This window comes from Paramormyrops kingsleyae, chromosome 7 (genome assembly GCF_048594095.1).
Source record: "Paramormyrops kingsleyae isolate MSU_618 chromosome 7, PKINGS_0.4, whole genome shotgun sequence".
NCBI lineage: Eukaryota > Metazoa > Chordata > Actinopteri > Osteoglossiformes > Mormyridae > Paramormyrops > Paramormyrops kingsleyae.
Genome location: NC_132803.1, coordinates 15683138 through 15755226, shown reverse-complemented (window position 1 = coordinate 15755226; position 72089 = coordinate 15683138).

Below are 72089 nucleotides of genomic sequence, written 5' to 3'. Positions count from 1 at the left end.
CCTACCTCTCCAAAAAAATCCTTAAACCTTGACTTCCATTAAACTCCCCCACAATACATTTTGCCAGATTCCCCATGATGAATTTCTCTGATGGGCTACCAGACAGCTACCAAAAAAATTTGCCAAGGCGGGGGACAAAAAATTATAATCTTTATTTTAGAATATTCAGAAAATCATCTTGCACCCTACAATTTGAGAATCACTGATCTATAGGATGTTCCTGGGAAGGCTGCAAAAAGATTCACGGAATACATTTAGATGTCAGACAACCGTGTTCTCCAGATGGCAGAACATGCTGCCTTCTGGCCCTCTCCTGTCCTCTGTCACTGCTGCTTCAAATTTGGGGCAATGTGGTCTCTGATTTTCATCCATATAATATTTTTGTGAAATGATAACAAGATACAGTATATCAAAAATAAAGAAGAATAAACAGTCAAAATATCAGAGTTATCATGTTTGCAAGATCAAGCACCTTAACTAAAGCACCCTTTCCTTTTATGTACAGTAACTATGTGCCATTGCTTCACTTTTGCTGTGATTTATCTCAAAATTTGAAGTGCTCCAGACATTCAGCTATACAATGTGCCTACAAAGATTGAAAAATTTGGATCCAACAAATAATATTTCAGTTATCATGCTAAGTGTCTGAGGCTGTCTTTCTCTTTATGGATCTTCATCCATATAATGTTTTTGTGAAGCTGTAATAACATTCATCACATATTTTTGGCATCACATATACAAGGCCAAATGTCGTCTGCAGTCACCATTGTCTTCTCTGGCTTTAGTTGTGGGGCTATTTCTCTCCATGAGTTCCAAATGTGCACCCACACAATACGTCTCCAAAGTTTTGAAGGTGAAATCATTTTTGAGTTATTGTGCTTACGGAATCAAGTGTAAGGTGCTGATTCAATTTTGGTGCGATCTGTCTCAAAATCAGTTCCAGTTCAGTGCAAATGTACTGAAGAAATGTGCAAATGTAAATACTTTTTGATTTGGTTATCGTGCTAACATGATCGTGTCTGCAGCGGACTGCTACCAAAGAAATACGTGGTCCTCATCCAGGGAATGCAATAAAGAGAGATGTATATATTCTTGCTTGTGAATATATTCTACATTCTACTATTATATGTTATGTTTCAAAATATTTACTATGTTTATTTACTATAAACATAGATGTGGTTTTAGGTGTGATGTTAGAAATGAAGTTGTGCTCAAAATGTCATTGATATCAATTACTGATTATATATATATACTGATATATAAATAACAAATAAACCTAATCTTTTTTATACGCATATATGACACACATTACAGTAAATGGAGTTCATATGCTTTATTTATTTGTCACATCTTACTGTTGTACTTACTTAGTATCCATCCATCCATCTTCCAACTGCTTATGTTAGAGTTTGTGAGGGGCAGCTAGAGCCACTGTCAAGCAGCACAGGACTCAAGGCTGGGGTAGATCATTGACAGGTTGCTAGTCCATCACAGGGTATACATGAGTAAGGCTGTGACTTAAGTAATAATTAATTTGAGCAAGCTCCAACTCCTTTGCATTGTCACCTCAATTCAAAGTGCAGCACAATCAGACAATGCCAGAACACATCAGAAATCTCATTACCATATTGCACGGCTACAAGTCACTGTAAGTCACACTTCAGTGAACATTTTTGTCCAGTTTAATTGACACAATGATGACCACTGTTCACAGTCTTGCTCTAAACAGATTATATTTTCTAAGAATTTGACTTAGAACACAGTTATATTTTCCTTGAAAGACAGAAAACTGAATATGAATTGTACTATAATGTAGGATGCTCATCTCCCATTCTTTTGAACCTTCATACAGTATGTAAGGTGACAAGCTGTTTGAGCATTCGTCACCTATGAGCAATTAATGAAAAAAATTCAATATGAAAGCTTTGATTTTACTGTATATCAATTTGTTATAGCAATTTCACTTCATTTTCTAGTCCGATGTTAATATGCAGGGATGTATAGCAGTAGTGAACTACTTTGAATAAGTTGAATACAATTAAGTACATGGTATTTCAAAGAAAATAATTATGTTATAAATCTGCCTGTCATTTTAAAATTAAATTACAATTTTCAAGGAGGCATTGGAATATTTAGATATAATTTCCACTGGAAAACAACACAAGACAATTTGCATTTAGCTCCACCACACAGTGAAACAAACTGCAGTTAACATGTACTATATGTTCGCTGAGTTGCTGCCGGTAGGTCTGTCTCTCACAGGGGTGGGCGAATGAAGAAAGGAAGATGATTGGAAGAATCTTCCAGCTGTTTGGCTTTGTGAGAATGGGAATTTCTTTCGATAGTTCTGTGTTATCCCAGCTGCTTGTGTATTTTGTTTTGATAGCATTTTGTGTGTGTGTGTGTGTGTGTGTGCCTGTGTGAGAGTTTAATGTAGGCCTACCCCTCTACTACATCTTACCTTTGGTCTTTTGTGGCTGCATCAAATAATTGACTGCAAAACATAATCTGCATGGTTTTTTAAACATTATGATAAAATATTTATCGCTTCATATTCTCCTTATAGTCTATTTTTCCTGCATTGCTGGGTCTTCTTTAAGCTCAACCAGTTCCAGTGTCTTCGCTATCTGAAGATCACTTCTGTGTTTGCGGTTTCACTCCACAGACAACTTGTCAATATAGCTTCCTCTTTCCTGGCTCTGCGTCCCTGCCCACCCCAGGGTATATATTTTTCTGCTTTAAAAGACACAGAATACATATGTACTGTGCACATTTCCTACATAGATCAAACAAATGAAATGTGCATTATTTACCACCCATTTTTATTTATCATGAGTGGTTGACTCTTCCTTCCTCACTAACATCAATACCTATACAGAAAGCATTGACGCAAATGGATATTTGTCACAAGAGCCACACAGTGCCATACATACTGTAAAAGTTAGCATGAATAGGCTGGGTGGTGGAAGAAATTGCCACCTAGTAGCATAACTGCAGCTTTGACAACATGAAGAATACTGGATACTTAGGTCAAGCACCTGAGATCAGAATGAAGTATTCAGACTTTTTACACACATTAAACTGGCCACATTCAGATTCAATAGTATGAAGTATAATAATTATAACAGACGCATAATGCAATGTTTAGCATTTTTATAAATTAATAATTTATCTAATCAATTTAATGTATGATTTATGTAACTATCTATGTGCTGTTAAAATATAATAGTTTAGAATTGATTGGCTTTTCTCGCACATCAAATTTTTATATACTTCACCAAGAACTGAAGATTTGCACTTTACAGCCAAAAACAAATTTGCATGTACTTTTTTCATGTAATATTGCATGTAATATTTGGCAACACTTTACTTGAAGCAGTCTACATAAGGGTGACATGTAACCGTCATAAGAATGACATGTATTTAAGAATTGCATTTTTGACATGGATACTTTGGGATCCCGAGAGTATCCCAGAGAAATGTTTAAAGAGTTGCAATTTCTTTTTGCAATAATGTCAGTTGTCAGGTTTTTCAAATTTTAGCGCAACAGAAAGTCCGTTCAAAAAATCTGTTCTTGGATATAGTTGCTACCCTGAATTCCTTTTCAAAGCATTATATTTTGTTACACAAGAGATATATTAATACAGTAAATGGAATTCAAAATGAGGTGTGTTGGTAGAAAAGATTAATTGTAGCTGTGCATGAAGCGTAAATAGTATAAGAAACCAAATAGCAGTTGCCATGTCTGGAAAATTAAGGGTACTTCTATTACTATCATTCTTATTTATTTTACACAGATCTGGTTAATTACAATATGCTTGTACTTCACAGATGAATGGAATACCAGATGATATGGCAAACTCAGATATGCATATGAATGCAGAAATTACAGCATCGAATTAAGCTGACAGTTTATAGTGTCATTTAGTTTCCATTTCTATTATAGAGGAAACCATATGTTCATATGTCAAACTGAGAGAAATGAGATGCGATGGTACAATATTGATTGCTGGAGGGAAATTAGGAGTTATATTGAGACAAGGTAAGGCCTAGCAAAGGGCAATAAACTTTTGGCATTTTTAAATGCAAATAGAGGACGCAATGCATATACTGTCCACTTTGTAAGAGAGATTTCTATACCCTGGTGTCATCAGCAAGGTTATTGTCGTTAGTGAAAACTAAAACTAAGAAAACATTTCCATAAAATGAATTTAAGATACGGAAAAAAACTACAACTGAGCGAAAACTATAAATATTGCTTCTGAATCTAACTGAAATAAAATCAATACAAACTTCCAATACTTTTCTGTTAGCAGTTTTAATAATAGTTAGTATTTTTTTTAATACTGATTTGTCTATATTTAATCACCATTATTGTCATTAATAATAACAAGAACATGATTTGTGCATTTTGAGAACATAAGTACATAAACAGCTCTATAACATGCAGTCTATATCTAGAATTAAAATGACTAAAACTTAAATAGAAACTAACATATATAAAAACTAAATATGTATATATAGCATCTTAATATAGTAATATGTACTACTTTATATTAAACTAATAAATTTGAATACAAAGATGAATAAATTAATAAGAATGGATAAAACTACCTGGAATTCAAATAATTATTCAGAATAACATATAAAGAAAACTTAAATCAAAAAGCTCAAAACTACAACAATAACACTGGTACAGTAAGTAAGAAGGAGTCTCAAACAACATAATGCCTCTTTGTTACTCAGTTCCCTAAAAAAAAAAGCAAAGGTGAATTAATTACAAGTCATGTAAATAAATTATGACTGCATGTAACATAGTGGTTGAGGCCATGCGCTCATAACCCAATGATTGCTGGTTCAGCTCCCCGGAGAGGCCTTATAGTGGAATCCATTTGCCAGCTACTTCTTTGATGCCACAATGAAACATCCTGCTACAGTGTTTTGAGAAATTATATATTTCTCTGGATCAAAGAGTCAGGTAAGCAGCCCGGATTAAAGATTCTCTGATTCCTGGTGCTTTATTTGTACATAAATGGCCTTAAATTTAATCAAAGTGCTGTACAAAAAAAATGCAACTCTCCTTGCTGATTTGCAAAAGATCAATGAAACCATAGCTTGGCAATTGTATAAAAGCACAAGTAACTTCAATTAATCAAAACTAGGATGATATTTTCCCCCCATGCAAACATTCAGCATCAATACCAATTATTATAAGAGTTGTAGTCCCACCTGTGCACCACAGAGTATAAAGAAAGCAATCGGCTTAAATAGGGAGTGTATTTGAGAAATGTTTAATCTGTCGATGAAACATTAGGATGGTATGGGGGTGAGTTGAAACATTCAAGCCTAATAGAGAACATTGAACTTGAAGGGAAAATGGTAGATTAATATTAGCACTGGTAAATGTATGTAATGCCCAAGACACGTTGTATAAGCTGTAAATAAGAATATCAATCTGTGAATTTAGCTTACTGCTAAGTGCATTAAATAGATGACTTGGTGTCTTCTTCCCTATTTAAATAGGGTGTCTAAACTAGTTTATATAATAACACAGGGCCCGTTGGGATCACTGAGAGATTTCCAGGCTAGTCGAGCTGTAAATCAATGAAAAGACAACACCTCCCCAAGTGGTACGACTATGTTTCACATGGATGCATCCATCTTAGAAAACAAGGTGGCGACACAGCGACCCGATTCCAGTTCGATCCAAGGTGCGATCTCGATACTGATATTCAGTCACGGCCCGCCCCTGTTAAATAAACTTGCCGGTTTCTGTTGGATCAATTGTTCAGTTTCCATAGTATCTGGACCCCTTCCCCTTTCTCCCCCTTATGGGCGTTCCTAACTGAAAAAATTTAAAAATAAAGTGGGATTAGCGCTACACATACCTCTCATTCCAAAGATGACTTTGATGCACAATCATGTCTACAGATAATGTCTTTAGACACTTGTGGGGTCTTTAATAAGGTGATAGAGACCAGTGACTTGCTAAGGAGACTACTCTTGTTTTTGGTAGTATGATCTTAAGGTTTGAGACATCGCAGTACCATTTTGTAGTTCTTATTCTGTCTGCCATTTTCTGAAAGTAGAATAGACTTTCAGTTTAATTACTAGCGTCTGTTCTTGGGTCGACACACTTAAAGCCTTCAGATACCTCTTGTTTTGCATTGTGGCATAGCGTGACGGATGGCTTTAGCACTTACTCTAAAAATTGGCATGTCATTCTCAACAATGAAAACAATGAACATCAGCTGATCAGGTGTATTTCGCTGTTAACGTTACTTGCACTCTCCATTTCGGCAGAACACGTTGACATCTTTAGATGTCAACTAACTAAAGGATATTGTCATCTGTGGGGAGAAAAGTTGCACTTGTGCATACATAAGGAAAATTACAGCAAATTGTCAGTTATAGGAATTAAACCTGAATAACAATGAATGTATTTACATGTGGTAATAATAAATTCTTAATGTGTTTGTCTGTGTCACGGATATTAATGTGTAATTACATCATCATTTAATCCATGATATACTGTAGAACTGCACTAATGATATAAATGTTTCCAATTTTTTATCTCACATAATGTTGCACCCCTAGATGGGGTTCTGGATTATTTAGGTTCATTTAATCATAGCAGATACATCAAATGCGTTTAATAGCTGGGGTTCCTCATGGAGACTCTGTGAACCACAGGTTTAGATTTTTTGCTGTTCATTACTGTTCACATTAATTTTTTTAAATGCAAACATTCATATTTTTGGCAGGTAGCACTGAGGTTTAGAACAGATGTATAACCTGACATTTACTGACAGTAGATGTCCACCATAGCTCCACGCACCAGTCTGAACATGTACGGAATGTGTGAAATGTACCAGCTAAGCAAAACTGAACATACCTGAATGGGCAACTAAAGGATGTTTATTTTAAATGGGTAAATATACAAATATGGGGGGTAGGGTGATGATATTCTAATATAATGCTGTATTTGTAGTTGATAGGGTGATGATATTCTAATATAATACTGTATTTGTAGTTGATAGGGTGATGATATTATAATATAATGCTGTATTTGTAGTTGATAGGTTGATGATATTCTAATATAATACTGTATTTGTAGTTGATAGGTTGATGATATTCTAATATAATGCTGTAATTGTAGTTGATAGGTTGATTATATTCTAATATAATGCAGTATTTGTAGTTGATAGGGTGATGATATTCTAATATAATGCGGTATTTGTGCACGTATTGTATTCCTTTGTCAAATGCCAACTATATTAGAGCACAATTTTGTCAATGTTAAGCCCCACTTTACCTTCCAGATTGTGCATTACTGTGAATTTCAAACATGCGTTCTTTCATTTTAGCCAGATGAACTGGAAGTCATTTTATGAGGAAAATACAGAAATGTATCAGGAACCAAAGTGATTTACTGGCTTTTCAAAGCTATCAGATATTTCCACTCTATCAAGGGATACATTGAATGTGTTTGGGATAAAATATGGTTGATGTAAAATTTGTAAGCTTGTTGTTGTTCAGTCGAGATTTGCCTCATTCAGGGGCTCCAATGAATATCAATGAGCATACCATGTTTAACGCTGTCTCCGAGTGCATTATAAAAGACCAGTACAAACGATCTGGGTAGCATGTGTTTACAAAAATGCAAATGTGTTAAAAATGAATCTCCAGTCTCTAATGTGAACTGTAAAATACCATAGCATTCTCATGATATTCTTAATGTCATCTGGTCTGTAATTTCTGTCACTCAGAATACATGTCACTCAGGCATTTAAATGTAATTAGACGGTGTCATATACAAATAAGTGATGAAGGAATCACCTCCTCAGGCTAAACTGTCTCCAAAGTTAAAAGCAAAGTTACATCATTGCAAGCAAGAAAAAAAAACCTTATGATTTTCTTCTGAATCAGCAATTAAGTAAAAAATAATAATCAGCTATATATGACTGACCTAAGACCTATAAATGGCAGACCAGTTATTAAAATGAAGTGGTGAAGACTTTATGTAAGCATATCCAGTCTTGAAAAGACAGGTGACAAAACAGGATCAAATACTTGCAGTGTCAGACTAGAATAAAATACATGAACAACTGAAAAGAAGTCAGTAAAACGCAGAGATACAGGGATTCATGGGAGAGCTCTGATAGTTACACTTGTCAAAATTCCTTGCTTTTTAAATGGCCTAATAAGATAAATGTCTTCTGCTAAGTCATCTAATTGCTTGTTTATAATTATAATCTTGTAATCTTATTATATTCTTATAATCAACAGATTCATCATTAATCAGACAGATTATAAGAATGATGAGGTAATTTTTCAAATATAAAAGCTCTGCAATTTACAGGAGTTTATAATACAAACCGTCACTGTTTACTTCAGTTCTTTCCTCTTCGGATGCCCAGACAATGAGGATAATAACATTATCATACTTCTCTGAGTTTAATTATAACTTAATTGGTTTTTAAGATACATACAAACAGTTTCTAACTGTTCATACATTCCCCCAGGTAGCAAAAATAACCACTGTGGTCAGGCCCCAAGAAGAGGCACTGGGTTTCTCCCAAGTCTGTCTGAGGCAGAGGAAGGGAGATGCCACAAATGTGACAAGCTAGAATATTTATTTCCAGTGCTTCATATACCTTCAAGCTCTTCATCTGAAGAACAGCATTTTTATGGTATTACTTATCCATCTATATTATATTTCTATGAAATGAATTTCAGTATGACAAACATAGCCAAACTAGGGCAAAAGATAATAAAATGATATTAGAAACTCCCGGCAGTATAATGTTTGGAATATAACAAGTCTTGGTCCGTCGAGGCAGTCTATGCATATGTAATAGCATTAGCTACAGACAAATGCATCCATTTGTCATGGTCAAGCATTTTATTATGCCAAAACCCTGTGCATTATACTGGAATGTCGTTATCTTGTGTTCTGTCTTGCTCATATTCTTTCCACTAGTAACTAAATATGCTAGTATGGCAGTAGGGGCAAATGCACGTTTGATTTCAAAGCATTTTGATTTTTTTCTGCTATTATTTATTTTACTAGCCTTTGTGATATGTGTAGTGTGCTTTTACATGCCACAGTGTCAATGGAAAAATGCTGTTAGACACTGTGTTTAAATACCTCTGTGGTTGCATATTTAATGCACATTGTGAAGTTTTTCATGTCGGTGCCATCATTCACCATGTAAGCTGTCATGGCCAGGAAGAAAATAAGCTTGCAAAAGATTGATGCAGAACATGACAAATCCCTGATATGGAGGTAATTGTTTGTCTAGACACATAACACAGCACTGATGTGGTGATATGATCAATCAGATCATCATGGAAAACAAGATGTTGGCAATTCAAGATTGAAATCCAACGTGTTGAAGAAATGAACTTGTCTAGAGCAAAAGCACATTATATGGGAGGAATTTACATCCTGTTGTTTATTTCCCCAGAGTTAAATTTTTTTAATCATTTTTCTGGTCAAAGTCATACAAGGGAGGATTTGCATTATGGCTTTTAAAAATTAAATTACGGTATGATTAAAGAGTAGGCAAAGTGCAAAAATATGCATAAGCAACTAAGTTAATAAGGTGCAGCCCCTCTAATGAAGACCATTCTTTAAGCTAATAAATTGCTTTAATTGCAGGTTTTGTTATTGAAGGTTTCTGAAAAGAGGCAAGTACTGTAGTGTCGTCATTAACACACCCCGAGTCATGGGATCCTGTCAAAAAAAGATTATTCGGGTGAATTACTCTAAGTTGCCCATAAATTGCTCAATGTCCATAAATAATTTCATTATAGCAGTTCACACACCATTTCTTTTCTTCTATTTCTTTTAGTCACCCTTCAAAGGGGACAGATTTTTAGGGCCCCCTGCATGTTTAGATCCTCACCATCTGCTTCCTTTGTCTGGCTGCACTGTTTGATATCCACTGTCAGGTAAGGAATAAACCATTTGTCTTTGTCTGTTGCTGTGACAGCTGTGGTCATACCACCAAGCATTGCAAATCTACCAGTGGCACCAGTCATCCTGAGTCAATTTCCATTAACACCTGCTGACTCCAAAGCAATCCTAACAGGTCTACTAATCTCCCATTTCCGCTGTTTCTAATACCTCCGGATGCATAATCCTTGGCTCTATCCTTATTAGTATTACATGCTGTCAATATAACTTTTTTTTTTTTTAGTTTGGTTTATATTTTTTAGTTGATCATTTATCTGGTTGAAAACTTTATTGAGAAGCTTGGCCCCCTCCTGTTGATAAAGCACAATTGTTTCACAGTGCTGTTTTTCCACTGATAGCTAATTAGACAGGTCTCTGCCTGTCCAGTAGTCTCAAACACTTCCTCCAACCTACAGAGCAGCTAAGACTCACACTGGGATTGTTCCTCCACCAAGCTTCCTGTCACCCATCTTCTCTCTCTTGTTATGTTTCCCTACTAGATATTCTTCTGTAACCATTTTCCCCCCAATTCTATCAATGTCTAGTAACATATTTACCTTATAATGTATGACAGGTTTCTTTCATCACCCTTCTTACTTTGTGTCTGATCTGTCTCTTCTCCCATGGAGTTACTTTGATTCTGTTCTGCTGAGGTTCCATACCGCACCTGCAGGAAGCCTGAGATGGCTCCTGGATGGGTTTGGGCAGTTTGACGAAGGTTCAGCATGAGGAGCTGTCCTAACAAGATACAGCTGGCAGCGATCAGCCTCGCACTGTGGTGGTTAGGACACCGGAGGAGATGGGTGAGAGGGTGCAGATGCAACTCATTTATTAATCTGTTGTCTTCTTTGGAGAAAGCATTGCCAGTGAGGACAGCAAACCTCATTGAACAGGCAACAGAAACGCCCATTAGTCATTGACTCAGTTTGGTCTGATTAAGTGATTCCCCAACAACTAGCTCAAGTTCTTCTGACTTTTTTAATACAAAGAAGATTATATTTTTTCTTTTGAATTAGCAATACATTACTCAGCTTACTGATGCTGCTCCAAAATCCCTTGTTGCACATCCTGCAGTTTCATCCCAAAGAAAGTTAAAATTATACCCTTTTATTCGGCTAGATCTTTTACTGAAGCAATTTAAACTGAGTGCTTTGTTTAATAGTGCATTTCAAATGGCAGCATTCAGATTACAAGCTTGTGTTCCTAACTAACACGCTGTCAGCGGCTTCTTCAATAACCCTTCTGCGTCTTGTCTTTCAGCTTTTGCAAAGTCTGAAAACTACTTTCTGAGCCGTAGACATATTTCAGTGGATCGGATTTGTCCTCAGTTCTCTCTCTGGAAATACATTAGACATATAGAAGTAGTCAGTGCATGTCATAGAACTATGTGTAGAGGACATGTCCTCAAGTATTCTGTGCAAAGCATTGCACACATTACAAGGGAAAGGGGTTTTGTTACTGGCTTTGTTTATGAAAAAAATAATGGAGGAAACAAATACACTGTAATAGAGGTGCTTGAATAAAGCTACAGTCAAAGAACAAGATCCATTTTCCAATTCAAAGAATATTAGTTCTCTGGCTTATCAGGCAAGCATTTGTTTAAGAGATACAATAGACATCATGGTAATCAAATGAAGTATGTTTCTGCATGAAGAAAAATAAAGAAATGGGGATCTTGTAATCCCAAAAACAATTCATGCACAGTATATTAAATGTATAAGGAACTGATCTGACATATTTCTGAATGTTCCATTGATTTTTGAGTCAAATAAAAATTAATCTACATTAAGATTGGTATTGGTTCTCCAAAAACTGTCAGAAAAAAATGAAATTTGTGTATTTGTTTGAATACATTTCACAGCCATGTCTATGGCTATGGGCACAAGGCAGAGATCAACTCAGGATGGGGCACCAATGCATTGTAGGGCACACTCACACTCACACACACACACACACACACACCATCCACACAATGCACACCTACAGGCAATCTGACAACTCCAATTAACCTGAGCCTGTTTTTAGACTGCAGGGGGAAAACCTGGAGAATCTGGCAGAAATGCCATGACAACAAATTCCACACACATAGAGCCATGACTGAAACCCTGGTCATAGACATGCAATGCAACACTGATAACCACTACTCCACCCCCACAGCCTTCTGCTTTTAGGTTAATATGTACTGAAATAGAGAAATGTGCATGGAATCTGGATGAAAATATGAATTTCCTTTTTTTGAGTAATCACGACTGCAGCTCCAACCTGCAATAAATATTATGTAGTGACACTGGTCAGCTTTAGTGTTCAATGTTCAGGCAATATTTTAGCAATATAATTAAGCTAATGTATTAAAAAACAAATCATTGCACAGGATTAAGGTTAATTAAAACACACTGCACATACTATGAAATAGAATTAGTCATGAAGCATACCTTTGTAAACTGCTCTATGAGATTTTTAAATACAGGAATACAGTGAAGGACAATTTAGATGAATTAATGTTGGATTCTATTGTCAAAAAAAATTGCGAATTTCATCATAGGTTGTCAGGGAGGAGAATGAATGCAAATAGTTTTTCCATGATTACATAATTTTTATTAATTGACATCAAAGGCAACAAAATCAAAAGCAAATTATTTTCCAGCCACCTTTCACAACCACTTGCCTAGTGCAGCGTCAGAGTGAACCTGGCCCCTATCCCAGGTAACATGGGGTGCAGTGTGAGAGTGAAACTGGCCCCTATCCCAGGTAACATGGGGTGCAGCGTGAGAGTGAAACTGGCCGCTATCCCAGGTAACATGGGGTGCAGCGTCAGAGTGAAACTAGCCCCTATACCAGGTAAGATGGGGTGCAGTGTGAGAGTGAAACTGGCCCCTATCCCAGGTAACATGGGGTGCAGCGTCAGAGTGAACCTGATCCCTGTATCCCAGGTAACATGGGCTGCAGTGTCGGAGTGAACCTGGCCCCCGTATCCCAGGTAACATGGGCTGCAGTGTCGGAGTGAACCTGGCCCCCGTATCCCAGGTAACATGGGCTGCAGTGTCGGAGTGAACCTGGCCCCCGTATCCCAGGTAACATGGGCTGCAGTGTCGGAGTGAACCTGGCCCCCGTATCCCAGGTAACATGGGCTGCAGTGTCGGAGTGAACCTGGCCCCCGTATCCCAGGTAACATGGGCTGCAGTGTCGGAGTGAACCTGGCCCCCGTATCCCAGGTAACATGGGCTGCAGTGTCGGAGTGAACCTGGCCCCTGTATCCCAGGTAACATGGGCTGCAGTGTCGGAGTGAACCTGGCCCCTGTATCCCAGGTAACATGGGCTGCAGTGTCGGAGTGAACCTGGCCCCTGTATCCCAGGTAACATGGGCTGCAGTGTCGGAGTGAACCTGGCCCCTGTATCCCAGGTAACATGGGCTGCAGTGTCGGAGTGAACCTGGCCCCTGTATCCCAGGTAACATGGGCTGCAGTGTCGGAGTGAACCTGGCCCCTGTATCCCAGGTAACATGGGCTGCAGTGTCGGAGTGAACCTGGCCCCTGTATCCCAGGTAACATAGGGTGCAGTGTCGGAGTGAACCTGGCCCCTGTATCCCAGGTAACATGGGCTGCAGTGTCGGCCCCTGTATCCCCTGTAGCTTCTGGAATAGGCCATGGATTCCCACAACGCTGCACAGGACAGCAGGGTATGGAAAATGGATGAATGGAAGATATTTGGCTTTATTTGGGATATTGTTACCCAGGTGGAATCTGTCAAAAAGTTTAGAAGTTTAACAATTGATGAAGTGTTGCTCTTGAACAACCTTCTTGTCCCTGGTTGCTGTTTCGGGGTATTTTTTTGATCCCCTGATTGCAACCCTTGTGCCCTGTCCTCAGCTGACATGGAAACAGAAAGACTGTCAAATCTTATTATTGCCTGATCCATTGTTGACATACAGTTTGTTACGAATTGCCCAAATCACTTAGCGGGCCAAAATTGCACGTCTTTTGAGTGCAGTTGTAGACAATTGCTGAAATTAGGACAGAAAGCATTTTGACAGAAATAGATCCAAGTGTAGAAATTAACAGAAGAACAGCCAGAATATACAAAAGAAGAGTAAATACATACAGTACATACATGACAATCTATGCTCACAGTTTTTGCAATTCCATACATATTTCATAACTGCTTATCCAATGTATGGCTGTAGTGAGCCTGCAGCCTATCTGAGGAAGCACAAGCCAAGAGATAGGGACACCCAGACTGAGATGCCAGTCCATGACAGGAGACTTGCCGTCGTTATTGTTAAATTCAACTGCATAGAAATAGAAATATACTATAGGCATACAAATACACTTTAGACCTAGAAATCTAGAAATCTAGAAATTACAGTTCACTTAACTACATGTTTTGGAGTGAAAAGACATGACCTCCACACTGTTACACCCTTGTCTAGGGTCCTGATGTAATCAGATGTTGGACAGAACAAGGGACAGTCGGGGAGAGAGGGTAATGGGATGCGAGGAAAAATACAGAGATGGTCAAAATACAAAAACACAACATAAATACTCAAATAACAAAGGCGATTCGAAATCCAAAAGAGATGTCACAAGGAGCCAGAAAGGAGGATGCGATACACAGAATATCGAACAAATAATCACAAAGAGGCAAAGGCAAGAGCAGCATAAAGCTTCTGAATAGTGTTGCTGGACTACTTGTATTGGGGGATGAGAGGCAGGAAACAGAAAGGAGGCAATGAAGCAGTGTTTCTACTTTCAGCATGGTGCACACATGGAAGGACGGAAAACCTGTAACTGGATCCGCTGGAACATGGAATCTGACAAGACAGGCAGACATATACACGCGAACCGTAACAACACACACATCATACGCAGTCTCCAGGTTACGCACAACAACCATTGCCTAAGTCTGTCTTTAAGTTGAATATGTAGGTAACGTGGAAAAATAATACAGTACATAATAATGATAATAATTATACAGTAATAATAAAAGTAACTATATACGGCACTGTACTGTACCTCGACTACAGATAAAACCACAATTGTTTGCATGAAAGTCACAAAGCAGTGCGAACCATTATAGTTATTACGCATCATTGTCTTTAACTCAGATTAATGTAATAGGCTTTATGGCACTCCATTTGTAAATACGAGTTGTCAGTAAGTCCATATATTTTTTGACAAAGATGTAATTGTTTTATCGGTAATTTTGTGGTTGCTCTGAACATTTTCATACATATATTTATCTTGAATATTGTGTTTTTAAATACTTGATAATACTTTATACAAATAAAAACAGTTATTTAACATGCCTAAACATTTCACTATACAGTATTAGTAGCAAGATGAATTTTCAAAGGTTGAAAACCTTATTTCCAAGTGTATTGTAGCATATTTATTGGATTGAAGCTTTCTTTCCAAAGTCTACTTATGGAAAGATATACGGAGTACAGGGGATTTTTGAATCAATTATTTTCATTCTGAATGCAGGGAAAGCCTAATAGGGAGTGACCAGTCAAACAGAAAATTAACTGGGCAAAAAATGAAATTGCAGGTTTATTATTCTGAAAAGTGCATATGAAACTCTACAGCTGGAAGGCTAAGAATGGCCAGCATATATTAGTTAGACTCTTAATATATTACAGTTAAAATTGACTGACTTAACAAAATAAATATTTCTTTCATATTTAGATTTTTTTATTTCAAACTTGAATGTGTTTTTGGATGCACACAAAAAATTAGAAAATACATTTACCACCATTTATAGTTATGGTTATTATTAATTGAACTTTATTTTTTTATGTTAAATCGTCATTTATTTATTTCTGTTTAACACATTGTGCTAACGATGCCATGATCATAGGTTCTAATCCCAGGGAGCAAAATAAAAAATTGTAACCTTCCCTGCATTATAAGATGCTTTGGATAAAATGTCACGTAATTGTAAAACCTAATTTTAATGGCCTGATTTCCATACCTTTTTAGCAGACACTTATGTCCAAAGCAGAATCAGAGTGCAGGGTCAGACTGCATTTGGGGCTGAGGGCCTTGTTCTAGGATCGGTGATGACATCACTCTGTCAGCTACAGGACTTCCCATTCAGATGCATACAGTCTTAGCCTACAGACATCCTATATCGCTTGGTGCTCTCTTAAATTGATGGATGTGCTCTTGTTTTTCCAAGGCTGTGACATCCACTCCAATCAGCTCTATGTGATTCCTACGTACCAGACAAGCATTCTCAACACTCATATCAACCAGCTTGAAACAGATGGGCATGCAATACCTGCACAATTTGAAGTTGATGATTAGCGTCACCATACCACTGGAAGATCTGCAAGCTAGCTGACATGGGGCCCCTCCCATGATTATGATGCCATCACCCCATTTGGCACTGCAGCCTATGTGATAATCGTGGCCCCTATATCCCAGGTAACCGTGAACATGTCTATGAGTGATTTTTATTTATTAATTGTAACCACATAAAAATGGATTTAAATTTTACTCTCAGCTCATTGTATGTTTAAATTCCTTTGTCTGCAAAGGTAAACTGTGATCCATTGCAGTAGGCCTTCAATGGCAATTTCCAAAACCAATTCCACAGCCCCAGTAAGGAATCATGTGTTAGTTGGACCTAAACTCACACCAAATATATTCAATGCAATCATCACGGGGGGAGTTAACAAAAAGTAAAGGGTCAAGTAGCCAAATTTATCATTAGTTTAATTTTGGTAGGTGGAATAACCCATGTTTTATTTAAAGCATACAAACACCATCTCTGAGAACGGTTAAATGCAGGCATATGTCAAAACAGACACATTTATATTAGGCCACATGACGCTGCGTAGCCTTTGGGCTAATGTGAAATTGCGAGAATTCATTTTCATTCCGTCAGATGGTGCAAACATCACTTTATCCAGTTTCTAAAGCAATATCATATCATATTGTGGCATTAGGCTATTAGACAAATTGCGCTACCTCTTGGCTAAAATACACAATGTGTACAGTAAGGCTGTGAAGCTCCTTTTAAAGGGAATTTACATGTTCTTTTTTAATATAACAGATTTACCATTAGAAGAAATTTGAATATTAATTATACAATTATAATAAAGGCCTAGCACAGAAGGAGCCTAAGACCATTATGTGCAACTAGCCGTGAAAGGTGAAAAATGTAACATTAGCCAACTACTGTCTTAAGTAAGGAAAATGACAAGGAGACAATAATATATAATAACACATTTTTATTTATTTATTTCTTTTTTACAGGCCGAAGTGTACAAAATAATAACGACATAATGCAGTCAAATGCTACCTTTGGTTTAGGCTTCATCTAACATGAACATTGTCAAATCTCTCCATTATTCCACTAATTTCTTGCTGACTAGATTCAGCTATTCTAGCCAGCTGATTAAATTCACAGAAATCTGCCCCTAGTGGCAGATTCCTTATTCTACGTTAATTAACATGTGCAATTAAGCCAATAGAGTCTGGCTGCAGATCCAGTAAGAGGCACATCCACTGACAGACAGGAAGTCTAGTGTGGTGCCCGAAGCATTTATTTATTTTTTTTATTCTATATGTTGGATTATTCGCTGTCTACTATGTTTTAATCGATAATGTACACTATTTAAAAAGTTATTTTTATAGTGCTTGTTTATGTTGTATATGTGGCAACATTACACCCCTAGCCAATTAGCCTTATAATGCAGGATCGCCCCGTATAATGTGGGATGGAGCAGTTCTTCCAATACAGGACGATCCATATTATAAGGGATGGATGGCAATTCTACCGAATGACTGGAAGGTATGTCTTTCTATGTAGGGTATGATACTGCAGTATAATGTCTGTGTAACTTAAATTTCTCTGAGACAATATTATTAAGTGTTAATGGAAACAGTTAGGATAAACATGTGCTAGTCCAATGTCTATCTTGATCATTGCTATTATCTCTGTGTTCTTTACACAGTACATAGAGCCATTGTGATTATTGGTTTATTGTTGTTCAATTGGAATTACGGTGTTCACGTGCTTTTTTATTTATACCAGTTATACTGTAATGTACAGTATAATTAGTCAGGCACTTGTATCTGGTATGCGGAAATAAAGCCTTGCAGCATACCTTAAGTTCATTACAACCAGATGACCACAACATTTCATCCCACTTCATATCCATGTGGCTTTGGAGAAAAATGTCTATTTTTTAAAAAAATGTAATTTATGCATATTTCATTAACCAAAAGTCAGCCTCACAAAGGGTAACAAAGGGCAGTCATATCACAGTCTCACACAGACCAAAAACAATGTGACACCATGTGACAGCTACATAGTTATGACCAGCTAAAATGTTTTTTTTTTACTAATGTAAACTCACCTTGTGTACATGTAGGGCAAGCAGCATTATGGATGGGACCTCTGGACTCATAATGAAAATCCCTATATTTGGATATTATGTAATTCATTGTTATGTAAGAATGTTGATACCTTCCAAACACACACACACATGTCGGGTAAACATATCTTTATGGGGACCACTCATTCATTTCTATGGGAAAAATGTTAACACTAACTATAACAACTTTAACCCCTACCCAGCCTTAACCACAACCATAAGTAACCAAGCAAAATACAAGAGTTCTTGCATTTTTAGTTTTTTTATTGCAGTCACAGGTTTGTATTAAATTGAGCTTTCCCTTATGGGGACCAGGAATATTCCGCTAAATTTTTATGATGATTCTCGCAAACATTATGTCCATACCATGATAGATGCTTGAATGCATAGAAGAGCTTTGTTAGGAAATATAAGTTAATGAATACATTACTGGGGAAACTGTGGTTGTTTTTACTTGTATTGAATACTATTAAGGACACACATAACAAGGAAAAGAAACTTTTATTTGTAATCATTTATGCAGCACAATGATTAAATATAAAATTAAAAAACTATAGTACAGAAAACTTCAATAATACTATCGGACAAAATGGGCATGGAAATGTAACAGAGCGGTGAGCTGTACAATAGAGATCTTGACCCTGAGGAGTGAAACATAATATTTAATTTCTTTGTTGTGTTGCAAACCTTACAGATACACTTCAAAAAGAAAAGAACTTACTTCCTCACGCATTTCTAAAAGGATGTGTTTGTCCCCCTGCTCACTGAAGAACACCACACCACCATTTTACATTCCTGGTTTCGTGATTCTGTATGAATGGGTTTACATGTATACAGTAACATACACAACACATTTTCCCTTTTGTGGTAAGTTGGTCCATGGACGTATTCTGCTCTCACCTCTTCTTCTGTCAAACTATGACATGTGCAAGGGCACATATTATGGCCTAAATAAAGAGAAAATATAGACAAAGGTTCATAGTGCATTTTGTAATATTCATGACATCCAAATAGCTCACCTCAGGAAAAAGGACATCCATGATGGATTTTATTTTATTTCCAAGGGAGGTTGGGCGCATATTGTCCAGGACTGAGTTGAGGTACTGGTACAAACTTTCTCTTTGCTCATCATCCTCAAGGCACACAGGCATCTGGTTTGTGCTTCCAGCACAGCATCTCTTGAGCCACACAGATGAAATATGTGTTCCAATAATGTCCTAAATTTGTATAATGTCATTTCATGATTTATAACATAAGACAAAGAGGTCATCAGCTAAAAATGAATAAATAAATAGTCATTACAAATTCAAAATCATGACCAAGAAAACTATAAGACAACATATACTGTAAGAGGATGAGCCTCTGCTCCTCGTTGGGTAACTGTGTGATGAAGCAGCTTTTCACTGTCTGTACCTGGGATGCCCTGGCAAGTTCAGCCTCCCTGCTGGTCTTCACGCAGCATTCTACATCTCACTGAAACCTGTTTTATAACAAAGAAAGTGTACATAATTCTATAATACATTTCAGTCTTAAATACTATAGTTGATATACATACTTTTCCAGACTGCTGTTCATCGGAGTGAGGCACCACTATCTCCTGATCTTTGGCATGTCAAACTGAATATAAAAAGACAAAAACCATGTAGTCCAGATGTCTGAAAGGACACTTTTCATTGTATTGAAGACTATGCAACATTCTACATAATTGCAAAGAATATCTTCTTAGCAAAATACTTTCAGCAGTAAAGTGGAACGGCTTCCTCAAGGCCATGTAGAGTGCATACTGATAAAGGGGGGAGGGGGCAAAAACTTCAATACTTTCACTATTTCACAAGTGTTTCGTCCAACAATTCAATTCAAGGTGGCCAATCTTACAATCTACATGAACACACCACAGTTCACAGAACTAATCTGTTGAGGAACATCCTGCAAAATACAATATGAAACTAATGAAGACATTTGCTACAATTCCAATATAAATGTAACAACAGAAATTGCTGAAATCTACTTTTTCATGTTTTTCAGTATTTTCCAGTGACCTGGGTTTAATCGGTTTGCCAGCTTGCTGCAAATAGAAATCTGGAATTGTCAGGAGCATTATAACTACAGCTTTTCATGTAAACGGGATTAAAAGTTTATGTAGTAATTAATGGATACATGGAACATCTTTTGTCACATTTGCAAATGCTTTACTGTTGCATCTCTCAGAATAATTGTCTTTGTGCAAAAGGGACAGTGGTAATGACCAGCATGCCTGCAGTCAACGCTGCACCTATTTATTATGAATTCCATTGAGGAAATTTGATAAATGAATATGTTTTCAATGTATAAACATTTATATTAATTCATTAATTTGAGACACTTTTATACAAAACAACTTGGTCTTAAGAGATTAGAACATACAGACAATGCATGACATTGCATACAACAAATAAAGACTGTTATGAGAACATCATATCCACTTCATTCACCAGAGTTTAGGAAATTTCAAGAAAATCTAATTTGGTTAATTTAATTACACAAATCAAATAACATAACTTGGAATGAAATTCTGTTTTTTGTTCGTCTTCTTGTCTTCAGTCTTGTAGTAAAACTGTTGGCTTAAACATCATTACTGGGCATAAAGGGCAATAGAAAAGATTGCAACAGTCAGCATATCTTGAAAAATGAGGCACAGTATTTCTTTTCCAAATCGACCTGTGCATCTGTTAATCAAAATCAATTACAAAACTCTGTTAAAATGATTGTGTATGCATTCATGGTCTTTTGAGGATTAATTGAATACAGCTCAGCAAACTTACATTGTATTCATATATGACAACACTACTCAATAGATCAGAGCAATCTACACATAATAGTGAATTACATTATTAAATGAAAGCAGTGACGACCTAAGCACAAAGTGTATTTCATAGCAGCCAGATAGTGACCAAAAACCATTCCCTTCCCGCACTTCTAAACATAGCAAACAAAAACCTTTCCACTTATAAACAGAGCGAGCAAAAAAGTTCCCATCCTTCTTGAAGAACTATTAATTAAATAGATTTAAACAATTAACAACAAACTGATCTTACCATTCCACTTTCCCTATTCCAGTGTCTTGCCCAACATTGCAATTAAATGATGGATATTTGACGGTACCGCTTGTGAGTATATTGTTTGGAGTCCACCAGCGGGCTTTCGGTGTGCCTCACGGTGGATCCAGAGTGACATCATTTCCTGGCCCACAGTGGACTTCCTGTCTGTCAGTGTCTCACAGTGGATGTCTGCAGCTAGACCCTTCTCGATTAGGCAAAACAAAAATGAGGAAACGTGTTAGATCACTAATGGTAACATACATAGATTTTTTAAAATTCAGATGTGGATCTTTACCGTTGAGTATATGTAAATAATTTAAATAATAAAATAAATTTGATTAAAATAATGGAATTTGACCTCCCAGGCCTGATATACAACATACAACAAGTAATTACAAGAAGTGTTTCAGTAGGACAAAGCTAGCTCAATGGGTGGCAACATCCTTTACTGAATCCATTGTGCTCTCCTTGTGTTTTGATAAGCAAAGTTTCTCACTGCAGCCTTAATGTTTATGGTACAGACACACCAATACTCACTGCTCAGAAGGGCCACACCAGACCATATATCCTGCAACATTTTACTCTTGAGGAATCTCTCGATCAATTTCAGTTTTGAAAAAAATCTCGTCATTGTTGCACCATCAGAAACAGTTTACGTGCTATTTCCAGGTCTGGGACACTAGGCAGGAGATTGTGGTGCTTGATAAATGTTTCAGAAGATCTGTCACTGATTCATGCTCAGTCTCCTGTATTTCAAGCTTAATGCATTTCTGAATGACAACATTTGCATAGCTAAATCCGGCTGTGCTTGCCTCTGTGAAGATTTCCATGTCAGAAAAGTGCAACAGCTGATTAGGACATAGAAAACAAACCATGTTGGTACTGTAGTTCACAGCGTTTTGCAGCCATCGATCCTCAAACCTGTTGCCAGAGTACTTTTCGGTGCACTTTTTGCACTTATGTGAAAATGAAGATGCAACATCCCATAATTTTGCAAAGGCATCTGCTGCGGGCTTCATGTATCTAACCTCCTCCCAAATTTTGGAAAGTGTAATTGTTGCATTTTTGCTGGCGAGGATTATGTCAATTTTCTTATCCTGGATGGAACTGTGAGACTGGTTTAGGAGTTTCCAGTATTTTGTGCTGTATCACTATCATGAACACAGATTCAAATTTCTCTATTGCTTTTTTCATGGCCTCTGTGTCATCAATGGTCTTCTTAGACAGAAGTTTGATTCATTTCTGGGTGCCCACTGCATATGGCAGATTTGTTTCAGAGTATGCAGGCTAGATTTTGACAAATGCTCACTTAACAACTCCCAGCCCTTTATGCTGCTGCTAAAGAAAATGTACCATTTTTGCATGATATCATAACAATCCTGTACCTCATAGGCTTACATGCATCATTCAGAACTGGATTCAAGTTATGTGAAGTGCACTATGCAGAATGCATTGGGCTCTCTAGCTAGAATGCACTTATGAACTCCAGCATACACTCCACTCATCATGTTCACACCATCATAGCCCTGGCCACAGCACCTGTTTCAGGGTGTGCCCTCAGCCTCCAAAAGACTAATGCAAGGAATCCACTTGCAGAGTCTCAGCAGTTTCAGCAGAACGGTGGTTTATTGAGCAGTAAAAAATAATATAATGTAATACAGTGTAGACATTCACCGGGTACTGAAAGGCAGCTCAAATACAAATTAAGGACAGTTCTTCACCTCCCTTTATACCCCAAAATGCCCTCCCCAAACATGGTGCTGTGTGCAGGTGTAGAGAGTGAATTTGCATAGAAAGAGTGACCCCCTGGAGTGTGAGGATCCTGAGGCAGGGAGGGGACGGGACAGGACAGAGATTTCCAGGGAGAGCAAATGGTAGCTCAGCCACTTCTCTGGCCACTGTCAATTGAATTATCTTCCTTATCACCCTAGTGGTGCCGACTGGAACCCCCATTCTCTCCCTGACTTCCCCCATGATCATAAATTGCTAACGTCTGTATTCAAATGATCAAACAAGAACATTGGGGCATCTTTTCTACTTTTCCTTACAACTTACTATGCTACTTTCTAGCCCAGGCACTCTGACCACAAATGCTGAGGCTCATAGTGCATGAAAGTTGCCGATACTCTGTTGACTCAATAACTACAGAGTTCCAAACCTCCTCTGGCATTAACCCCAGCACTAAAACTGTCCACTGGAAGCTCCATGAGATGGGCTTCCACGGCCAAGCAGCTGCATGCAGCCCTCACATCCCCAATTGCAATGCCAAGCATTGGATGGAGTGGTGTAAAGTATGTCACCACTGCACTCTGGAGCATTGGACCTGCGTTCTGTGGAGTGATGAATCACACTTCCCCATCTGACAGTCTGATGGATGAGTCTGGGTTTGGCAGACGCCAGGAAAATGTTACCCTCCTGCCTGCATTGTGCCAACTGTAAAGTTTGATGGAGGAGGGACAGTGGTAGGGGGTTGTTTTTCAGGGGTTGGGCTTTAGATGAACTCTTAATGCTACAGCATACAAAGACATTTTTGACAACTCTATGTCCAACTTTGTGCGAACAGTTTGTTGAAGGCCCTTTTCCATTCCAACATGACTGTGCCCTAGTGCACAAAGCAAAGTCCATAAAGACATGGTTGGGTGAGTTTGGTGCGGAAGAACTTGACCGGTCCACACAGAGCCCTGACCTCAACCCCATTAAACACCTTTGGGATGAACTAGAATGGAGATTGTGAAGCAGGCCTTCACATCCAACATCAGTGCCTGATTTTACAAATTACAGGCAAAATTACCCCAGACACACACAAAAATCTTGTGGAAAGCCTTCCCAGAAGAGTGGCAGCTCTTATAGCTGCAAAGGCAGGGTCCAGCTCCATATTAATTATGGATTTAGAATGGGATGTCATAAAAGGTCTTGATTGTGTAATGGCCAGTGTCCCAATACTTATGTCCATATAGTGTACATGAATCTATGGTGAGGTTTTACTTTCAGGTATCATATAATATAGACAAATGTGAATGGCCAAGCTCATGCGTTTTTATTTTCCAAGAGAGGCCCTGCCAATTGTTTCTTCCCACAGTTCACGCTTGATTATGACATGCAGACTTTTTCTCCTGAAAAAGCCAACAAGGCTGGCAGGTTACCAATCCATTTTAGGCGAATAGCAACGGCACCTGCAAAAAATATTAGTGCATTTTTTCACATGTATTGTTGTACATTTTGCTAGAGAAACATCTACCTTTTGTACTGTGTGGAAAAGGACCATCTGGTTAATAGGGACTTCTTTTAGATCATAGCTGATGGCGTTGAAGGGAAACATCTCACTGTCCATGGGGTTCTATGTGGAGCTGAGATTGGGACTGAACACTGTTGTCGGTGATGCTGATGTGGAATTCGAAGAACTGGGGCTGCACATTAGAGCTTAGATCGGGCCCAAAAAATTAAACCCGACCCTACCCGAGCCCGTGCACCTTGTGTCCGAGCCCGACCCGGTCCGACACATAACTGTAATTATGAGCCCGAGCCCGATTTAAACCCGACTATTTTTTAATACGTGAGCCGTTGTAACAGACGTTCTCAACTACAATTCTAAGTTGTTTGAACTACAGAAATTAGTTTAGATTTATCTTAATGAAAAATGCAACAAGGACGAAGCATGTAAACTGCATTGTTTGTTTATTCAGAATGGATTTTTGAGACACGTTTAGAAGAAAAGCACGTTTTCACTTATCCAGTTCGCTTGCTGCTGGAACCAGTTTGTGTGCTCGGCATCGAACTTTAAGTAAAGGGTTAAGAAAAAGGTTAAATCCTTCCGTAAGCAGCCAACGAGGTATGTGTTAATTAAGTTTTAGTTAAGTTTGTTGTATTTAGCCATGTAAATGTAAATGCTAACTGAGGTTCGTGTTAACTGTATATGAATTCTCTAAGCTGTCTTTATTGTTATTTATGTTTATATTTCATTTGAATTTCAATGTTTGTTAGCTAATATTGTAAGTAAATGTGCTTGATTTTGTGTTTCCGTATCTGTATTTAGTTTTCACGTCTGCCATGATGGTGATAATAACGAAGCCACTGTCTTTCGAATAAACCGTCGGCTCAGTTAAATGCAAAGGACTCTTGTGCTCGTGTCTTACGGGAGGGAGCTACATTTATAATTATGGCATAGCTCTCCACCCAATTAGGCTAATTAAGTAATGATTTAAAAAAAAAAAACCACACACAAATGCTTGATCATGGCCCCGCCCAGCCCGGCCCGGCCCGGCCCGGCCCGAAGATAGTGGCAGGAAATATCGGCCCAACCCGGCCCACGGGTCGGGTCGGGTCGGGTCTGGGCTCGGGCAGAGAATCTAAACTCTACTGCACATAGCAACTGGTGAGGCGACGAAGTCAGAGTAGCAGGTGAAAGCAAGTCAATGTTTATATTTTTAGAGGCTAGTGCTGGCTTGATCATGCTGCTGTTTTCTGGGAAAGGAGCTGACTTTATGGTCTTATTGTTCCAAGATGGGGGAGGGGGGAGGGGGGGGGGCAAGACAAACCATCCCATTAGCATTGCTGCTAACGTTAACAGCTGTGGTCAAGGGAGCTGCAGGATGGAAAAGTGGAGTGTTTAAAATAGCACTAAGGCTAGGCTGGATGGATCGGCTGACTAGCTAACTCTACCCTCAAGAGAAAACAGTAGGTCATACATAAGGAGAAATGAATGTTTGTATTTATAGCAAAACATGCATTTGAGCAGATCTCTGAAACTAGCCTACAGCTTTTTCCTTTTTTTTGCAACAGCCTCCTGGCCACAGGATAGGACACTTACCTACCGCTGCTGTCTGACTGTCTGCTACGATAAAGGATGAAAAAGGTGACTTTTTCCCTTTCTCTTTAGTTAGCCTGTTCCGTGCTCTACATATTTTCTCTTCATTTCTTCTTCATGTATTTCCATTATTAAGCCATATTCATGAAATAGATACATGGACACTTTGTGGGATAGCAAGACTTTTAGAACACTCAGGATAAACAGTGGGTATTTAAATTATTCCACCAACAATTTTTGAAAACTATATGCAGATTTTAAATGACAATGAAAACATCTCCATAAACACAACTTGTAGCATTTTAAAATTAAATTAAATACATTGAATCCAGCAGCTTTGATACGTTGATTCTCTGGACGGCCCTTCTTTTGTTACTCAGTGACATCATGTCTCCATGTGGGTCAGAGTGAGTGCCCTAATTCTTGTTTGTGAGCTTCTGTCTGAGCACAAGGTGGGGGAGATGGGTAGGGGGTGGGAGTAGGCTGACCTGGGACCTCCCTACTGGAGTGGGGGAACAGAGGGAATCTTATCATATAGTGCACCTGTAACCTATTTATTTTACTTGCAATTTATCCGGGTGACAGCAGCAGGTAAAAGCCATCTGGGAAGTTTAGACCTGGGCAGGACCTGACGAGACACTAGGGAGTGAGCTGGGCCCAACAAAGACCTCTGGTGGCCAGTAGGGTACCACCAGAAAAATCAGCTGCAAGCTGGCAGAAGTCATTTGGCCAGCAGCCATAAGCAGGGCAGGGGCCGATCTAACAGCTGGCTGTGTGGTAGGGGCTGGGATGAGAGTGTAGGGTATGGCGTTAAATTAGTGCCAAAACTCGCGCGCATAAAAACCATGCACGCGCATGCGCTTGCGAGCAGAAAATCCATGCTCTCTACGCGCTCGCGTTTGCACAGCGTTCGCTCGCTCGCTCGGCGTTAAATTAGTGCCAAAAGTCGAACCACGCGCGTGTACGCTCGCGAGCTGAAAACCCATCCTGTCTACGCACTCGCGTTCGCTGGACCCTATCTACGCGATCGCGTCTGCACAGCACTCGCTCGCTGGATAGGATGAATTGTGACACTTTGGAGGCGGGAACAGTGGCTAATATCTCCGCTCCTTTGATTATTTTTTTAAATACTGACTACGATTGGCTATTTGCTTTGGTAGAAACTTGTCACTGACCGCGGTTAAGTTAGTTCCCATAGCACCTGGGAAATAGAGGCCAGAGATTACACCCAGTCCCCCCTATCTGGTGCAGAAGGTTGACGACCTCTGGTGACTCATGAAGCTGGGGATCTCCAAGGATCCCCTGCAGAACCCCAGGGAGAGCATGAAAGGTGTTCTCTGCTCTGTTCCAGTTTGGGGTGGATGCGGTGGCTGACAAGGGAGCAGCCACAGGTTCTTCTCTGGCGCTGGGACAAATGGGCATTCCCGGGGATCAGCCAGGGCATGAAGGTAATCAATTCCTCTGATCGGTCCGGAGAACAGCCGTGGGTCGTCTTTGAGGTTCAGCCATTCTGCTACATTATCAAACAAGGCATGACACAAATGCAGGCTGCGTTCAAACAAAAATCCACGTACTGTATCAAGATAAACAGGATGAGTTCACAAACGCAGACAGGTTACAACGGCTGAACAGGGAGTACAGGACCGAGAGATGCTAATATACCTGACTAACAAAGGAGCAAACACAAGGCAGCTGTAAGGAGGGTAAGAACGAAAGGTAAGACTGTTGAGCCCCAGGCGTGGCTAGTTTAGAGCCACACCCAAGGGGAAACAAGAGGATCAGACAGGTGGAGCAAGCTGGACATGACAATTCCCTAATTAATGTGTATCTGTGTAGTATTTTTTTAAGTCTAGCTAATTTATTGTTGCTATATTTATATTGTGTTCGCCCAGGGTGCTATACAAGCTAGGACTGCCACTGTGTATATGTTAAATGCAGGGATAGTGTTGGTTATACTTTTTGTATGTTTTAACTTCACCCTTTCTTGTAACATCAATAAACCTGTGAACAAAGGGCCAACTGTCTTCAGAGGCCGAATATTAGGAAAGAGTTTCTCTGACTGTAAAGTGATATATAGCATGCATACTGCGGACGGCACAGCCCAGTCACCCCTTGCCTATCACTTAATCCTTACTCCTCCCACATACCCTCCCAAAAAAAAATCTCCACTCAGAAATATTTTTGCAAAGATTCAAAAAGATTCTTCAAATACGTTTTGAATAATAGTGCTAATGATAAAGTGTGAACACTGCGGACCAGGCCCAAAGCCATGTATTCCCTGTCCAGGGATAACAATTATAGGATGACATGAATAGAGTCTCCTCTGAACTGCCTACCTCACATTAAGCTCTCCTTATGAGTTAGTTTAAGACCTTGTCCAGGAAGTTGACAAAATCTTGCTGACATTTGCACTGTGCTCCATCAATCTTCTACCACTTTTTATTTCCTGACTCTTATCTCTTTATACACTCACTAAATTAAGTGTCTTTGTGCTGACAGTTTTGATTCGAAATTTGCTTCTTTTAGAATAATCCATCCATTTTCTCTCTTATCAAATCCAAAGTCACGAGAAGCCTGGAGAAACACCCATCCATCTAAACTGCAAGTCTACAAGTCTTTGGACTTAGAGAAACCAGAACTCTTGCCTTAGCCCTGCAGGGTTCTGGGTTTATACATTCACCCCATGTTCTGCAGGTTTCCTCCAGGTCCTCCATTTTCATTCAGTTAGCTGAAACGGTGTCTGTTCATTTCTCATAGTACATCTGTATTCTGTGATAGACTGCCATGTTGTCCTGCATATTCCCCCGCCGTGTGCCCTGCACTGCCTGGGTTAGGCTGCAGGGCTCCCCTGAAATCCTGTACTGGATAAGTGGATGAAAGATGGATGGAGAGCTGGGCTAGGAATCAAGAAACCCCAGAGGCCACAGTGTTACCAACAGCTGCACTCACTTTTTGGGAAATGAAAGTTAATAAATCAGGTCTGACTTCACAGATTGAAAGGCCGTAGTATCGTTATCATTGCTTTTATTTATTTGTTTCATTATGAGTTACATTCCCTGCTATCTTGCCAACTTTCTCACAAATGGTGATATTGCATAGTCAAATACAGGAGATCTGTTTCGAGCGATCTTTTTACTGTGGGAACCAATATTATATTAGGATAATATCCTTCTTACAAACATGGCCCTACCCATATTATATTACAGCCATTCTTTTCTAGTTAGTGCGACACAAAAGACTTTGCCTTAACTGCCTTTCAAGTATACATATTTTATATATATCTTGACAGCACTATAATATGTTCTAATTACAGCTTTACACACATTACATAGCCTGAGTATGTGTTTTCCTCATTGTATTTTCTCAATAATCACAAACTGAATCAACATGGTAAGCTTTTTTCATCAAAGGAAAGGTGACCACAAAAGTTTACAGCAACACATACTGTAACGGATTTTATCTATTCCTGTCCACATTAATAGTTCAGTTCATCGTATCTGCTGTCAGAATTCAGCTGGGGTAGCTTTCCTCTTGACCGCCCACCTAACCCTTAGTGATTCCGGCCCATCAGGACACCGGCAGTCAATGGGACTCACAAGGACGCTGTCATACCTTTGCGTGCCATTGCACTACCACTGCTGGAGCGGGTCCTGGCCTGTGTGGCAGTGCGTTCTGCTGCCTTTCTTCCTCTCATCTGCAGTCAGAACCAGCAGCTGAACAATGGAACACCAAGAATCAGGAGAAGGTCAGAAAATCTAGCGCAGAGAGCTAGGCTGTGCAGACCAGGTAATACCTGAATTACTGCGTATCCCAGTATTTTCAGTAACTTATCCCATTAATCACCAGATTCCGTTATACAACAGTCACATAGTTCATATTGGCATATAAAGAAATCAATAAAATGGTAATGTCTTCTTAAAACATACACGTCTTGTAAGAATTAAAGGTTAAAAACATACGACCACCGTTCCGTGCTTCTATCCATTCATCTTATCTAGCATGTCACGGTTGCTGTACCTACATTTTAAAACTATTTTTTAAATTTCAATGTGCATTTACGGATTACCCTTTTGGTAAAAGCTAATCTAAATCTTTATGCACTACTAAACTGCATAAACATCCCTGTTTTATGACTGTAATTCAAAAATGCAATTTAGAAGAATTTTTTTTTTTAAAAACACTTATGAGGTACCTTATACGTAGTACAGAAGGCCTGGTGAAACATAAATTTTAAATATAACTTTAGCCTTTGCAGGTAACACTTGCAATAATTCAATATGATAATGTAATGTTCTTTACAGTAGCTGTATAATGTTCTTAACTATCTTTTTTCTAAGCTGCAACCATGCATGGCATTGTAACAAACTATTGGCAAATTTGTAATGAGACTGAAAAACTTTATTTGTGCAAAAAATACGATGGCTTGCACTAATCTGATAATATAGCTGATTTTAATGAACATATGCAAACACTGAGCTCTCATTCACTCAGTTTATAAGTTTAAATCCAATTTGACCAGATAAGTGAACAGAGAGGATGTGCACATCTTGCTGATTGCAAAGGTCAGAGAATGCAATAAAAAAAGTGCTTGTCTGGAGAATTCAGCTAGTTTTTATTCGAAAGTATCTATTCAGTACTTTGGTACTTTTGATTGTGCAGTGAAGTGCTGCGGACACGACCACTGATGCTGGTTTTATACTGTCTTTTTATAGGTTACGAGCAACTTCCTTTCCCCCAAGGGGATGTAATCCTTTAATGAAATTTCTAGGGAATGTGAAGAAACCAGTACAGAAAAAAAACTGAAATAATTAAACAGTCAAATAGGGACAGGCTGTAGAAGTGAGAGGCTGCAAATCTCCAGAAAGCCAGACAGCTGATTCTAATGCAGTGTTTCCCCATCCGGTCCTCAGGGACCGACAGACAGTCCACGATTTGCTTCCTACTGGGTGCTGTGAGGGAGCAAAAATATAGATTGTGTGGCAGGGAGCTAAAACGTGGATCTGATGAGGAAACACTGTGCTAATCCTGGAGACTGCAAACTGGAATGACTTCAGACATTTTGCTGAGTAAGACAGAGCCACATGAGTGAAGATCTCCAAAAAATCCAAAGCATGGATTCATGACTAACATGATAATTAAATATAAGGGGGAAATGCAATTGTCTTTAATTCTGGTTGTTTTGAATAAGTAGAAAAGTTTGGATCTATGACTACAAATAGTTCACAGTGCTGGAAAGCATATGGCAGGTGTGTCTTTCTCCCTACCACCCACTATCTGAACAACATTATTAGAGATCAGTACAGTTACCATCTCTTACTGCTAGATTTAAAGTCCACATATTCAAAAACAAGTTGCAGAAATGCAATCTTCTCAGGACGGGAGGAAATTCTCAAGGGAAGCATGTGGTAGATTTGGTGTCAGAATTTTTGGAATTTCCTGGGTACAACTGATTAAATATTGCATCTGTCGCAAAGCATTTGCTGGTTTATTTTAATTAAAAGAATTCTGGTTTATTGATGATCCGCACTTATACATTTAGCTAAACTGAAATCTTCCATTGCAGACACGGTAAAGCATTGCACAATTGTCACTGCAATCGTTTGACAATACTAACTGTAATTTAGCATTCACTATTTCTGTGGATATTCATTAGTTCCATAGTGCTCCAGAATTCTGCTGTATGTCCTCTAAAGGCTACTCCCAATAAGTACCTCATGAAAGATTTCCTAAAAGTACCACTGTATCATGTCGTGTAGTTATTCTGGCTCATCCATCATACTTTTTTCACGCTAATATGCCAGTTTTGTTCCTCATCAGCCTTGGCTGCCTCTGGCCCCTGGCAGGACACTCAATCCCTGATTTCAGAGTCTGAGCTATGCCATCTGTGCATCGCGAGCTGTGAGCACTGCGGTTATGCTCTGTAACTGACAGTGTTTTATGAGGCGTGCCTTTGACCATGATATTGTTCTGAAGATGTTTCTCACTAACAAATGTGGTACATGCATGGCACTGGGTGGCTTGAAGGGAGGTTCATATGTGCCAGAACAGTATGGGACTCCCCATATTGGGGTCCAGTGCCATAATATATAATCTATGCTGCTATATAATAGCTACCACCCATCACAGGCTCTTGGCTTATGGTTATGGAAGTGAACTGAATGGATGTATGATGGATGGATGGATGGATTTTTCAGTTGATGCCCATAAGGTCAGAAATCCAGATCTTCAGTCAATAGAATATGTGATATTTAGCATCAGATCGAACCTTTGGAGAGTCAATTACTATGATTCCACTCAAAATTTGCTCGAAGAATCACAATTTTTCTGTCTCACTAACTGACAAATTCTGATGCACAAAAACAACAAAACATCAGTAATGTCAGTTTAAAATGTAGCTGCCAGTAATAGCATTTTGACTTTTCCTGCCCAAACAATATCAGTGAAAAATGCCAACAAATATAAATTATTTAGATGACTTTCCATCCTTCAGAATATTTTTAGAAACACAGAAAATGGCACAAACAAACCAAAGAAAAATATGCTCAGTGCAACCTTTTTATCCATAATGTAACAAATACGATAGTCCATATGTTTTTATAAATGCAGTTCCAACAAGATCTAAATTTCATTCCATTCACCCAAACAAAAACATGTTTCATGTATAGTGCATGTATAGTCGCAAATATTTTATTTGGTAGGAAGACAAGGCAAATGGTTGTATAATTTTAAAATATCTTTTCAGAGATTAATTTATGAAATCTGAAACAGGAATCCCACTTATTGTTTTGCGGATAATAATTCATTTAATTGTCTCCATTTAGTTCTGCTTAAAGCACAGTTTTCTTAAAATTACATTGTACTACGTTATCTTAATTATACTACTTTATCTTAAATGTACATTTCATCCAATTATCACCATGGCATTGCTACTCATATTGTTTTTCTCAACTGCTAATCCAGCACAGGGTCGCTGTCAGTCTGAAACACCTTGACCAGGATGCCAGTCCACCACAAGGGGCAGAGTTTAGCGATGCATGTAATGACATGATAGTCAGATGCAATTCTACAGACTCTGGGGGCCTGGGAAAATAAAACCTTAGGCCCCCTCCAACTTACTCTCCCCCAACAGGGTCAAATTTATTACCATTATTTTAGCGTTTATTATACATTGATAATATCAACAAAGAGAATTTAGTAAACACAAGTGCTTTATTTTCACTTTTGTGAAAAATAAAATTAAAAAACACAAAGCAGATTGCGATGTACTATGTAACCAGTCTCCCTTGGGGGGCCCCCCTCCCAGCTTGGGCCCCCAGGCAATTGCTTACCTTTCCTGTCCTGTCGCTATGCCTCTAATGATAATTCAAATGCTCATAAGGAAACCTACTTAAAGAGTCAGGTTTCCAGCAGGTCCTTTTAAGGTCCGCGCCATCCCCTTGTGGATGAGAGGGAGAACAGCCAATCATCAGAGAGGAGCTCCATGCACGACATCAATAATGTCCAATCTTGGCAGCCTCATAAGGAAGTTGTGCTGGCACATCTGTACATGAAACAACCAATTAAATTTGTGTGAAGAGCGCCCAGGTGCTCTTCAGCATGGCGGGCGGCAGAGGGAATTTGGTGAAGGTGAGCATAGCACAGGACACGAATTCTGCTGGTACAAAATTTAAAGCATTTGATTTGGGTAAAACAATAACAATGAAATATGTTGTTTTACATTGTGGTTATTATGATATGTAGTATAAATGTATGAATATCATTAAAAATAACCATAACCATAAAATAAAATAATAATGAATACATTACTTTACATTGCGGTTATTACGTAGTATAAATGCATAAATATCACTAAAAATATCTTTTTTACTATAATTTTTTTTTTTACCAGCAGTGTAGCTCTCATCCATATTATTAAGAGTTATTTAAATACCACTTTGTCTCTAGTTAGCACTCTTTTCTACAGCTATCAGAATGAATGCTGGGGTACAATGCATACCCACCTTTTCCTGCTCTTGTTACCGTCTGACCTCTGTAGCTACGGTCCTCTCAGATGGAAATATGCTATACCAAACAATTACAAAAAAGGTTACATTCCATCTATTCATGCAAATGAAAGTGTACAAAACAGACTTAATCTTTTTAAATTAGATAAGAATTTAATGCATTTTAGTTTGAACACCTGCATACAACACTCTCAGCATTACACATTTCATCATCTATTTTCCAAAAAGCTTTATCCCCTCAATGTTATTTTTCATACTAAATGAACTTGGAGATTATATTTGTGGAAATGGTCTTTTCTAGCATTTCTTGTTGTGGGAAAAAGAGTCAAATGAGAACAGATGGGATTCATGCAAAGCTCTCTTCCAGTTACATCCCCATGAAAATCTTTAAAGATGCAAACTAGCAAGGTAAGAAAAGGCCCTGTGAACAGATGAAACTATTATGTTCCTGAATTATGGCTCTCTGCCATTTACCTGGATACAATAGTACATTGTGTGCCTTGCTGAAGGCACCTGGGGGAGGTGTTTTAATTATCCCCATCCACATGCAGCTGTTTCTCCTGCTTCTCTCATGGAGGTCCATATCACATTACACTGCTGATACGCTATCCTGAGCGTGGAGATGAACAGGTTTGCTAGCTGGACTTTGTCATTGACGACAGTGTGGCTATGGTGTTGTATTTCCAAGGATCACTGGCTATCTCTATGCCTGTCCAGTTTTATATTGTTCCACAGTATCTAGTTTCGTTTCATCTTTTGACAAAAGAACTGAATATTTTATTATATTGAGTTTCTAAGACTTATTATCCATGAACTCTACTCCTTTTACAATCCCGTTGATAAAAAATGTGTATGAAAAAAATCTTTATTTTTCTGTCACTGAGTAAAAAAATAATGACAGAAGGATGTTAACACAGTGTTACCCTGGAACACAAAATAAATTCATTCCAAAAGGCTGGTCGAAGTCCAAGTTGAATTTCCCCATAAGAAATAATGTAAATGAATTGAATCAGTTCCAGCTGACTAATGATAAAGAGCACTGACAATCAGTATAAAACTAATACACACACGAAAAAGCACACAAACAAAAGTGATGAACAAGAAATAAATGACAATCCCATACTCTGAAGCTAGAACAGACACACGTGCACCACCTTCAAGTCTCGCTATAATTTCTTTTCCATGGTTACTCACTACTTTCCTCTTTGGTTTGCTGATTTCACTGCTCACTTTCTTAGGGGCCATGATTACTGTATCACTAAATGCACAAAAAAATCATGCCAGTCTGTTTTGTTTTGTCCTGTTCCAAGTTTTTGGTCGAGTCGCGGTTATATTTTATATATTTTTCTCGACCGACCCCGTAGAGTTGAAGGACCAAGAATTTGGTTGAGGTAAAAGTCGAAAAGAAATTAACAGACCCGTTCGATAGACAAATTGGTCGAGTTAAGAGGTGTTTGAGTTCCAAAGTTCCACTGTATAAAATTTGTTAATGTTCCTAAAGTTTAGGTAATAAAAGATCGAAAAGTCAAACAAACTCTGCTTCAGCATCAGCCAGCGAACCTCTCCTTGTCTACAGAAACAATGTCAGTCTATCATCACTGACCAATCATCATCAGTATAGACAATTAAAACTTACACAGATGGTACATCAAACCAATTGCCCTCTGAAATAATTTTGAACGTACACACATCATCCAGTTCCTGTCTGCACCAATTTGTTTGTTACCACCTCTGCAACTCACAGCATCAGTATGTACCCTGCAAACAGACAGCAGCCTTCATTATGTTTTATGGGTGAGGGTCAACTTCTCACATCTGTAAGCCAGTCAGTGGATTTTTTTTGTGGTTAACGTGCAATATGTAAATGTGACAAATCCAACCGTGACAGGTTCTGAAATGTTTTGTTATGCCTTGGATTAATACAGACCTGAGTTCATGTTCATGCCAAATCAGATTACAGGCATACTGCTAGCAACTCAGAAATGTATGCAAACTTCATATTTTTAGTCTGTGTGGCAAACCTGCAATTTCATATGTGTTAAAAATATTTAGTTTTCTCAGAAGATGCTGATAATTAGAATAATTATGGACTATGTAAATAACATGCTGCGCCATTTACCATATCCATCCATCTTGCAGTGCTTATATAGCACTGGGTTGAGCCTGGAGGCTGGTGAGGGGCACATAGGTTGTTAGGTGGGGGACATCCTGGATGGGTCACAAACACCCAGCAATTTTTAGACACCAATTCACTTAAACCACATGGCTATGGAGGCAGGGAGGAAACCGGCATGCCCAGAGGCACAAACACAGGGAGAACATACATCATGACCCTCAACATCTATATTGTGCTGTAGGATAGTGACGAGAGGCAGATGAGCAAGTCGACTCAAGAGGGCTTGGAGTACCTCTGAGTTTAGCAAATGAGCACATAGTAAACAGCTTTTCCCAAGATAGAAACCATCAAGCTCCAGCGAGTATTCATGAATTGAGGAATTAAAAACAACAGCATTGCGCAAAGCAGGAGTGAATGGCGGAGCAGAGTCTGAGGGGTCAACAAACGTTTGAGCATATTCACATGGCATATATGTCGTGCCCTGCTCGTCTGATCCTCCTGTGTGCCACGCCTCCTCGTTAACCTCGTGTGGAATCCTGCTTGTTATCAGCTGTTTCCTGTTTTTACATTGGGTCCTGTGTATTTTAGTCCGCGTTCGAGTACGTTTCCCCGGTCTTGTCATTGAAGTGATCCCCATATTATGCTTCGTTTTGTTGTTTTTCCTGAATAAACCCCGTATTCACTGATTCTCCTTCTCCCTGCTCCTACTTCCTGATTCTCCGGTCCGTGCTCACAATACGGCATTACAATATACGGGTTTTCTGTCTGCAGTTTTGGGTTTCAATTATATAACCTTTGGGACTCACTTTCTCCTGTATCCTATACGGTCTGGGAAACTGGGCCTGAAGGGACGAGCCAGGCAGGGGCAAAAGGACAAGAACGTGATCTCCCTCCTGGAAAGTTCTTTCCCTCGCCGTCTCATCATAATAAGCCTTCATTTCTTCCTGTGCTGAGCTTAAAGAACGCTTAGCCAGATCTCAAGCTATGCATGGGTATTGCTTTGGGGTATCTAGTAGAGCACACATCATAGTCAACAAATAACTTTTCCCCAAACGAGTTTTGGGTAAGGGACCCACACAATCAATTAACACATGTTCAAATGGCTCCCCAGTCACCGAGATGAGGTGCAGGGGAGTGGGCAGAATTGTTTGGTTGGGCTTCCCAGCCAGCTGAGAAGCGTGACGCAGATGGCAGTACCACTTCACATCTGAGTTTATACCAGGCCAGTAGAAATGTTTCAAGACTTCAGAAAGTGTTTTTCCTAACCACTAAATGGCCAGAGTACAGATGGTCATGAGTTAGAGAAAGCACATGACCTCTACACAGTTGCAGAACTACAACCTTAAACATAGCAGCCCATTCTTTAGGAGAATTAGAATGGGTCCTTTTCTCAAAATAACCTACAGGATGGTCTGCCAGGTCTTATTCTCTTACTACCATGCTTTCAAACAGCTATCAGCCTTGTGGGCTGCTGTAAGCTCTTCCCTGGTAAGTCGAATGCCACATGGCTTCCCTGAGACTGGGGCTGCCTGAACCAAGGGTCTTCTCACTACAGGCTTAACTTTAGTATACAGGGAAAGAGCAGAAATATCAGCGGCCCTGATAAAGGTGTCCAACAAATCAATGTCAGCAAATTTATAGGCTTGAGCACAATTAAGTACATGGGGGGGACATAGTGGAGTTATCACATGTTGAGTTATTGGGGAAAATCTCTGGGTGGGTTATATCCTCTGGCAGGGGTTTTACTTTCCCTCCGGCTATATAATTTCCTAAGATAAACGTGACTCTCGAAACTGGGAGCTGAGAGCGAACAGCTACTTTGACAAAATCTGAAAACTCATTAGTCTCTAAATGTGCAATGGGACCCTCATAGTACTCAACTCAATCCCCTGTACCAAAACATCCCTACCACAGTATGATGCATCAGAGAAAGGCAGCTTTACATTGGTTTCACAAAGAGATACAAAACCAGGGAATACAAATGGCTGGTAGGAGGGTTCGACAGCTTGGGTTAGGAGATCAGAACATAGACTAGCGGTGACATGAACTTTCATTGCAGCGGCACAGGGGTTCTTCCACTTGAGTGCCAGACAAACAGCAATCAGATGACCTCATGACAGTAAGAGCATTCCCTAGTTTCCACGGATGGGGTCTACAGGGTAGGCTTCTTGAAAAGAGGAGCAGGTTTGGGATGGACAGTCCAGGGAATCGGAGTCAGGGTAAACACTCCTGTGGGTCAGGTTCATCTGCAAGGATGGCGGCCTCTGAGAGAGAGGTTACCTTTTGTTCATTTAGATAAACCACCACATGATTGGGTACACAATTCTTAAATTCTTCTAGTACAGTATCAGTTCCTTAAGTTGATCAATATTCGAAATGCCACTAGCGGTACACTATTTCTTGAACGACATCAATTTCTCATGAGATTTGCTGGTGGATTTATTTTGCTTCCGGAAATTCTGACAGTAGACTTCAGGGACAAGTTCATATGCCCTCCAGACCGTAGCCTTTACAACATCATAATCAAGGCTCTGTTCAAAAGCAAGGGCCTGGCAAAGTTCCTGAGCTTTCCCCACAAGTTTGTACTGCAGCATGACCGTCCAGAGGTGCTTGGTGGAACGAGGAGCAACTATAGGCAAGCTTGCCTTGGGTGGTAGAGGTATAGGCTTTTGCAGGCCCACGCTCACCATTTGCAGGGCAGCTTCTTTACCTGCTTCCATTTCTAAAGCGCTCACCTGTAGAAGTTGGGGTTGGTATTTCTGCCTCTTGATCTCCAGTTCCAGCTCCCTAAGCCAAATCATAATGAGGATGCCCTCCTTGGGTGGGTCGGGATCACTGGGATCTACGCGTGACCAATACTCCAGGACTCCAGCTTCCGCCATCATAGGCGTCTGGGTCAGGCAAGGTGCAACACCCGAGAGATCACCTGGCTTTGGCAGGATTCCTTGCGCGACCAACTTGTCTTGCAGAACTTGCTTAATAACCCGCTTGGAGGCATCTTGGAGTCATGATGCTGAGAAAGTTTGCAATGGCTGCCAAGTCAGCCTTCCAGCAGCAATCACACTGCTCCTGTGTGGGGCACAGGGTAGACTTATGGAGGTTGAGCCATACTAAACTTAATAATACTAATACTAGCCACCCCCCCACAAAAAAATCCACCAGACAAACTTCAGGAAAAATATAGAAAGAGACAAAGACCAGGGCGACACCCAAAAAAACTAACAGCCCCCAATTTCTGCTACAAGCTCCAGTCTAAGGTTGGCGCATAACAGAATAGAAGAGAATAGGGGATGGGGAAAAGGGACAAACAGGGAAATTGAATAAGGGCACACTAGTGGACATAGGGATATTTTTTTTTACATTTTATTCATGCACAACACATTCATTGAACAAATAATCCAGTGCAAAATACTTCAGGAGTGACCACAGCCAAAATAATAAACAAAAAACCCAAATTCCCGAGGGCAACCCACAGCTAATCTCACCTGAGTGCAAACAAAAAAAAAGCAAAAGACAGATGCTTACCCTGACACCCTAACCAAACAAGATTCAAACAAAAACATACTAGCAAAGACAAAGTGGCAGTCACTCCCTATACACTGATACAATCACACATGCAAAACATATACACAAACCAAGTGACATAAACCAGAAATGGGCAGAAAAATCAAAAGCCAGAATGACAACACAGAGATCAGCAAAGGTACCAAGGACTAGATGAGAATCGAAAACCAGAATCAAACCAAAGTCATACACCGTTACACAATCAAAGAGCAAGAACAAACAAAATAGAGCACAGCAGAGCAAAGAGCTTCCATCACGGGTATTCGGTGTCCTTTTCAACTTTGGAGATGATGAGCAGTATGGCATGGCGGATGTGGGCGGAGTAGTGGAGGCGGAGCAAGAAATGGCAGGTGAACGTTATGGGAACCGGAAACAAATCTCATAGCTTGTTACAACTTAAGATACATTGGTGTCACTGTACTACTACTACTAATAATAATAATAACAATAATAATAAGCTAATAATAATTATTATTATTATTATAATTATTATTATTATTTTAGTAGTAGAAGTAGGGGAGGAAGTGACATTATATCCTTAGTTTATTGTGATTTTCAAATGAGCACAATGAAAGGTTACGCATGGTTAACAGTCACAGGTCTACAAAAAATTATTTTTTTTCAGGTGCCAAAGTTTTTTTAATGTATTTAGGGTATGTTGAGGGTACTGAATTAAAAAATTTCATTACTTTTGCTGAATTTGTTCTAATTTTTCAGATAATGGACATAGTAAGATACACAAAATACCCATGTGGCATGTGCCTCTGGGATAGCAGGGCAAAGCAAGATCATTGGACAAAAGTGTCATGGCCTACAAGGGAAGAAATGATTGTTGGCACCGCAAATATCATCAACAAGCCGCTGGTGGACAAGAACAAAATCATTCTCCCACCGCTTCATATTAAGCTAGGATTGATGAAGCAATTTGTTAGGGCTTTGGACAAAACGGGTAATTGCTTCAAGTACATTTGTAGATTATTCCCTGAACTGAGCATGGAAAAACTAAAAGCTGGAATCTTTGATGGTCCTCAGATTCGTAAACTCATGAACGATTCCAATTTTTCCCAAATGCATGAATGACACTGAGGCTTCGGTCTGGAAGAGTTTTGTCTCTGTTGTGAAGAACTACTTGGGTAATCACAGAGCAGACAATTATGAAGACTTGGTGCAAGATATGCTTGCTAACTTCAGAAATTTGGGAGTTAATATAAGCATACTGTAAATATCTCCATAGCCATTTAAACAGATTTCCAGATAACCTTGGAGACTTCAGTGAGGAACAAGGCAAGAGGTTCCACCAAGATATGAAGGTTATGGAGGAGAGTTATCAAGGTAGATGGGACATACACATGATGGCAGACTACTGTTGGAGTCTCCAACGTGATTGTCTTGATGACACAAATAAAACGAAATCACATACACAGCGTTTTTTAAAGCATTGACGTTAATAACAATTAATAACTAATTAATATTATATTAATTAATCAAATCATACATACCCTTTTCCTGTCACTGTTAGATATTTTTAATTTCTTTTTTTGTATGATGTTAGATTGATTACTTACTAGTTCTAACTAAAATAAAAATATTCTTGCAATTCTGAATGCTTTTCTAATGTGTTGCGTTAATTAATTAACTACTAAATATCTCAGAAACTAGAGCCAATCTGGCAAATCCAAAGGCATATTCTTAATCAGCACCATAAACTTAATAAAAAAAAAACGTTCAGACATCGTTGGCACCAAAATCACTGTATACCAGTATTATTATTCAATGCTAATTAGTGCCAGAATTGTCATTTCTCTTCTCCAGAGCTGTAGATTTAACTTGGATGCCAATCAGTGTCCATTTGCATGTATGTCCGCACGGTCTTCCTTTAGGTGACCAGATTTTCTAAGTGCACAGACATGCAGGTCAAATAAAAAAGTCTCTAATATTACTTCTATCCACCTTTTGATGGACAGGCCTACCTATCTGGGCATAGTCTAGCTTGATGCTATGACCCACCTGAACCTTGCTGAAAATAAGTGTTTAATAAAAATAGGTTACCATTATTATCCATTTCCATATGTCCAGTGCTTAATATGTGAGCTCCAGCACGTCTGGCTCAGAGCGGCCTGCGATCCGACACCTCAATGAAATAAAATTCTGAGAAGACACTATTTACTAAGTAATATATATATATATATATATATATATATATATATATATATATATATATATATATATATATATATATACAGTATATATATATATATATATATATATATATATACATATATATATTTTTTTTTTTTTGCCAAAGCAACAAAACCACCGGAACCCAAGCAGTGTTTATGGATGCTAATGTGAATGAGAAGGGACCACAAAACGGAGCAGCATTTGTGGATGCTAATGTTAATAAGAACGACTGCAAAAAGGAGCAGTATTTGTGAATGCTAATGCTAATGAGAAGAACCACAAAACTAAGCAGTGTTTGTGAATTCTAATGCTAATGAGAAGGACAGCAAAAATGATCAGTTTTTGTGGATGCTAATGCTAATGAGAAGAACCACAAAACTAAGCAGTGTTTGTGAATTCTAATGCTAATGAGAAGGACAGCAAAAATGATCAGTTTTTGTGGACGCTAATGCTAATGAGAAGAACCACAAAAATGATCAGTTTTTGTGGATGCTAATGCCAATGAGAAGGACTGCAAAACTAAGCAGTTTGAAAATGAAAAGTTTGATGTAACTAACAGGTGTCGATAGAAACTATTGCATTGTTACATGTTTAAGTAATTAATAGTGCATTATTGTTGTTAGAGAATGATTTGTGTGTATGACATCATTGTGGTCATTATGAGCTCCAGCACCATAGATGTTACAAATTAAGCACGTACTTCATATGACTATTACTCAAGTCAACCCTACACAAAAAATTCAGTGTGCTAAACTCCTGATCAGGTTTGGCTCAGGCTGGCCTTTCATTCTGGAAACAACAAGCAGAAATAAGACTGCAAAAGTAATCAGTTTTCAGTAAGAAGAGAGAAGCCTCTACAGACCCAATCCAGTTTAACTCACTAATAATCAAATAATCTTGGCAACTTTTATTTTTAGTGGTTAGGGAGTAAACAATAACATTCAAAGAAATCCTCATAGGAGAACCTGTTAAAGAGAAAGATTCAGTTGTGGATAACAGTGGGGAAAAAAGTAAACTTTAGAGATAAAGAACAAAACAGCATGGTGTCAACAGAGAAAGCAAGCCTGCGGTACTGAGAAGTAAGAACTCCCTCTCCTGCCATCAGAGTGCTGAGCCTGCGAGCCTGAGAGCAGACAGAAGGCCACAATAAAGGCCCATGATTAAGGCCCATAATTAAGGCCCATGATTAAGGCCCAGCTAACGCAGGTCATTAAACAAGCTGCTTATTATGTCTGTTCCGAATGCGAATACATTATATGACATCCTACATTAAATTTTCTTGTCCTTTAAAGAAGGAAAAAACATTAGCTGCTCTTAGAGACACATTGTAAGATACTGCCATCCTCAACAGGATAGAGGGATGGATGGAAGGATGGATGAATGGATAATTGCTGCTGGATGGCACAAAAATGCTGACAGAGAAAACAATCAATATCTGCAGTATTCGTAATAGGCATGCTTATTTTTTCTGCCACACAAATCTTACTGAAAATTCTGAGCTTAGTCTAAATTACTATAAATAAAACCAAACTAACATATTAACTGTGATGCCTTGAAGATAGAGCTTAGGATTTACCTAAACATAGAAAACCGAGATAAAAATGTGCCTTTTATAGAAGTCCCTGTCACCCAAATAATCCTGGCAATATTCAGAAGAGATAAAACTTGGAAACAGATGTGGGTTTTGATTGCTTGTTACCATGGCTCTTTCCAGATCGTGTCTTTTAGCAGTATTAGGCACAAATAAATCCAAAGATTGATTTCATGGTTTTATAGCTCATATAATCCTAGAGACCACGGATCAGCTTATTTAACGTTTAGATCTACAGTTTTTAAGACCTTGTGATCTGCCTCCGTTCGTTGCCTTTTTCTCCTCAACGCAAGGGCAGTCCCGGGTGTTCTGGCCCCCTAGGCAAAATTCTGCTGAATATTGTCATTTTATTAAAATGCTTCAGTGGCACAGGAATTCTGGCTGCTAACTAGCTAGCGCACATATATTTAACAAGAGAAATGAAATATTAAAATTGGTGTAAATAACTATAATATTACAGAATGCAATCCAGAGGTATTTCTTCTGTTTTTTTTTCACTTGCTCTTTTGTGCCCCCTGATCAAATGTCATCCTTAAGCTTCTCAGTTTATGTCTCAGTTTATAAGACATAAACATCTGACAATAGACTGATATATGCCGTGCCATCCATCCATTTTCTGATACCACTTGTCCTATTAAGGGTCCCGGGGGGGGGAGTCTGGAGCCAATCCTGGAGGCTAAGGGTGCAAGGCAGGGAACAACCCAGGATGGGGCGCCAAACCATTGCAAGACACACTCACACACTATTCACACACACGTGCACACCCATGGTGGAAACTGGAGGAAACCCCACAACAACACGGGGGGAATATGGGAACCCAGGTCCCAGAGGAGTGAGGCAACTGCTGAAAAACAGCATATTATTTAAAAGTTTAAAAAACATACATACATACATACATACATACATTCATCCACTTCTAACCACTTATCCTGGTCAGGATCAGTGGGGGGTGGAGTCTATTCCAGGCTGCACTGGGGACAAGGCTGGGGTACAGCCTGGGCATGATACACACAGTAGAAATTATACGATACATTGAAATTGTCCATTGAAAATAGTATCTACAAATATAGCTGTTCATATTTCACATCAGTAACCAAGAAAACACAACTGAGTCATATTGAAAATAGTATCTACAAATATAGCTGTTCAGATTTCACATCAGTAACCAAGAAAACACAACTGAGTTACAGTATGGCCGCAGGGTAGAGGATATATTGCTTCTCTACCATACTGTACACGTGTGATCTTCATACACAGCAAGCCCATATAGTATTATGATTTTTGTCTTAATTTTCAGGCATGTAGCATAGACAGCTGCTATCCGGGGTACAGGTCATGTGTATAGCAGCATAGGGCGAGGTAATCCACTGCCACTCACTGCAAGGTTTTTCAGCTCTTGGGTTTTCCCAATTCCTGCAGCAGTTTGGCACTAATTATTGATGACCATCTACCTTTAATCAGAATTAAGTGAACTGAGATGATGTAAGGCGCAAATGTTCTGAAGACAAAAGAAAGTAGATGGAGGTGACCAACCATCTCTCCCCGCCCCCCCACTCCGTGTTCATGCATGCGAAACAAAATAAATGGAATACCAGTCGATACAGTAATCAGAGAAATCTAAGACACCCAACCTGTTTCATTGTTTGCTTGAGAATAAAGTTTTGCTTTATTTTGAGAAGGTCTACTCCACCCACCCTACCACCAGCCACTGTAAAAAAATATATCAAATACAACATCAACAAAAGGCCCAGAATACTCTTTGAGGTTAAAAATCAGAATCTGCATGCATTAAACACAGCTTGTGACATCTGAGTTAAGCATGCTGACCTTCACATCCAGGCTGGCGCGGCAACAACAGCGAATGCATGAAAGGAGATCACGATTCATTAAGCACAGCTTATGACATCTGAGTTAAGCAAGCTGACCTTCGTTTCCAGACTTGCAACAGTGTGACCATGAAAGGAGAGCTGCACAGAGATCATGATGCATTAGGCACAGTTTACGACATCTTAGTTAAGCGTGCAGACTTTCCTGTCCGGGCTGGTACGGCAACAACTGCGAAGCTGTGAAAGCAGATCATGATTCATTAAGCACAGCTTATGACATCTGAGTTAAACAAGCTGACCTTCAATTGCACACTGGCAAAAACAGTGAAGTCATACACTGGGATCTTCATGTCAAAATCCAGTTGTAACATCACTAAAATATATTTAAGGATGAAAACACAGAGAGACAAAGTTAATATGAAAAGAGCTGTCACAGTCTTTGAAATAGAGCAAAGAGTCATCATAAATGAAATCAAACATTATAAATGATGTGGAAGGCATTATTTTACTTAAAGTCCATGTACATTTCCCATTCTCCTTTAATTCCTTTCTGCTCCCGAGTCTTATCATTCCTTATTTCATTGGCTCTCTGTCATGGTGACTATTCATTCTAGTCTTTTGATCTTTTCTGCTTTCCCAACTCTGCTATCATGATATGATCAATCTGCCACCATGCTATCTAAGCTGTTGCACTAAGCATTTTCTATGCTGCACTTCAAATTTATTAAGTATATGTTGTGTCGAATGTCACCAACCATAGTGAGGATTCATTGCTGCATAAAAACGAGTGTACTTTATACTTGAAAGGGTATTTTTACATATTATTGTTAATCAAAGCGGACTGCTGGAAAACTTAAAGATAATATCCCATCAACACATCTTTTATCCAGGTGTTCGGGTATCCCAAAGGCATGTTCATTATTGTGATGACAGTGCATTCTTAAGTCTTTTTTTCATAATTCTGACTGATCAGCTGAGTTAGGGGCGATATGGTGGCACAGTGGTTAGCACTGTAGCCTCACAACTCTGGGGCCTGGGTTCGAGTCTCTGCTAAGGCTCTGTGTGTGAAGTTTGCATGTTCTCCCTGTGTCGTCACGGGATTTCCACAGGTACTCTAGTTTACTTCCCCACGGTCCATAAACATTGGCCCTGTCCTGACTTGTTCCCTGCCTTGCACCCATAGCCTCTGAGATAGGCTCCAGACCCCCTGCAACTCTGAATAGGACAAGTCAATATGGATAGACGGATGGATCAGCTGAAACATAAACAGTCTGCATACAAAACCTGAAATAAGAATTTCTGGATTTTGTTCTGTCTACTTCTCACAATGACAGCAGCATCAGATGTATGTTATCGTAACTTGATCCACTCTCTGATGCCACTACAGTGTTTGATTTATTTATATAGGTTTAAAATATTAAAAGGGGAAGCAGTAAACTCACCAGTACAACAGCACTAACCCACCAGTACTTATAGCACTACCCTTCCAGCTGGCCCCTTCATATGCTATGGGTCTGCACGCTCCAAAACCCCCTCGCTTGGAGACGGCACTTCAGCTCCTACATTCACCGCGTTAGCAAAGCTACCCAGGGAGACAGTACAGCACCTGGAGCTGTCCGATTCTCCCACTACTTCAGTTCGTCGACTTATTAACGGCAGCAATGAAAGGCAGGAGCAGACCTAGGGAGGCAGGGGTGTGGAGATGGAATGTAAGAAAGAGCAGTGCAGCTCTCAGCTGGGGAACACAGGTCCTGGAGACCCCAGGCAGCTTCTTTCAGGCATCCACTTAAGCCAGCTGGCTAATCTGCTTGGGCTCGAATGCCACGCAGTGTTTCTCTTTGATTTTTCTAGCCCTGTTGCACTTTTTACAGTGAGCTATCAATTTCTTAGAAACTGTTTTCCATGTTGTTCCACCTCGCAGCATCTTACAATGCAGGAGATTGTAGCCTGAATGCAAAGAAAATGAAACAGTGTTTTCCACCTTGTAGGGAGAAAAGCAAGAAAATGGACGGTGAAGAATGGAGTGAAGGAACTAATCACAGCTTCTTAATGAAGTCTGTCTGTTTTTTTAATACACATACTCTTTCTGCTTATTTATTTTTAGTATTTCTGTCTATGTTAATATGTGTTTGTGGGCAACACTGTGGTTCAAATCCTGCCCCTACTATGTGCATGTGGAGCTCTTCTCCTGCATGGAAGGCTACTCCACCCCCCCACCCCCCCCAGTCCAAAGACATGCAGTCAGGTTAATTAGTGTCTCTTAGCTGTTATGTCACAGCCAGGACTCCAGGTGCTCAGTTAATACACATTTATTGACTTCCATAAGTGCAAACAGGGCATCCCAAAGCGGGCCATCCATCTACAGTGTTAGGTTTCTCCCTGATGGTTCCATTTTAGGAATGAGGTAACCATGGGGCATAAATCTGAATGGACGGAATAAGACAAGAAGCAGACTCAAGCCTAGAGGAAAGGGAGGAAAGAGAAACCAGAAACAAGAACCAGGACATGCCGAAATAGAAAAACAAGACAACCACAATAAACCTATAAGAAGAGCAGAAGATCAGTTGCATGGCTCACCAGCTGTGGAATTCCGGCTATCCAAGCTCAAGAAACCTGAGACAAAACGCCGGCCAGCCCAGAACTGCAACCCCAATACATCGAACAGCAGGGCAGGTGACAAGATGCCCGCGACCCTGACCATAACCCAGAGATAACACGCCAACAGATGAAAGCTGAGACGCTGAGTGATGAACCATGCACTCACAGAGTGGCGGTGAGATTGAGCCCCAAGGAACGTTCACTACTCAGTCAAAATAAGATTTGGAGCCTGATGCTTCCAGTTCCAAGTGAGGATGGGCAGTTAAACACAGTGCAGGTTTAACATTAAGCATGTGTGGATATCTGGTGATGGACTGGCAGCCCATCCACCCTCTTCGGCCTTCATAGGCTTGAGGTCACCCTACAACTCTGTACTGAGAACAAGTAGGTGGGTGGCCAATGTTCTATTCTGGTGGAATTTCCAAAAAGAAAAAAGGATTTTAAATGTAAAGTGTATGCCAAGGCATTATTATGAAAATGCTAAACTACTGTTGGTGCTTATTTTCTTATGCTTCTTTTCAATTCCCCATTTGGTTCTGGAAATTAGAGTCAACATGCAAGTAAAAGAGATCCTGTAGAGCAAATCATTTACAACATTCTCATACTGAGCTGTTCAACAACATGTCTTGCAGTTCATTGAAATAATCAGTGGAATGCATTAAATATACCATCAACTGTGTAATAGAAATCAGAAGTTTCTGGTTATACGATATTAACTTATAGCCCAAGGCTGTGAAAAGGAAAAAACAGCTAAAATGGACCAGCCGTGGTGAGAAAATATTAGCATAAAAAAGCAAAATGTCAGATAACTTCATAAAGTAGGTGGGAACTTGTTTCTTCAAATGATTTGGTTTCTAATTCGTAATTCTAAACAATTCTAAACAAAACAAATCAGAATATATTCACATTTCCACTGCATATACAATGGGGTGGAGGTGCATGCATTTATTTGTCTAATAAATGGTTAATTTGTCATAATCTGTAGTTGTTATTTATGCTCAATAACTGACCAAGAATCAGGTAGCTAGCCAAATGATTTTATATTCATTTAAATCCATTTGATCGTATGAAATAGTCATAATTATTTAATAATCCAATGAGTAGTCTTCCATAGATCAAGCTCACTGCCAGAAGTCACCTGGGATGTCTTCAATGGAACATTTCCCAAATTACATAGTCATCCAGACTCTAACATAACAGAATATTCCCAAAATAGAGGCACTATAATTAAACCACAATTCAAATTCATACATTTTACCAGGGGGCCTTGTCTTAATAATTTGATTTCTATAATGCTATTAAAATCGAAGTCAAAACCCCTTAATCAGGTTATGGTTATTATTAATGTCCATTTATTAGAAAATAAAGCTGTTTTTGGTTAATGGCGTAATACTAAGCAGTAGATATAAGAAACTTGACTTAGAATCAGAGATAGAATACTTTTTACAACAAATTGCCCCTAAACGGTTCTTCCATTTGCAAAAAAAAAAAAAAAACAAGCAGCTCAGGACAATGAAGAGTTATCAGAAAAAGAGTTACAATGAAACTTAAGTGATTTGAGGTACAAATTTGTGATATGCGTAAAATATAATATTGTAGATGATCTGAGTCACATGCATACAAATATAAACGAATCAATAGTAGCACTTCTGGAGACAATGTTAAAAATTACGCTGTCATATATCTCTGTCCTTCCAGTATTCTATTACTAATTATTATATTAATAATAATAATAGCACAGGGGAAGACAAAATTTGGCATTGAGAGTTCCTCTGGGTTTTTAAGCAAAATTAATAACACACCTTAAGGTTGTTCAAGTGATTACCATTGAGTAAGTATAGATAATAATGAAATATTTTAAGTAAAACTACACTAAGGTTCAGTATGAACTGGGTGCTCTGTTCCCAGGCACCTGGAGCAAACATCACCGAATGTACTGGGACCAGCTATGGTTTGTTCAGCTGCAGATCTGGTCGGCCTGCTGAACATCAGAAGTTGATCTAACAGATGGCTGGCCCAGATCGTGTGGCTCCTCTCCTAATCTTGCTCTTTCTGACTCTTGTAAGGTCACCATGGTTAGGTGGGCAGCCAGTTGGCCCAATGCTCAGAGTTTCTCCTCTGTCCTCCTTATGTTGACTTTTGGAGGGAATGCACTTAATGTCAGAACAGGCAGAGGTCACTGCGGTTAGACCCTCCGAGTGGCAAAAAGACTGAGTCACAGTGTTAGCATTCAGCTAATGCCGCGAAAACACATATAAAATGGGAAAGAGTTGTTGTGCAATTGATTGTACAGCAATTTAACAGGAAATCTTTTACAAACTGCCAAATGCTAAAAATAAAAACAACAAATGGATCACTGCAATTCGCAAAAATAACTGGAATCCATGCTCCGAAATGTAGATTTGTGGTTGTCATTTCCTGTCAGTTATGTTGGATCTTTGGGTAAAATCATACCTTAAGTGATATATTGTATATGTTGTATTTTATATGTCATATGTTGTACTAACTACTCAAAAATTTAATTTGTAGTATCAATAATTTATATTCAGTGTAACTGTAAAGTTTTTCAAAATCAACATCCTTGAGTATGAGCTTTGTGTTCTACAAACAACATGGGGGATGGTTAGGTAGCGTGAGCTAGCATTAACTAGCCAAGACAAACCCAGTTTTCATTTTAAAGGGCTCTTACACAAAAATAGTTTACACAGTTGGCCAGACAACTTTAAAAGCTTCTGCAAAATATGTTGTCAGGAAACCTGATTCCCGGCCACATATCACTGGTGCTTTGGTAAGTTCGGATCACTATTTAGTCAAACTGCCTTTATTTGAAGCAGAAAATCATTTGTTTCACAGTTTCCCTGGCTAAAATGTCCCATGTTGCAGTATGTTTTGCCACTTAGTCCATCCGAGGGACCATGTTCCAGCAGGAAAGTGACATCACTGCAAACCCTTTATAATTTTTTAATATTTTAAAATGTAATATTGATTGATGTTATATTGGTATATTCTTTGTGAGGCACTTTGAGCCAAACATGCTGCAGTTAAATTGGAATTGAAAATATAATTACCAATGCCTCCAAAAAATGGCTGCAAAAATAGCAAGGTAGCAATTTGTGGTTTGTGTGGGCAGATATTTATGCTCATAATCAGTCTCTTTTTATCCCCAGACTGGAAAGGGATATGGCAGACCTCTGTGATTCTCCAACCTAGTTTTGGGCTTAGAGAGCGCATGCCGCAGTAGCAACTTACAATACCAATTAAATAACAACAACCACAAATTCTAAAAATCTTTAAAAATTCTTTTATTAGCTACAAAGCCAGCAAAACATGGAAGGCGCTAAGCCATTCATATCCCAAAGAAGCCTAGAAAATGTGAAAAAAACACAATAAGGTATATTTGGCATATTCCGTAGCAGAGCAGATCATTAATAAAATGATTCACACAGCTCAAAAATATTCTGATACTTTTTTTGCGCCATTCAATATTTTTTTCATGTAAATTTACCTTTTTCTGCAGCCTTTTTGCCAGTTTTGGTAGATTTTGCATAAGCAGGGTGATTAATACACTTCAGAGGTGGCACATCCCATTGAATATATTTGCATAAATTTGCTTCACATTTGCACATCTAAACTGTACTGCTTAGTCTGATGCCATTTCTGGAGCTATTTCCCAACATAATTTCCTAACTGTGATTGTCTCATGTGATGGAGTAGACTTGTGTGCTTAATGTTGTTTTTTTTCTAAGGGAAATTTCAAACAAGGGGTCACAGGGACTCATTGGCTGGTCCTGTGGCCTCATGGCACAAGGGTTGGGGGTTCAATTTCTGCTTCCAGCTGTGTTTGTGTGTGTGCGAGCGGGTTTACCTATCCTTATGGGGACATAATGTCCCCATAACGTGATAAATATCCATTTTTTTTCCCTTATGGGGACCGGTTTCCTGGTCCCCATAAGGGAAAACTCTATTTTATAAAGATCGGTGACTGCTATGAAAAAACTAAAACTGCAAAAACTCTTGTATTTTGTTAGGTTAATTATGGTTATGGTTAGGGCAGGGTAGGGGTTAAGGTTGTCATAGTTAGCGTTAGCATTTTTCCCATTGAAATTAATGAGCGGTCCCCATAAGGATATGTATACCCTACATGTGCGTGTGTGTGTGTGTGTCCTGCATTTTTGCTCACACTTCACAGGCTTCTTCCCAACAAAAATACATTGCTAAGTAAATACATGCCTCTGAATTGTCCAAAATGTGTCATTGTGTGCATGTATTGGACAAGCAAAATATTAATACTGTTTACATGGTATATGCTGCAACATGCTGGGACAGATTCCTCATTGAAGGAATTATAAACCTGCCTACTGTTACACACTTGAGTTATTTAGTTATCTATATCAGTGTTGAATTAACTGGGACAACATGTTTGTAATCCATATGAGCACAAGTCTAATAGTTCTTCCAAGTGAAACATGGACAAAAAAATGTGAAGAATGGTTCACTGATGCTTCAGAGTGTCAGAAAATACCTGACACTTTCTCATGTGTTGCAATACTGAACTGATATCTCCTTTGTAATTGCAAGGCTCACAGGGTATCATGTACTTAGCATTGTCTGTAAAGTAGAATAAAGAATAGCAAAATAAGGGAGAAAAACGATGAACCTCATCAGGAACAGTAATTTGTAAGGCTTTTACCATCACAATTTGTAACTGTCATTTACACTAAAACAGATGTCTCTTATGATCCTGATGGGCAATTAGCATTGTGTGGGAATGTTTTATCATAATATGAGCCTAATTATTTCTAATCAAAACCAAGGGAGTACTTCTCTACACGACATGGGCACTTGCCATTTTCAAGACATCTGCTTGGATTAAGTCCCCTGACACGAGCTCATTGTGCATATGAACACCCATTAGAAGTACTGTGAAACTGATGCACAGAAATTTCATCTTCAACTCTTAGAGAGGAACACAATTACATCATGCTAGATTAATGTAGATTCACAAATATTAAGTATATTAAAACAAATTAATGTTTTTTTTTTACAAATGTGGGCGATCTTTGCAGCAGGCACTGTGCTTTTCTCAAAAATTGACCTTTAAGGCTTGCAATCAATAGCAAATACATAAAAGCCAAGGGGCAAAGCATAATCTATTCAATGGATTACCCAAAGTGTCAGAAAAAGTTTCCCCCTTTGCATTCATTGTAGCTTTAAAAGTTCATTGTTCAATAAATAAATATTCATACACTGCCGATGATATGGATTAATAAAAAACAATAAGCCTTTGAGGGAAATAAAGTATTATTATGCTGGATTAAAATACATACTTCTACCCCTGTCTTCAAATTGGTTTTCCTAGTATTGGCTACCTGGAACTTCTGCCAGGTAGCACAAGGTACGAAGATGGGGAAGACCAGCATGGGATGGCAGTCTGTTAGAGGACACATGGCAGGGCCGGTCAGTCCATTAGGTGACATAGGCAGCTGCCTAGGGCACCAGCTTCTGAGAGTTGCCGACTGCAGGTGATGTACACCATCCAAGACAAAGTGAAACTGGCTTGCTCGCACTCCTAGAAGTACTTTGTAGCCACTGCAAAGCTGGCACAGGATACCCTGGCAATGTAGGGCACCAGCTTCTGAGGGGCGGACAGCTTGCCCGCCAATTTCACTGTGTCAGACAGGGGGCGCCATGCTGTCGCAACGTGCGGGGAGGGGGATGGTGCCAAGGACCCTGTTAGGTTAATGCTTTGAGACCAAAAAAAGTGGTGATAAGAAGACAGACATTTCATAGCATAGTTGTCAGTGGTTCACTACCATAAAAACAAAGCCAGGCAACAACTAGTTTGGGAAAAAAAATACTTTACAGTCTGTATATTCAGTATAAAAATTAAATTTGAGAAAAAATTTTGCTTGTAGTATTCTCTCCTTGGTTATCTAAACTGACACAATTAAATTAACACAATCAAAGAAATAATAGCACGTAAAGATGCGAATGTGTTAGCTTTGACAGTCCTAGTTCTTTAATCTATTTTCACAGTCCTGCATCCTACTTATTATATTATTATTATATTATTTTTGTTAAATTAAACATCCCTCACTAGGATAAGCTGCTAGAAGATGGATGGATGGATGGATGGATGGATGGAACGTTAACATTTTTACCAAATATAACATTTGTCCCACTTATGGCTTTCTTTCCGGAGCACATCCTTTGACTTAAGATAAATGTCTTTTTCAGAGAGCAGCAGGCTTCTCTTTGTAACATTTTGAAATGAAGGCGCGACATATGTCTCTGATTATAAGTAACAGTTCAGTTTGGCTGTCATTGCTTCGACAGTAGATGACGCCTGGTGTATTCTGCTTCGTTTTTCTAAACTAGCCAGTATGGGAGCACTGTTTGGGTTTTTGTCTGTCACTTATACAAGCCTATTTTTAATCATCTGCCAAAAGGATGCAGAATTATTAATTTTCTCAATAAATGTGTTCAATACCCATGTTATATGATTGCGCTGACAATTCTGACAAAAGTTGCCCTCGCAGAATGTTTTTTATTTGACGAACTCTACTGATTGTTTTTAACCCAGCCCATTTTATCTTTACTATTTCAAGAATGTAAAAACAGAAAATAATCAATTAAGCATTACAGTATAATAAAATATTAAAATATCTATGAAGAAAATCAAACAAAATAATCTCAAAAAATTTCCTACAACAAAAGCAATAAGGCACATGTTTTATAAAAACAACAAGAAATGCTCTGGTTTCAGAAAGTTACAGAATTTAGAGAAAACATCAAATACTAATTACAAATATCAATTCTTGCTAAATTAAAGAGGCCTACTTCTTAATTGCCTGTTTATCATTCTGGCAAGTGAGATAATGGTAATGTAGTTAGCTTTAGAGAATTGCTTTAATTTCTTTTAATTGTAAGTATATCTGCAAGAGTCGATTTTTTCCATTGAGCACTTTATATCTACAATAGTTCTGCATAAACAACAATCTATAGCCAGCAGATAGGCATCTGTGTTAAAATGACATGTTCTTTTGCATATTGTAATTAGATGGCCTCTAGATCTCTTATAATACAGAAAGAACAACTGGTAAGAATGAGTTATTCAGAAACCCCAACTAGATTGTAATTGTATTGTACATTAATTTATGGGCTGTGGCAACCATCTGTATCAATGAAGTATTTTTGCTTCAGCACAGGCAACTCAGCTCATGATGCAGCTCAGCGCGTGACCTTAGAGTTCATTAAATGTTTTTTTTTCCTCTGTGTGTGTGAGAGAATTTTTCCAGTCCCTGCAAGGGGAAACTCAATTTTATAAAAATCTGTGACTGCAATCAAAAAACTAAAAATGCCAAAAGTCTTGTATTTTGTTTGGTTACTTACGGGTAAGGTTAGGGCTGGGTTTCATGAAGGGAATGGAGGCACAACACAGATGTGCCTTTAGGGGAAACTGGAACTGTGAAAGGGAAACAGACCCACATCCATACTAGCCACTCTCAGAACTCACAATAACACCATTGACTGAGCTGGAGACTCAGAGGGCAATAATGGTTTAATGTGAGAGTGATTGACACATTACAAAGGGACAGGGCGACCAGCGACACCTGGTGGTTAAACAGAAACAAGACAGACGGCAGACATATCCTGACACTGAGTAGGGGTTTATAATGTCATAGTTGGGATTATAGTTATGCCCAAAGAAATAAATGTAGAGCCTCCACAAAGGTACAGATACCTAATCTGTGTGTGTGTATGGGGGGGGGGGGGTCAAATGTATTGGACGCTGTGGGGACAAAATGTCCCCACAATGTGGTAAAGACCTATTATTCTGACATTGTGGACATTTGACATTCTCCTGCAAGGAGAAACTGAATTTTAGAAAAATGTGTGAAGGCAATCAAAAAACTAAAAATGCCAAGAGTCTTGTATTTTGTTTTGTTGTTTATGGTTAAGGTTAGCATTGGGTTAGGGCTAAGTTTGTTCGTGATGGGATTAGGGTTTTGCCCAATGACATGAATGGGTGGTCCCCACAAAGAAATGACAAACGTGTTTGTGCGTGTGTGTGTGTGTGTGTGTTTGTGTGTGTGAGAAACATACCGGTGTTAGCCAGTGGTGTGGGACAAATCCCTTTACATAACTCTAAAACATTGAAACCTGTTTGACAGACTCCTGATTTTCCATCTTCAGTTATGGTAAAATAATCATCATGGAATTTTTCATCCTGCTTTCACCCATTGCTTAAACACTATCTCCTGTCTGATCCTTATATTAACTTTCTTAGCTCAAGGGAATTGCTGAATTATTAAAATTATTACAGTAACAGTTATATAGCTATGCAATTGCAAGTATTTTAGATTACCACACACACATATATACACACACATGCTCCAAAATCTACTTCTACAAACATTAGCTTTCCTGTCTCTTTTTGTTAGCATGTAGTTATCCACAGCCACATTTGCAAGTATTTTCTACATTTTCTGTGAATCTGTGAAAGTATATTGCAAGCTAAATTATAAATGAAGTTAATTAACCAACCCAAAATAGAAAGTCTTCCAATGCCATTATCAGGTCAGTTATTATTATTTTAGACTAGTAACGTTCCTCACGGCATATGGCAGGCAGGATTATTCACTGAAAATGAAGCTTGGAGAATATAAGTCAGTGTAGTTTCAAGCTATGCAGTTACAACAGGATTCATGCCTCTTACTGAGCAATCAGAAGTATTTGGTAAAAATTAGGAGACTGGAGCTACTCGAAGCCCTTAGGTGGCTTTCTGTCAAACCACCTGCAAAAATACAGCTAAAATGACATTATTTTTCAACATGTTCAGCAGTTGTTATATATTTTTTTCTAAATTATTATAATTCCTATAGTGACTGCTTTCCCCAGAAATCTGCCTTGCATTCACCACAAGTCTTGATTTCCAGAACAGTTTTCCAAAGTGGAGACAGACAAACAGATTTCTCCATTATACACAGATGTTTTTGTACTCGTTGATGTTTAACTACTCAACTACCATTTCAGTTAAGAGGCAAAACAAGCGTTCCAGTTCCAGAAAAGCATTTTAATTAAAAGTGTTTTAAAAAGAAATAGGTAAGATAATGGCTGTAGTGAGCTAAGGGTAATCATTGATTGAATTTGTGTACACATTAGGGGAACAAAGTGAAACTAAATTAGACAAATCAAATAATAAAAAAGAAAAGTGATAATACAGATATTACATTATAGAAGTATAGGGAGAACTGGGCCTAAATAGCTCATGTTGGTTTCAACACTGGTGGGGACCATTTCAGCCCAGAACCACCCCCCTCCACACACACATGGTAGTCCGAATATAATAGCATCAAGGGTGTAGATTTAGGTATGGATGCTATCGGCCAAACCCAAATCTTCAGTCAGGGGTACAGGCTCTGACTGCTGTTTGTGGGTATACGGCAAACACCAGTTCAGAGTATCCGGCCTTCTTGGAGACCTATGAGGGGGTGCTGAAAGGACTCCATTGTTCTGCTGGGTTACTTTAATGCTCACGTAGGTAATGACGGTGAAACCTGGAAGGGTGTGATTGGGAGGAATGGCCTGCCCAGTTGGAATCTGAGTGGTGATCAGGTGTTTATAGGTACACCTGGCAGCAGTGGACCCTAGACCACAAATTGATGATCGATTTTGTAATTGTATCTGCAACTTTTGGACACTTGGGTGAAGAGAGGAGCTGAGCTGTCAAATGATAACCACCTGGTGGTGAGTTGGATTTGATGGCAGAGAAAGACGCCGGATAAACCTGGTAGACTCTAACGCATAGTGAGGGTGTGCTGGGAGCATCTCTTCCAAAAGGAGATCTTTAACTCACACCTCCAACAGAAGTTGTCTGGTGTTCCGAGGGAGTAAGGGGGCATGGAGCCTGGATGGGCGATGTTCTTGGACTCCATTGCTGAGGTGGCAGTGCGGAGCAGTGATTGTAAGGTTGTTGGTGCCTGTTGTGGCGGAAATCCCCAAACCAGATGGGTGGACACCAGTGGTAAAAGGAGTTGCTGGGCTGAAGAAGGAGGCCATCCAAGCTTGGTTGACTTGTGGGACTCCTAAAGCAGCTGACAAGTACCCGCAGGCTAAATGGAAAGTGACTTTGGCAGTTGCTGAAGCAAAAAGCTCAGGTGTGGGAGGAATTTGGTGAGGCCATGGGGAAGGACTTTTGGTCAGCCTCAAAAACATTCTGGCAAACTGTGAAGAAACTCAGGATGGAGAAGCAGGTCTTTACCCATGCTGTTTATAACAGGATGAAGTGCTGTTGACTTCAAATGGGGATATAGTCAGGCAGTGGAAAGAATATTTTGAAGACTTCCTGAATCCTAATTATTTGCCTTCCTTGGAGGAAGTACAGCTGGATGATGCAGAGGGGGATTTGGCCATCTCTAGGGCTGAGGTCACTGAAGTCAAAAAACTCTTTGGTGGTAAGGTACCTGGGGATGGATGAGATTCGCCCTGAGTTCTTGAAAGCTCTCGATGTTGCTGGCTGTCTTGGATGACACACGTTTTCAACATTGCGTGGACATTGGGGACAGTGCCCTTGCCAAGGAGCCAGTTGAGGTGGTTCGGGCATCTGTCTAAGATGCATCCTGGATGGCTCCGCGGGGATGTATTCTGCACATGTCCAACCGGGAGAAGACCTTACGGTAGACCCAAGACATGCTGGAGAGATTATGTCTTTCAGCTGGCCTGGGCACACCTTGGAGTTGGAGGAGGCTGGTGAGAGGGAGGTCTGGACATCCTTGCTGAGATTGCTTCTCCCGTGATCCGACCGTGGGTAAGCGGCTGAAAATGGGTGGATGGATGGATGGATGGATGAATGGATGGATATTTAAAATCTTCACAATGAAGCTAACATATAATAACTGCTTATGTTCCTGAAAATATACTTAGAAGGAAAATATCACCCATCCATCTGTCCTATTCAGGGTCACGGGGGTAGAGAACCTTGGAGACTATGGGCACAAGGCATAGAATAACCCAGGATGGGGCGATAACTCATTGCAGGGCACAGTCACACACCACTCACTCACACAAGCACGCACTCATGCACACCTATGGGTAGCTTGGAAGCTCAGATTCATCTCAGCATGTTATTGGACTGTGGTGGAACCGGAGCACCTGGAGGAAACCCCGTGACGACACGGGAAGAGCATGCAAACTCCGCACACATGAAGCCATGGCAGAGACTTGAACCCTAGTCTCAGTGGTGTAAGGCAACAGTGCTAGCCACTGCACTGCCCCCAGAGAAATATCAACATATCTATATTTTCATTCCTATTTACTTTCAAAATTTTGAGATGTTTAATAATTAGTTGACTGTCACTTTAGCTTAACACGTAAAAAAAATGTAACCTTGTCTAGTAGATGTTAGAAGCATGACAAGTAATTATATAGAAAATCTTTATATCTAGGATCAAAGACGAAGCAGAAAATTGTTTTCCCTCAGAGAAAATAATAACTTATGGGAGTATTATGGTTATATTATCCCAGGATGATTTGTGAAATAGTCTTTTGATGCTCCTGTCAAAATGATAACATGAAAAACTGGACCCTTCCCCAAGACTATTTTGGTTTAATCATCCATTTTAAGATAAAAAATCTCTTTCAGTCAGCTCATTAAACTACACTGGCCAGCACTGTACTGCTTCATTGTATCTTTCGAGCTCTGTAGAACCACTTTAGATATTCGGCTGAATAGGTGACACCTAAAGACTGTTGATTCAAAGGAGAAAATTGATGAGTTTGTTGAAGTTGGTGCAATGCCCTTTTTGCCACATTGTGCACTTGAATCAATATAAGTATTCAGCACTTTTGCTTACTTTCTTCAGTCTGCCTCACACCCATGCACCAATGTCTCTGCTTCCAGAAACCAACCTTTAGTTTGTGTGCTATTTTAAGTAGGCCTACTCTGTGTTGAACATGGCAGTCCTGTTTCTGCATCACTCTATAAAAATATCTGCTAAAATTTGTAATATAAATGAAAGGCAAAATGTTATAATCATACAAGGAACCATCTTCTATTACAGATCGATTGCTGTGACGTGATTGCAGTGACGTGATTGCAGTGATTTGATTGCAGTGATGTGAGGCACTATGCATCTTTCAATAACCAGCTTTATTTAGGCAAAGTGCTCATCAGGATACGGGGAAACCGGGACATACTGTATATGCAGGATGCCAGTCCATTGCAGGCATCACACACACACAAATAGATAATCATAAAAGATTTACTTCTTTATTGTCATTGTACACAGCAGCACAAAGAGATTAGGTAAGCATCTCCCTGAACGATACAAACAGAAACCCAAGACAAGATAAGCAATATGTAAACAAAATGTAAAAAATACAAGCAGTACAAGGTAATACAAGCAAGCACTATCTGCTCATTAAAATCATAAACATTTAGAGTGTCTTCCCATCCAGAGCGCCCCCGGCTGTTTAGTCGGTACTTCCTAGGATAGGCTCAAAGCTCGCCATGTCGTAGTGCTGGACAAGTGGACAATGGCATTTTCCCACTTCAGAACCATACCTCTAAATTTCAACTGGATTATTTAAACAAGGAAAATGTGAAATGACAGCTCTATATATACTCATAATTGAGGATCAAGTAGAGTATTATATTTCATAGTGTTCAATTCAGGTACGAGAACACTACAAAAATTGAGTCAGTGGGAAATGTTAGACAATGCTGCTGTTAGGCGATCAGAAGAAGAGGACAGACAGGAAGAAAAAAAGAAAAAGAAATAAAAAAAGAAAAAAAAAACTGAGCAATTATTAGCTCACAGCCCATGCAGAGACCTAAGGATGTTTCCCAAGGTATTACATTCCGATGATGGGAATACTGGGCGCTTGAGAAATTTCATGAGAATCACTCAGAGTTTTATTAGATTTCTAAATCAATAGTCAAATGGAAAATATGTATCCCATCCTAACAAATTTTCTGATATCAAAACCAGAAGTGTACATATAATCTATCTACAATGAAACTTTTGTCACATTCTGTAATTCTTTGAAATAATAAAATATTATTTAAACTAAACTAAAGTAATTTAATAAAACGCAGAAACCCCTAAAAGGAAGGAGGCAGCTATAAAAAATTTACACCACTGTTGCCTTGTTAAAAGTGTCCTCTTGCTTCTTAATAAACATTGTAAAATCATGACTTATTACGAAGTTGGTACATATTGACAAGGGTATCTAATCCCCATGCTTGTCTTTGGAGGTATGCCTGTATTTGAAATGAAATAGGGGAAAAAGAGGCAGGTTGCCATGACAGTCAGCACACATAGCTAGATTCTTATTCTTTTCAGGTTTCTTCATTTAAATAAAAAATAAAAGAGCATGTCCTTCCGGAGTATAATTCCATTCTAGTGTCCTTACTGGTACCAATAATGAGTTTGTCTATTAACTGAACAACATTCATGCATCATGCATTTTGAATCTACTTGCAGAAAGGCAAAGAAAAGCCTTCCCTTTTGATTTGTTTTTTGGGGAAAAAACATTAAGTACAAGATTGTTTTAGACAACATTTTTTTTTTCCATCTCCCATTTTTTTCCATGTAAAACTTGCTGTATTCAAAATATTCCTTTATGACTTGCCACAACACTGCGATTATAACCATTCTGCAGGAAACAAACTATCATCTAGTTCCTTTTTCTGTTGCCACGGGTGTGTGTGTGTGTGTGTGGGGGGGGGGGGGGGGGCACTAAAAATCAAGAAACTATTGCCAGTACTCCCTGTTTTGTGTTTGTAAAACTGAAGCAAGCCTTATCAGCATATACCAGTTGGATGTGACGTACTGTAATCTGACATCACTGTTTCAATAACTGGTCAGTGAATTGCGGTAGAGTTCTCCAAAATAGCATGCTGATTTGGTCCAAGGTGCCGTAGCATATTATGTTTATGCAAATGACCATTTAGTCTGAGAATTGCAAATGTAACTGGTTTAAATTAGACTGTTCTCAAAACAGGGGGAGATTATAGTATTTTACTCGTTTAAGGAGATGTTTCAAGTTTTTAGCTTTTTCAAAAAAAGGAACAGTGAGCATCAAGCTCTAAAAACAATTTAAGTTTGGTATGTTTCAGTCTGCTGTTTACAGGATCCCATATCCATCTCATCAGAGAATATTGGTTAGTCTGTTTCTTATGGGAGAAAAACAACCTCAGCTTATAATTTACATATATGGGCCTGAAGCCAAAAATAATGCAGTGTTGTAAGCTGAAGCATCCCATGATGCAGAAACCTAAACTGCTATATTAACAAAAGAAATTCAGTTACTCAGATACACTGAGGACTTTCCATCATGTTGCATAATCAAGCATATTTTAATCTTCATTTAAATACTTGTGATTCCTATACTAAACTATCAAAGTGGGAAAACTCATTAAGTTTTAGATGGTATGACTGTCTATTGACCATCATATTTTTTAGTTTTTTACAAATATATTTTAAGTTCCATCAAATATATTTTAAGTTTAAAGTAGAAAATTAGAGGAAAAAATATTCCCTTCTTGTAGAAAAACATTATTTTGTTAATCCTGGAAATACTTTTATATAAGTTATATGTTATACAGTTATATAAGTCAAACATTACACAATACCATACACATAATTAAAAAGATGTATATAGAGGTTTGCTAAAACCACTTTCGAATACCACTATTTAAATGCAGGGCCAGTAATAATCAACCACCAATGCAAAAGAGGCAATCATTGTCCCTTGATTAAACAGGCAAAGTTTAAGAGTCCATTAAAAGAAAGACGTTTCTAGTCTCATACAAAAGTGCTATTCATTACTTCTGTTGCATTAAGAGCACGGTGGTATGTAGGGGCTGATTGCTGGCCTGTCCTCTCCTACTTCTCGTCATCAATGAAAGCTTGTCATTTTGAGGTTTCCGGTGGGGGGGGAGAAACAATGAAAGTAGCCATTTGTGGTTAAAGAAGAGGAAAATGTTTGGCCGAGCTGAATGTTTGGTTTGTCATTGCTGACATACGCCTGTAGCAGGGGGGCAGATACCCTTCAGACAAGGCAGGGTGTTCAGTGGACTGCAGGTTAGAATACTGGTGTCTGAAAAACTGGAAAACATTGGTAGCAAAAAAGGTTCCACTGGTTAAAGCGAAAATAAACATAAGCATCAGTGAAAGGTGATAAGTTAAGGATAATTATTTTTAGCAATTATTTTTAATGATTATTTGGCAACTAATGTTCTATCCTACATGTAAATATAATCACATGTACTGAACCGGTGAAACTGTATTTAATCTAAAATTTTAAACCTATTTGGCAAATGATTCTAAATACAGAAGCCTGACAATGACTGAACTACACTTTATAACATAAATGATCTTAAGATTTTAAGCTATATGTCACGTTTGGCACGTGGGCGAGCGGCGAAGCAGGCAAACAGAGCCGTAAAGACGGACAGACTGGGTTTATTTCGGGTAGACTAGCGAACAAGGAACAAAACATAACAATACAATGACGAATCTGGCGAAGACTGACTGAGACTCAGACTAAATACACGAGACAAGGCAAAAGGAATAGGCAACAGGTGATGACAATCAGGAGTCGACATGAGGTAATGAGGGGGCGTGGCCAGGGGCGCCGTAAGGGGGAGGAAAGCTAGGACGATTCCAAGGGCCCCTGAGTGACAGGGGCCCTAAAAAATTAGGAAAATAACTGTATTGGTTTGGACTGGGGGGCCTAATATGATATGCTTTCATGGGGCCCAAAATCTCTAGCAACGCCCCTGGGCGTGGCACACACAAGGATCGTTCGGAGCTGAACGTGACAGTATAAGCCATTAATAAAATTAAACAAATATTTCAATATTATGATATTTTTATCCTATGTATGCTACATCTGGCAGTTTTTAAAACAAAACAGACCAGGTAACATATGCTTCCTTGTTTAATGCCAGATGAAAGTTTCAGCTCTGAATTCTGGGACTCAATGCAAGAACATGAGCTAAACTCTCACAGTGTATACAACTAGCAAATGACATTCCCCATTGAAGTCTAGGCTCATACTATTTTCCCTTTTGATTAACAAAATGCTGCATGCATTAACATGAGTAAAGAATGTGTTATGACTTTAAGGTATTGCAAGTCATTAAAGTGTTAAATGTCCCTGCCCTAATTTTAAAATGTAAGAAGCAAAACAAGTCAAAATAAAAACCACAGGACAGATATCAAGGAGTCATATAGAACTATCATCCACTCAAGAAATCAATGTCTGTCAGAGCTACTAATGGAAATTAACCTTGAAGCCCAAAATGCACCTTTTATCGAACTGTTAACATTGAACCTTTTCCTAAAGTTTGGGACATTAAGAAAAATGGCTAACTTTGACAGAGGTGGAGGAGCGATTTAGATATGAGAAGACAGGATTGAACTCTGCTAGGCTCTGTCTACATTTTGTCACATCACAGGAAAGGACGGAGGTGAAGGCAGGCGTCGGGAAAACCAAAGGGGGCTTTATTACAGGCAGGGCAAAAGGAAAACAGACCACAAGGGGTCAAAATGGGGTTGGGCAAGAGCACAGGACACAGGGCACACTGGGGAGCACATGCAGGCAGCAACATCAATGACTGGACTGGGGGGACTGGACAGCCTTCGTAATTGCTAAAGTTATTATTTAATAGAATCTGAAGTGCAGGCTTTGTATTTCATAAACTAAGTGTAGCTTTGATGGACCTTGGGCAGCTGACTTGGGTTTTATACTTAATTTTCTGAAGGTGTACTAAAAAGATGTAATTATTTCTTCAAACTGTGTGCTCCTGAAAATTAGGAAGTTAAATATGGCCAGTTAATCATTTTATTAATTAAGGGTTACTTAATAGTGCCTACCCTCTAAGTAATTAAGATACTCAATGATAAATTGTCTTAATTACTCCAAAACACCCATGTGGACTGTGAGGTCAGATCATGCAAAAAAGAAAGGAACATACTAAAACATGCTAATGACTAAAAAACATCAATTAAAACAATTCATCATTATCAGGGAAATCTTACAGTTATGCTGCTCAGGGTCACAGGGGAGCCTAGAGTTTTTGCCAAGCAGCATGGATGGGTGCCCGTCCATCGCAGGGCACATACACGCACAATACAGGCAACTTACAGACAAGAATTAGAGTAACTTAAGCCCCCACAGCAAAGAGAGAGCATGCAGAATCAAGACATACTGCAGAGCGGCAAGATTCAACAGCCCAACCCTGGAGGTGTGAGACTATAGCTACTCACTGAGCGATTTGTGAGCCATTAACCCAGACATTAACAAATAAAAGGTTTGTTTATAGTCAGAACACAGACAATTTAGGATATTTCACTCTTCACTCTAGTTTAATTTACATTATTAAAGTAAAATGTATTCTTATCTATATTTTAAAATATTTTTAATATTTAGTGCCGCTTTCTGTGTACTGAGCTACAAATGCTCCCCAATACAAAAACCCAGTATGAATTCCCTGCTTCTTTTTGATAACAGCTATGCGCAAAATTAAAACTTTATTCAAACAAATCAGATCATAAAGGAAATCTCTCTTGTCGACCTGTTAGCCTGCTTAGCAGAGCCCCAACTAACAGAAGCTTCGTCAGAAGATCCAGTCAAATACTGTGAGAGATGAAAACAACACATAAGTAACTGTAATCACATTTGCATAATACATTTGGAATATGTTTTTGTCTTACATGATTATTAGCATATGTTTTGATTTGTAAATCAATGACCAAAAATAGTCTATTAAATGAGACCAAACAGCCAAAATGTAATAATAACATAATTAATGTGCTGTAAATCTCATCATAACATCATATGATACAATGGTCAAAATGGTATTACCGTGTGCCGTGTAATAAAATGCTACACTTGCCTCAAGTCATAACTCCCTGTGGTTACTCATAACCAGCCACATTCTACCTGCTCTGAATACTAAACACAGATGTTAGTTATTTGCTAATTAGGGGGCATAAAAGGACTCTCGATGTTCTCAGACCTCTGTGAGGTTTTATGCCTGCCCTACTGAACTCTTGGCATGCTTGATTGTGTTTGCCTGTTGTGTTTTTCCAAACTTGTTCTTGCTAAATTAACCCTGTCTCTTGGATTGCTGATTTGGACTTGGGATCTCATGTACCTGATCTATTTTCTGACCTTAGCCTGCCCTTTGGAGTAGCAATTGTGGATTACATTTTGGTTTTGATAAACTTTTCTATCCCAGTAAAGAATTTGCTGTGCATTCAGATTTTTGGACTGATTCATTATATAAAAGTAGGACTCACTTAAAATGTGTATAATAAATAATACAGTAAATATCAAAAATATACATTTCACACACACATGCACACACACACAGGCAGTGAAGTTAATTGAGGTAAAACTGGATTAATTTAAAAAGAAGCAGGGGGTAAATTAAATCCATAAACATTATAAGAGTCAATGATTGTGAAAGATTCTGAAACCACAGAAAGTACAATCTTGATGTATCCTCAAGACATTGCAGTCTGAAGAGGTTAACTGTGGGTCCTCTCTTGAAGAGGGAGGGAGTCTTGAAGGTACGATGATGCTGTTTTTTTGGCAGGTTTGTATGCCAATATCAAAGTATTACATTTCATGGCTACACAATCAAAGAAGAAGCGGTGAAAGGTTTGGAGAGTGAGCTGAATAAGTTGGAGATGTGATGTTTGAAGTCAGGAGACAGTCACATCTAGATGAGATGTCTGATTGTTTTCAGGTAGGAGGTCATTCATCGGGTACTTCACAGTGGAAACTTGCGGAGCCAAGTCACAGGTGTCTAGAAAAAGTGACGGTGATGACAAGATTTTTAGCTTTAAAACCTTAGGTTCACATGCAAACATGTACCATGTATTACTGTCTTAACCCCCCAGCTTAGCTGTCACAATCACACCCACTGCATCTATACATAACAAAAGGGCAAGAACTCTATTTAAAGATTATATAATACTAGATCTTTGTTCTTACTTGCCCATTTTCCACCACTTATTCAACATTTATCATTCAAGATCTTTAAGTATTTTACTATTCTTATGTCATTTCATGCTTCTGAAAACAACTGAATAATTTTCACATAGATGTAGGAAATAGAAATAACATAAAAACAATCTACTTTATGATGTACAAAAAAACACCCATTACATAAAGCACCCATTCAGATGTGCATATGGGGAATTACAGAAGGCTGAATTTACCAAGAAAATGCAACACCCATTGCATTACTCAGTTATTAAATAATATCTTAAGACGTTATCAATATTGTCAAGAAAAACCTCACCGGCAAAACTACAATGCTTCAGAGGTTTAAAAAAGTGGATGCTCCAATAGTTTGCCAGCTGTGTAGCTGCATGTTTATTGACAGGAAAATATCTCCCTGGTTTTTGTACAGATTTAAAAAATGGAGAGTAAACAGATCCATTGGACACAGGGAAGTAGTGGATGTAGCAGGGGACTTTAATATGCCCCCCTAGAGGTATGAGTGGGCAGGTCAGATGAACATACACAAATATACACATTGCTCTATAACCTAAATGAGAAACCTATAGCCTCACATCCCCAGAGCCGATCCATTGCCCTAAATCTTTCTTTCTCACTTTCACACAGAAGAAACCATATACAAATATCACAGATAGCACCGATCTGATACCCTCTATCAGTATCAGGCCGATACCAGCAAATAATACTGGATCGGATATTGTGTGGAGGTGGGGGAGTAAGAAACCAATCTGATTTTCCATCAGAGAGAGGCCTAGCCTTACAAATCCAATTGAGTCCAGCTGCAGAGCTTCACAGCCCCACGATTCACAGCTCTGCTCGAGGAACCAATGAGATTGTGTATTTATGTCACATGATTAGGAAAACAAAAATTGTATCCAATTTTAAAGCTCCTATGAAAAACCAATCAAATTATGTGTCACATGAATTTATCTAACATGGTTTAAGTGTGGTTTGAAAATAAATGTGCTTTTACTGTTCGACAAAGAATGAGCAGTATCAAAAAACAACAGGAGAAATTAAGCCCTGTAAATGGTATGGTAAAATACAATAAACATTTTCACATAGTGCAGATGCAATCTAATGATATCATAAGGTTAATTTTAGGGTTATGGACTGTAAAAACAGACTTGTATTTTTCATTGCTTCTTAGGTGTGCTTCTGTATTCTTGATTGAAACATTAATAATATGGTTTAAAAAAATATCATCTCCATAGATTATATTTCTGTTGAAACAAAAATTGTATGCTTAATAGCAGAATACTTCTGGCAGTTTTTATTTTGACAGCAAATGTTCATGTTTGAGAACAAATTTTTAATCGGTGACAATATTTATTGTGCGCAATGAAAGTTGAAATTGAAGCTTGATTGGCTGACAGCCACGCAATATTGTGAAATTTGATTGGTTCCTCCAGTGAAGCTGCAAATTGTGGAGCTGTAGAGCTCTGCACTGGGATCCCTCACGAAAAACTGTGAAAATGCTTGTAGCCTTACTGCGACATACCATATACTGAAGTGAGGGTGAAGTCTAGTTGTTCAGCAATGCATGTGCGTTGGAGGTATCATGTCGGCTGTATGGAAATACACCCCCTTCATATTCCAACATCTGACATTCATAATTTTGGTTGTTTGCGAGTTGACCGTGAACAATAAAATAGGAATATTTTTGGATCTTGCTGAAAGATCACAGAAACTTGAAGATGATGTGTAAGGCATAAACAATACTGAAAATGATTTGGACCAAGGGGCGGCATGGTGGCGCAGTGGTTAGCACTGTTGCCTCACACCTCTGGGACCAGGGTTTGAGTCTCTATCTGGGTCACATGTGTGTGGCGTTTGCATGTTCTCCCCATGTTGTCGTGGGGTTTCCTCCAGTTACTCCAGTTTCCCCCCACAGTCCAAAGACATGCTGAGGCTAATTGGAATTACTAAATTGCCTATGGGTGTGAGGATGGGCTGCCCCCCATCCTGGGTTGCTTCCTGCCTCGTGCCCATAGCTTCCAGGATAGGCTCTAGACCTCCCCACGACCCAGAAGAAAAAATGGGTTGGAAAATGGAGGGATGGATTTGGATCACCTAAAATGATATAATATCTAAATTTTAGTAATACATAGTATTTGTTAGAGTCCTAGTTGTGTATGCCCTCCATCTTTGAGCAACAAGCCTCACTCATATGTTACTTGTCTTTATGATAATGGAATCTCGCATTTCTTGCAGTTACTTTTAAACTTTTCAGTGCCATTAATTTAACATTTTTTTACCGTTTCATTATAAATTGCCAATCAATATACTTCGTATGTTATTGTACAGGGTAGCAGACTGTTATGGGTTGAGGTTAGAGGGGTCTGAGTATTATTTGTGAATTTTGACATTCATGGGGATCTTCTGCCTCTAACGCTCACAAATGTGAAGGGGTTACTCTACTTTATGCTGAAGGAAGAAAAAAGCAAAACTGCAGTGCAGAGTGTGGTGTATGTAAGGCCAGTGCTGATTTTTCGTAAGTTTGAAACTGTAAAATTGATACAAACAAGATGTCTACACATTTGTATTCTTTCTGAAGTTTGGTTAATTGCCACTTAAAAGTTTTATCTGTGCTCTATCGCATATTTTGTACTAGAAATTAGGAGTGGGCAGTACACCAGTATCATAGTTTTCACTAGTGTGATTGTGTGCTAGGATATGAATTTGCACTATACAGTTAACACCAGGAGACGATAACAACCCAGTTATATAACAGCAGGTCAGGTCAGGTCAGGTCAGGTTGGGGAGCATGCGCTGATGCAGCGCGTTGCCACACCCACCACACGGTGAAACTCCTCAGGATCCCGACCGGCGACCCCCCAGGCAGATACACGGTCCAGTCCCACCCTCCGGAAATGCCCCAGCCAGCCAGGTGTTACGTGGGCGTCCCCTTGGCCTGGTCCAGCTGCTCAGGTCCTCAGCAATGAGGATCCTGCGAGTCGGATCACCCTCAGGGAAACGTGTCACATGGCTGTAGTGCCGTAACTGACGCTCCCTCACAATGCAGGTAACGTGCCTCATTCGGGACTCCCTGAGCTACTGCTCATTCAACAAAATCAAACCAGCAGTACCCAAGGATTCTCCGAAGAGACACAGTGCCGATGGAGTCCAGTCCTCGTCACAGTTCACTGGATAGCATCCATGTCTCACAGCCTTACAGCAAGACAGGGAGCACCAGGCCTCTAAAGACTTGGACCTTCGTCCTCTTGCAAAGATATCAGGAGCAGCACACAACTGCTAGACCCCACAAACCATTCTATTCCAGTCAGTTGGGATGACACCTGACTCACAAAGCTGAAAAGTTTTCAAACGCAGTATATTTTTTATAAAATGCTGGATAAATGGATGTAGTTTATTGGTGATTTCATGCCTGTCAAAGATTTTGACATTTTTGGAACAACTGTATAAAATACTGTTATTTTTTATACAAATCAACTCAGGTGAAACAATTAAAAAATGTACATTTTCAGGGTTGCCAACTGTCCTGTACCTGGTGTGACACTCACTTTCAGACTTTCAGATCGCCCACCCCAACCAGAAATAGTTTTTGGTATACAGTTGCATTATTATGATTGGTTTCTTTATTATATTTGGCAACAGATTGCACAATTTGCATTGAAATATTTCTGTTAATTTTTGTGAAAGGTGTCACTGAAAAAACACAGAAGCATGCTTGTGTAAATCATGTTGGTCGTGGATTTCTTTCTGTAGCGCAGTGGCATAGTTTTGTTTGATCACCATTATATTTTCCTATTCTTACAATGTCACTGCAGTGCTAAATGCAGAAAGTTTGCCATGTTGATTGAAATACATTTATGCAAATATCTCATGTAATGCATAATAGTTGATAAAGCAGGAAAAAAATTGATTGGTATCGGCAGATACTAAAATATTAATATTGGGATTGGAGCAGGAAAAATGCTATCTCGATTTGGTTCAAAATGGGACACAGCATTTTATTTTGGGACACAGCATGTAAAAATCCCGTAAAATATAGGATGGATGGCAACTCTAGGTTTAATATTTAATCGAACATGGTTAGTTGAGGCCCCTTTTTAGCAGCAGTCCCTGCACTTCGACCTGGGTACGCCTGTTCATTAAAGCCCCCCCCCACTGATATGCTGGTCAAATGCAAGCTACTTTAACAAAATCACACCTATGCAGTATTGGCAATTTGCACCTTCTAGGGGAAGGGACTGCTACTCAAAGTAACTCTAGCTCATTGCAATCACAGAGGGGTACCACTGTTGCATCATTTCCAGGACTGGCACTTCAGATCTTCAAATATGTGTGCCTTTGCATGTTCTCCTATGTAGAATAGGCTTACTCTTGGTGTGTGTAGAGTTTGATGTTTCAACTAATAAGGTGAGAGTCGCAGTCAAAAAGTACTTAACTGGTTGGCTGAAACAAAATCTTGGTCTGAATTTTTACTTTCTGGACCTGAAATATTGACCTCTGTGTGTGGGTATGTACCCTGCAATGGGCTACCCCAGCCTTATGTCCTATGCTGCCTGTGACCTTCATCAGGATCAGCGAATAGAAAATGGATGGAATCACAGAAAGAATGCAATCATTAAATACATCATTAATTTATCAGCATTTTCTCTGATCATTTTTGATCATAAATTAATGTGGTATATAATGCATGTTTAAGAATGCCTAGGCACACAATAGCTTATTCTGGCATTCTGATTTAACCTTGCTATCGTGTTAGGGTCAGCACCAACCTGTTTGTAAGTTTACTGTTAGGTCGGCCGAGCAGGGAGGAGGCAGACCCCGAAATGCGGAGGTGAGTTCCTTTATTTCTGTTCTCGGGTAGCACAGAAACCAAGGGGGACGTGCTAAATCGTGGTCAAGAGGCAGGCGAGAGTCGGTAACCGTGAAGATCAGTCCGGAACAGGTGGACGAGACGAGGTTCCGTGGAGG